Here is a 72,089-nt window from a genome sequence, read left to right on the forward strand (position 1 = left end):
AGACATTGAATTGAATTGAAAGTTGACGTTGAGAGAAAGATTGAAAGAGGTGTTGAAAGTTGAAATTAACAGAGACACAAACATGGAATTGAATTGAAAGTTTAACAGAGACATAGGCATAGACATAGACATAGACACAGACATAGGCATAGACATAGACATAGACATAGACATTGAATTGAGAGTCGAGATTGAATTGTATTGGAAGTTGAGATTGAATTGAATTGAAATTGAGATTGGAAATGCAACATGTATGTATGGTATCATCAAATGTATGAGCACATAGAATGCATGATTATGCATGTATGAATGCTTGAAATGCATGATTGGTTTACAGTTTGGCAGGAAAGTTTCACAGAGACAGACAAAACATTGGAAGATTGGGCACGTGGTGGCTCGTGCTATAACATATACACATAGAAATCCTCTTTGGAGAGACCGTCGTTGAGAGACGTATCGAAACCATGGTTGAGGGCAATATATCATATCACATATACAAAACTTGCAGGAGAAGGAACCTTGGAAGATTCTTTGATACAGGTCGCCGTTGCTAGGCGTGTCAGTGCTGGGTAGACATTGGATGTTAGCATCTGTGGTCAATGCTTTTCATATCATTTTTCATTTTTTCATTTTTCATTTTCCAGTTTTCATTTTTCAATCCCATTTTTGCCTGAACCGCCCTTTCGGGTTTTCGATCCACCGGGAATAAATTCTTTTCATTGCCCCATTTCTGCCTGAATTGCCTTCACAGGTTGTCAATCAGCGGGGTGCTCCTTTTTGCCTAAGCTGCCCTTTTGGGTTTTCGACTTAGCGAGCTTTTCATTTTCATTTTCATTTTATCCCATTTTTCATTCTGTTTTTTCATTCTTGCCATTGACCACAGATCATCCTGGAGAACAACCTGCTCATAACATGTATTGAAATAGACATTGATATACATTTATTCATGCATGTTTCACTTGAATGTACCCTGTTGCTCAGGTTTGCTTTCAAAATAGACAGAGAAAGATTTTTCAATTTTCAAAGATGTTTGTTTCAGACATTGGCATTATCAAATAGAAAGAAAGTATTTTGTATATAGCATTGAAAATAGAAAGAAAATAGAATTTCAAACAAAAGCACAGGCTCAAATTGATGTAGAAGAGTGAAAGTCAGCCAAAGGCATAACTCCACGGATTTACAAAGCTTGGAAAATGGTAATTTTATTGGTTGGTGGTACATTGAACACGATGACCACTACATTTCATAGAAATTTTGAATTCACAAGTACAGAAGCTTCTGATGAAGACGATCATTGACAGCTGCAGATGCCCCAAGGAGTGATGGTGATTTGCCAGATATAGCTACTTGTCTTTCATTATCAATCTCATTTTTGCATGAACCGCCCTTTCGGGATATCGGCTCATCGAGACGCTCATTTTTGCCTGAGTTGCGTACAATCTCAGCGAGCTTTTCCATATTCATTTTTTTGTCCCTAACTTTTGCCTGGATCGCCCTTGCGGGTTTTCGATCCACCGGGAAGCGCATTTTTGCCTAGGCCGCCCTTTCGGGTTTTCGACCTACCACGCTGTTCTTTTCACATTTTTAGACAAAGTATTTCTTGACTATATCGGCATTTACCGGATTTGGAAGTTCAACACCATCCATGTGTGTAAGAATCAAAGCACCACCAGAGAAAGCCTTCTTGACAACATAAGAACCTTCATAGTTAGGTGTCCACTTGCCCCTTGGGTCGGGTTGCTGGCTTATCCTTCTTTTCAAAACAAGTTCGCCTTCCTTGAATTCTCGAGGTCGGACCTTCTTGTCAAAAGTATTCTTCATTCGCACTTGATACAACTGTCCGTGAGCCATAGCACCCATGCGTTTTTCTTCAATCAAATTCAACTGATCATACCGACTTTGACACCATTCAGCCTCAGTCAACTTTGCTTCCATGATCACTCGAAGAGATGGAATCTCCACTTCCAGAGGGAGAACTGCTTCCATACCATACACTAGAGAGAAAGGGGTTGCCCCGGTTGAGCTGCGCACCGTGGTACGGTAACCATGCAGGGCAAATGGCAGCATCTCATGCCAGTCTTTGTAGGTAGTGACCATTTTTTGAACAATCTTCTTGATGTTCTTGTTAGCGGCCTCAACTGCACCATTCATCTGAGGTCTATAAGGAGAAGAGTTGTGATGTTCAATCTTGAATTCTTCACATAAAGCTTGCATCATTCTATTGTTCAGATTGGAACCATTGTCATTGATGATCTTGCTGGGAACACCGTATCGGCAGATGATGTTATTCTTGATAAACTTCACTACCACTTGCTTGGTCACATTTGCATAGGAAGCAGCTTCAACCCACTTGGTGAAGTAGTCAATTGCTACTAGAATGAAACGATGTCCATTAGAAGCCTTTGGCTCGATTCTTCCGATCATGTCAATGCCCCACATAGAGAAAGGCCATGGGGAAGAGATAACATTGAGGTCATGTGGAGGTACATGAATCTTGTCAGCATAGATTTGACACTTGTGGCATCTCTTGGCATATTTGTAGCAGTCGTGCTCCATTGTCATCCAGTAATAGCCGGCTCTTAACAGTTTTCTTGCCATAGTGTGACCGGTAGCATGGGTTCCGAAAGTACTGTCATGTATGTCATGCATCAATTTCTCAGCTTCTCGTTTATCAACGCATCTCAGCAGAATCATGTCATAATTCCTCTTGTATAGGGTTTCTCCGTCCAGAAGGAATCTACTAGCCAATCTCCTCAGGGTCTTTTTATCTTTGTTGGAAGCACCAGGTGGATACTCATGATTCTGCAAGAACTGTTTGATGTCATAGTACCAAGGCTTTCCATCATTCACATCTTCATCAGCCTGACTATGCACTTTTTCAATAGTAAACACATGAGCAGGTCTATCAAGACGTTGCACCTTGATTATGGGCACATCGTTCCAGTGGTTCACCCGAAACATGGAAGACAAAGTATCAAGGGCATCGACCATCTGATTTTCATCCCGAGGGATGTGGTGTAGCTCAACCTTCGTAAAGTATGTCAACAGCCGTCTTGCATAGTCACGGTAAGGAATCAGTTTCTCATGATGGGTTTCCCATTCACCTTTTATCTGATAAATAACAAGGGCAGAATCACCATAAATTTCAAGGTGCTTAATTCTCATGTCAATTGCTTCTTTAATGCCCAAGATGCATGCTTCATACTCAGCCACGTTGTTTGTACATTCAAAAGTTATTCGAGCGGTGAAAAGAATATGGTGCCCCTGTGGAGCTACAATGACTGCTCCAATTCCTTTACCATAAGCATTGACAGCACCGTCAAATACCAATCCCCACTTGCTACTGGGATCTGGCCCTTCACTGATCAGTGGCTCTTCACAGTCTTTAGCTTTCAGATACATAATCTATTCATCAGGGAATTCAAACTTGATTGACTGGTAATCATCCAGAGGTTGACAAGCAAGATGCTCAGCAAGGATACTTCCTTTGATGGCTTTTTGAGCTTTATACACAATATCATATTCAGACAACAGCATTTGCCAACACGCAATGTACTTAATTGGATCCATTCGGGATATCAACCAAGTTGTATGATTCACCATATAATGACGCAGGCATTTGGCAGCCCAAACTAGAGCGCAACATGTCTTTTCGAGCATTGTATATCGAGTCTCACAGTCGGTGAATTTCTTGCTCAGATAATAGATAGGATGTTCTTTCTTTCCAGTCTCGTCTTGTTGACCGAGAACACATCCCATGGATTCATCTAATACTGACAAGTACATAATCAAGGGCCTTCCTTCCACTGGCGGGACAAGGATGGGAGGTTTTAACAGGTATTCTTTAATGCTATCAAAAGCTTCCTGACATTCATCATTCCATACAACAGGCTGATTCTTTCTGAGCAATTTGAAAATTGGTCCGCAAGTAGCAGTCATGTGAGATATGAATCTAGATATATAATTTAGGCGCCCGAGGAAGCCTCTGATCAGCTTTTCAGTTTGAGTAGCCGGCATCTCTCTGATGGCCCGGACTTTGTCAGGATCAACTTCGATGCCTCTTTGGCTGATGATGAAGCCTAGCAGCTTTCCAGATCTTACACCGAATGTACATTTGTTGGGATTCAACCGCAGCTTGTACTTTCTCAACCTTTCAAACATCTTTTTCAAGTATACAACATGCTGCTCTTCGTCACTTGATTTCACAATCATATCATCTACATATACTTCAATCTCTTTGTGAATCATATCATGAAACAGAGTAGTCATACCCCTTTGATAGGTAGCACCAGCATTTATCAAGCCGAAAGGCATTACCTTATAACAGAATGTTCCCCATGGAGTGATGAAGGACGTCTTTTCCCTATCTTCAGGCGACATCCGTATCTGATTATAGCCCGAAAAACCATCCATAAAGGAGAACACTTTGGATTGAGCAGTACTGTCAACAAGTACATCAATATGAGGCAATGGGAAGTTATCTTTTGGACTAGCTTTATTCAAATCCCTGTAGTCAACACACATCCGAACTTTCCCATCTTTCTTTGGCACTGGTACAATGTTGGCGATCCACTCAGGATATTCAGCTGTCATGAGGAAACCCGCATCAATTTGCTTTTGCACCTCAGCCTTAATCTTAAGAGCCATGTCTGGACGAGACCTTCTCAATTTCTGCTTGACGGGAGGGCATTCAGGTCTTGTCAGTATCCGATGCTCCACAATCTTGGGATCTAGACCCGGTGTGTCTTCATAGGACCATGCGAAGACATCTGGATAATCATGGAGAAGCTGAGTAATCTTCTTTTTTACTTCTGGCTCAAGTGCAGCACCAATTTTGATCTCCCGTTTGTTTTCTTCGGTGCCCAGATTGACGAGCTCGATTTCTTCCTGGTGAGGCTGAATGGTTCTTCTTTCTTGCTCAAGCAGTCGAATGATCTCATATGGTATCTCTTCGTCACCTTCCTCATCTTCGGCTTCATATACCGGGAATTCAAAATTTGGAGGAAACGTAGGGTCACTGTGCTCAACGGGTTTATTATGGTTCAATCTGCATAATATGATTGGGATGATTTTAGAAAAAGGTTTTTTCCATGCAGATTTTTGAAATTAATAAGAAAATAAGGACGTTTTGGTTTTTTCTGGCATTACCATTATTTCCAAGAAAAAAAAAGCACTAAAAAGTAAAAAATCAAAAAGTCGCGGAAAAGACGACAACTTTTATTGATAACGGCAATGCCGAAACAAACATGCCCTTACAAAGACATCACTTTCACCTTGGGAAGAGCGAAAGGATTGTTATTTTGAAAACAAAGAAAAGCATGAGCAACAAGACACATTACATGGAGGTATGCATGACTAAAGGAATATCAACGGCCTCCCAATTTCTCACGGTGCCTCCTGGTACAACAAACACAGGCACATAACTACTTTCAGCAGCATCTTCGGCAATAGTGTTGATAAACCCATCACTATAAAAAGTTCCTGTTGAAACGCCTGAGGTCGGGGAGAAGCCAAGGCCCTCTTTGCGCTTATTCTCCAAAATTTGTATCACTTTGCCCCAGCCAGCAGCTTGCCCTTCTTGAACAGCTTTCTGGGCGTCTTTCAATGAAGCCATAGTAGCATTAGCTCTCCGGGGTTCCGCACCTTCAACAGTCAAGCTTTGAAATGACGTCCCTTCAGCGGACCCTGCTTCAACACAAGAGAAAGATGACACTTGGCTAACCAGATACACCTCTTCACCATGTACAGTGACAAGCTTACCATCCCTCACAAACTTGAGCTTTTGATGCAGAGTGGAAGTTACTGCCCCAGCATCGTGAATCCACGGTCTTCCGAGGAGGCAACTGTAAGAGGCGTTGATGTCCATGATTTGGAAAGTGACTTGGAACGTCTCCGGTCCAAATGGTAATTGGCAGATCTACTTCTCCGAGAACATCCTTACGAGTTCCGTCAAAAGCCTTAACCAAATAGCTGCTTCCCCTTAGAGAAATTCCATGATGACTCAACTGTCTCAGTGTAGACTCAGGCATTACATTTAAGGACGATCCAGTGTCCACCAACACATTGGATATCATGTCAGACTTACAGTGCACTGAGATATGCAAAGCTAAGTTGTGGTATTTCCCTGCTTCGGAGAGTTCATCGTCACCAAACCACAAGTTATTACAAGCAGTAATGTTACCCACTATTCCGTCGAACTGATCCACGGAGACTTCATGATCAACATAGGCATGTTCCAGCACTTTCATCAACACTTTCCTGTGAGCTTCTGAGCTTAGGAGCAAAGACAAGATGGATATTTTTGACGGAGTTTGCAGCAGCTGGTCTACAATCTTATAATCACTCTTTTAAATGAGCCTCAAAATCTCGTCCAGATTAGACTCTTCAATAGACTGGCCCGATGGGCTGGCATTCTTGTCAACAGGAGGAGCTACCGGTGGAGTTACTATGGCAGCAGGTGTAACAACCTTCTTCTGGAACAAGGGTGGACGGACCCTTCCACTTCTCAGAGTTGCAGTTTCTTCAGCAATGTTACTAACCGCAGCTGGGGATACCAGAGGCACTTCTACCCCATTCTCAATCATAGTCGCATCATACTTGTAAGGGATTGCTTTAGTAGAGGCATACGATACCGGGCCAGGTAGCCTGATCACCAAGGGTTCGACCTTCCTTGTCTGAGGTACACTTTTGGTAGGGAAATCATGAAATACTGACACAATCATACAAACGTCACTAGCAACCAAGTGCTTGTTGTCCATTAGACTCTGTATATCACCTTGCACGGTACAACAACCCATAGGATTCTGAAGGCACTCTGAACAGGAAGCATGATCGTGATTAAACAAGGAAGCTTGGAAAAGCTTGATATGTAGCGGCATCAGAGGAGTAGCAACATTACGGACATCTAAAGTGGGAGCCTCTCGAGGAATCCGAGATGTTTCAATCTTATCAAGAGCACAGACTCCTTCGAAAGCCTCGATCATGTTAACAGCCGCATGGTTTGGAAGTGGATTGTCAAGAACGTGTGGGACACTATTTTCGAAGGTCAACTGACCCCTGTCTATTAGATCTTTTACAACGTACTTCAGAGCATAGCAACCTTCAACATCGTGGCCCTGAGCGCCCTGATGGAATTCACATTTGAGATCCTGTTGGAACCTGGGAGGCAATGGCGTAGGCGGAGGCTTTCCTGGTCTGGTGACGCAATGCCCTTTAGCAAGTAGGGTTGGGAACAGGTCAGCATACCGCATTGGTATTGGTGGAAAATAAGGCTTAGGCCGAGGGCCCTGTTGTTGCGGCTGTTGCTGTTGAGCAAGAGGCTGCTGTTGTACCTGCTGAGCAATGGCATTTACGGGCACTGGTGGTTGACCCGGTGGCAGCGGATATTGTTGGTAGAACGGTGGGAAGAAAGGATGTTGAGAGTACGACATATATTGGTAGGGTAGAGGTAACTGAGCAGCATTAATAGGAGCGACAATAGCTGTAGACTGGTTACCGGATACCATCCCTACTTCGGATTTCTTCTTCTTATGGTGGCCATTACCGTACTTCTTTGGCGCACTAGCTGAGGACTCACCTTTTTCAAGAATAATGATGCCTTCTCTGACAGCATCCTCTAGATGAGTTCCCATAGTAACCATGTCGGAGAAGTTATTTGGTGCAGAGACTATCATTCTTTCAACATATTCCTTCTTCAAAGTTTTCAGGAATGTCTGTGTCAGTTCTTCCTCATCAAGCCGAGGAGAAATACGGGCAGCTGCCCCTCCCCATCTCTGAGCATATTCACGGAAAGTTTCGCCCGCCTTCTGAGACAAAGACTTAAGAGAATCCCTATTCGGCTTCAAGCGGGTGTTAAACTCATAATGATTTTCAAAAGCAGCGGCGAGTTCCTCAAAAGTATGGATATTGTCTTTACTCAAGCCATTGTACCAGTCTGCCTCATCTTCCGTCAGGCTATCCTGGAAGCAGTGGATCATCAGCGCATCATTATCTGCGTAGTTGGCCATCTTTCGGATGTACCGAATGACGTGGCTATGTGGACAAGAAGATCCATTGTATTTGTCAAAATCCGGCACTTTGAACTTCTTAGGAATCTCAAATCGGGATACCAGGCATAGATCACGAGCCTTAGCAGAAACACCGTTCCCACGGCTAGCTTTGACCTCGCGGAGCTCTCCAGCTAGCTCTCTCAACTGTTCTCTCATAGCCTCCACTACAGGGTCCTGTCCGCGCGGAGTGTCAACATCGATTATCTGTTGCACAGTGTGCACAACAGGATCGGTAACAACAGTAGTCATTTGAGGCATAGAGGTAGTTGTAGAAGCAAAAGTTGTTGCAGGAATCTGTCCTGGATTGGCAATACCAGAAATACCGGCTGCAGTATTAGGAGCATAGAAGGATAAGAGTCCATAAGGGCGCCCATTGGGCATAACAAACCGAGCATCAGAAGCTACTGTGGACAATGGGATGGATGGGATCATTTCAGTAGTAGCTGGAACAGCCGTGGCCGGTTGTTCTTGGGCAGCCAGCAAGGTAGACATAGTGTCATGAGCCTTGGCCAAGTCTTCTTTCTTAGCAGCCAATTCGGCGCGGAGCTGACCATTCTCTTCTTCGAAATTAGCCATGTGTCTCCTTTTATATAATCTGGTTTGATGAATTCTGGTTGGTTGGTAAACCTTACGAGCACGAGCCACCTTTCAGACTGCGGCAGAAGAACCAGGAGGTAATGAGCATAAGGGGAGTCTTGTTTTTTGGTGACCAATGTATGATGCATATGATGCATGATATGTACAGATGCATATGCAAAAAGACTCCTTTTGTGTTATCGAAGGGTATTTAGACAAATTAGGACTTTTGTAAACATTACTACACAACAATTAACATAAATGGGAAACAAACAACCAACATATAGTTTTACAGGAAGATTCCCTTTGAAATGCCAAGCCAAGGGATAGACTTTAAAATCTAAAACACATAAATAACAACTGGAAACACCGACAAGAAAACAGGAATCCTCAAGCATAGGAAGTAGAAGGATCATCCTCAGACTCAGACTCGTAGCTGCAATATCGGGCATAGAAGTCACGGGCCCCCCTAGCCCTCTTGGAATCCCTCATGAGCAACTTATCTTTTTCTTCAATTTCTTTTCTAGCCTTAGCCAACTCCTTCTTCAACGTCAAAACGTCATGAGTCTTCTGCTCATCTTTTCCATCCAAAGTCATGATCAGATTCTCAGCCTCATAGTATCTAGTCTTCCACTGATGCTTCTCTCGGCTCTCCATAGCTAGATGCTCTTGATACACTTCCTGAGTAGGCAGAGGTAGAGGCAAAGGCATGGTTGGAATAGATGTAAACACATATCTCATGGCGGGGTAAGGCATGCCGATCTTCTCAGTCTGGTTTATTACCCATTGAGTATAGACCTCATGAGCAATACCGGATCTCACACCCATATGCTTCACATCTTTCTTCCGAATTTTGGACCAAGCCTCTATGAAATCTTCTCTTATTCCTGTAGGAGCATTGAAGTAGTGGAAGAAATAAGGAGATGTAGCAAGATAGATGGGCTTCTCTTTCATCGAGAAACCAAATTGTCGCAAGGCGAGCTCCGGGTTATAGTTGATTCCACCCCGGGTACCAAGAAGAGGTACATTAAGAAACTTTCCACCACCGAAGATAATTTCTTTGACCCTAGCGGCGGGAGTGAGCCAAACCACTTCGTTAGGGGTGAGAGCCATAATCCGCTGTGAAATAGTCCAATTCTCTGGATTATCATGGAAAGACTTCGGAAGGTGCGAAATAAACCACCTGTATAGGAGAGGTACACATCAAAGAATGTATCCACGACCCTTGCCAGATCGATCGTGAATAGAATGGTATGTGTCAGCCAGCAAAGTAGGAACCGGATTCTTGGAGCGGAAGATCACAATAGCATTCATATCCACGAAGTCATTAAGATTTGGAAAAAGGATAAGCCCACAGATGAGTAGTGCAAGGATAGCCTCGAGAGTGTCCTGACAAGTAGTTTTGAGATTGGCTTTCTCAAGTAGATACTTCGAAGTGAACCCTCAGATGTGAGCCTTAGTGACAAGATTCTTGGAGACATCAGAGGTCTTGAGATGGAGATCACGGGCAATAATCAAAGGAATAGGAGGATGTTCAAGACCCGTGAAAGGTGTCGCTTCGGCTATGGATAAACCTGTCAAGGAAGAATAAGCCTCAAGAGTAGGCACCAACTGAAAGTCAGGAAAAGTGAAGCACCGATACTCCCGATTATAGAATTGCACTAGAGTATACACAAGCTTCTCCTCCACATTAGTCCGGAGAAGAGTAAGTAAGTCCCCGTAACGATGTCGGAAACCGGTCGGATCCTCGATCTTGAGTGCCAAGTCTCTCAAACTAGCCAAATCAATCTTCATGAATTTGTAGGACTTAGTCTTCCCCATTCCTACAATGTTTACAAATTCAATTTGTCTAAGCCCTTCGATAAATGCATGCAAAAAGGGTTTATGCATGTATGCATGATCACATTCAAGTACGGAGAGAACATGGTGGGTTAAGGTTTAAAGTCACGGAGTCATGGGTGGACACGGTGTCCGGTGATACTAGGGTTTTGGGTAATAGTAACCGGGTTCTAAAAAGTTCCCAAGTCGCAACCTCTCCCACGCATATCATAGTGCCACGAGACAAACACTCGCTCCATGATTATTCGCGAGAAGGTCTAACTTGAGTGTAGTATCGTGTGACGACTAAAACTCGAGACAACACTCGGTTTAGCCTCCGCACTACATCCTAAAAAAAGGCCATGGATGGGTTCGGTTATCTACGGTCCATAGCGTCATAGAACAATTGGAAGCAAAGTGCCTAAACGCGACAAACACGCGCCGACAACATCACCCCCAAAATGCCTCAGCTATGTGGGATTGATCGCATAATCCAATACACGAGGCAACCCTCGGAATGAATTGTCGATTATATCCCCCCTAATCTTAAGTTCACTCAGCCCGGGTGTAGGACTTTAATATTCTCACCCCCACACGTTTGCAAAAGAAATTAAACAAGTAAGCACGTATAGCAAAAAATAGGTAAAGCGTAAGCGTAAGAAATAAAGAGTAGGTGTAACTCTCAAATCTCCCCAGTGAAGTCGCCAGCTGTTTTATCTTGGTTTTTCGGGTGTCAAGCATTGATCAAGCTTGGACCTTTTTAACCTTTGATATCTCATTTTTTCTTGGGAAGGGAAAAATAAGAAAAACCCTTGATAATCGAGGTCCGGGAGTTGTTTTCGCTATAGGAAGGTGTTAGGCACCTATAACGACTATAGTATTCTATAGGAACCGTCTTTACTTTCTACACACGCGCTTTATTTTTAAATGCTATTTGAAAATGTTATTTACACCTAAGGGTTTGCTAGGTTAAGAATTGGAGGGAGAAGAATGTGTTTGAATTTTTGTTTTATTGGACTTGGAGAAGTTTTGACTTCTTGCCTACATACCCTTTTAAGGGATCAAACTCCATGTAGTTCTCTTCCAAAAAGAGTTTTTATTTTTGTTGGTTGATTTTAAGTTTGAAAATGGAATTTTGAAGAATTGAGATGAGAGGCCTCAAGGGCATAAGCATTGGGAAAATGTGAGGTGGAATTAGTCATTTTGCAAAAAGGTCTAAGTATGGTTAAAAATTCATTGAGATTTATTTAAGAAAACAAAGAGAAAAAGGGAGGAGTTTTGACTCCTATTTTTTTGGAAAAAGGTTTTCAAGTGAGATTGTTCACGTTTTTTTGGAAAATGATTTTTGACTAAGTTTCAAATCCTAAGCATACATCTAAAACATGCATACCCTAAACATACATCTAAAGCATGCATACCCTAAACATACATCTAAAGTATCCATGTGAGGTGTGTGCTTGTGTCGGTGAGTGTCGGTGTACATGTTTAGAGTCCATTGTCCTTTTACATCATTGGCCTAGATACACACTACTATCCTTGCGAGAACTTAATCTCGCATAAAATGAATTAAAGCAAAATAAAGTGCTAGAAATTAAAAGGGGAAGGAGGAGATGGAATATGGAATGCTTATGATGTATGAAACATGGAACAAAGGGGTTAGTAGCACATGATATAATATCAAGATGTAAAAGCAAGTAAAATTACCATAACGAAAGTAAGAAAATTACCACAAAAACATAGCAAAATAATGCAAAATATAGCTAAAATCACACCACAAAATGCAAAAGTCACATGACTTATGATTCTCACAATTCAACACATTTTCAAGACATGAATTCAGATTTTATGATGAGAACCAAAGTAACATGATAGACTTTGCATTTTAAAGTGAATTTAGACATATTTACATCATTTATTCACAAACAAAAACTTGCAAAGCAAGCAACTAAGCATCATACACACACATATGGTAAAAACATATTCAAACAGTAGCAAATCTTCACAAAATCATATATCATGAACCACAAACATTTATCAAGAATTGGAATTGAAATCAAGCAATTTTCACAAGTTTTTTAACATGAAATTCAAGAAATAAAACAAGAAAACATCACAATATTTTTTAACAATTTTCAGATAAAAACTAACACAAAAAAGATCATAAAAAAACAGGAATATACACAAATTTTTATAGAATTTTCCAAAGCATTTTGAACATAACAGAGGTGTGAAAATCAAAAGTCAGTGTGCAGGTAGCAAAAAAACAAGTAAAACACAAGATCTGCAGAAAAGGAGGCCCAAGCCCAAGGTCTTGATGGATCCGGAACATTCAAACGCCTCAGAGGCGTTGGATTGATCCGATCTCATCAAAACACTAGATCCAAGGGTTGGAAATACGTAGCGCATGGTAAGCAGGTTCAGGTGCACAAAAACTTCACATCATAAGCATACGCGTGGCGAACCACTGATCTAACGGTTGAGATCTTGAGAAGTGAAACGAACCGGACCGGCATGGTTTAAGCAAACCGATCAGTTCAAAACTGTTTTTTAAAAAGAAGAAAGGACCGGTTCGCCTCACCTATCACTCTCCTTTCTCTCTCTAGGTTTTTTTTTGTAGAGAGAGATGCTCTGCAAAACTCTCCTTTCCTCCGGTCTTCTTCTCCGGTGAACTCAACGTCGCCGGTACGGTGGTTCTCCAAAGGCGCCGCCGTACCAGAGTGATTTTCAAAGCTTTTCTTACATCGTTGAGTTCATCTTTTCTTCCTCTTTATGATTTTGAAATTATTTTCTTGAAAAGAGGCTTAGATCGGAGTAGATCTACAACTAAACCTTTCGGTTTTAACGGTTTTCGAAGCTTTTTGTCAAAATCTTTGGATTGAAACCTCCTACTCTCGGATTTACACCGATCTAAGCTTAATCATGCGAAGAAGATGAAATTTAAAGCAGAGGAAGGAACGATGAGGATTTACCTCGGTGTGAATCGGAGAATCGAGCGAAAACGGAGGGAAAACTTCGAGTTGTCTTCTGGTGAGTTCTTTGATTCACAAACCGAAAATAAATCGGTGAATCTTTGTTTCCTTCTTCATTTTCTGCTTCTTCTCTGCGATTGTACCGAACCAGTTCTTCTCACTTCGATCTCTATTCTTCTCGTCTTCTCTGTGATCGTTCAAATTCATCACTTCAGTGATGAATCTGAGCTTGAATTGCAGAGAGGAAGGTTCGGTGATGATGATTCTCCGTAGAATCTCTGAGAACCTTTGTGAATTCGTTGCAATTGGTTGTGAATTGAAATTCTAGAAAATTAGGGTTCATAGATGAAGATGAATCTTCATCATGTTCTTGGGAGAATTCGGTTTTGGATTGTAACTGAATGGAGAGAGAAAATATTTTCTGTTTCTGTGGTTGTGATGTGTTGGCAGAGAATGAATGGAATTGATTACTGTGCATTGATGAGATGGCTCCTTAAATAGGCTGCCATGTGTTGCCTTAGACCACTAAGCTCTTGACACCTGTCCCTGGAACTGAACAACTCGGCCTTGTTGAATTTTAACACTTGAGGACTTTTCTGCAATTTTGGTGAACTTGAAGGACTAATCTGCAATTAATTAAAAGGACAAGGACCAAACTGCAAAAAGAAAAAGGACTAAAACAGAATTTAAAAACTTTAGAGGACTATAATGCAAAAAGGACTAAAAAATAAAACTAAAATTAAAATTGAATTAAAATTGGTAATTTGGAAAAAAAACTTAAAGTGAAACAAAATAAAAAACACAAAAAGGACTAAAATGAACCAACTACAGAATGAGGTACTTCAAAGTAACCTCTCTCTGTCAAAATTTTATGTGAAATGACCAAAATGCCCCTAGGGAGTAAACTGACTCAAAATGACTCAAATGCAATTTTTGAAATGAATTTTATCATAGAATTAAAGCAAGGATTTATACAAACTAAATGAAAAGACTCAGAGGCAATTTTCAGGGATTAAAAGGAGTTTTAATACAGGAAATGACTAAAATGCCCTTTTTCATGATTTTTGCAAATAAGATTGAAATAAAATGCAGAGAAATATGCAATTGATCAGAGACAAATTCAAATGACTTGAGATGCAAGAAAAACCTTTGTGTGGTTTCAAATGCAAGAAAACATAGACAAAATCACAATTGAAAAGATTTTCAAACACAGACAGTAGAAATATGCAAATACAGCAGAGTAAAATATCAGAGTAAACAGTAACAAATAGGCAATCTCTCAAAGGTCAAAGAAACATATCAGAGATAGAAAACATTTTTAGCAAATATTTTTTGGTCCAAAATTAGGGTATAACACCTAGTTTCCAATTTCAAAATTCCATCTTCAAGTCTCCATATTAGCCTCCTCATCTTTACCTATAAAAATAAAAAGAAAATATGAATAATAACACAGTTCAACATTGAGAATATCACTCCTAAAAAACAAAGAAAATATTAACAACTTTAGTGAGAATTAATTTAGTACCATTTATATTATCTTCATTATTCCTTGGACTAGGGGAATTCAAAAGAGTTAGGAACACTAGAAGCAACAGTAACCTATATCACAAAATAGAAAATAGCAAATAAAGATTAGTATTAAATCAAGAGTATTGCTAAATGGTGCGAACCACCACATGCGAAATTCAACGAATTGTGTAACACAAACACAAAACTAGCATTAATTATTTTTATAAAACGTAATAATATAAATCCCCATGTTCCGGAATACACTGATGGATGGGGTTAAAATTACTTTTTTAAATAATAAATAATAATAACAACACTCACATTTAGTTGAATACATGGGGTGGTGGGTGTTCGTCAAGCTTTGTTTAACCGTTATTCGCACCAACATGCATTTCTCTTAAATCAATGATACAACTTATATTTTTATAAGAAGATTAGTAAATTTGGATGTACCTATCTAACAGCTTGTATTATCTCATTCACATCTTCTCCAGAAAATTGACTTTCAATCAAAGTCATGACATTTGCTAACAAGCCCTCCATAGTCTTAACTCTATCACACAACTCTTCGTTTTTAGACAAATCAACATTTCACACAACTCTTCGTTTTTAGAAAGGTAACATTATCTCTCAATCAAATGTTGATTTTATACAAAATCAACATTTGATTTTATAGGTAACTATTTTGCTAACAAGTCCTCCATAGTCTTAACTCCTATATTGCTAACATGCTAAAGCATCTTAACTATATTTTACAAGACACACAACAAACAATACTCTATTCACTCCTAGTTTTCCATATCTCACCAAAGCATCATTACGCTACCATCAATGTAAATATCTTGACGTCCACGCATAAATCCTTTTTCATGTAAAAACCAAACAAACATGTTATATTTTTATTGTTTTTAAATTCAACTCACCCAATAAAAAAATACAAAAATCAAACGTTTTCATCAATAAACATTGAGAGACTTTTGTCCCTATATAATTGACATCCTGATACTTCGAACAATTTTGTTTATTGATTGCGCCACTTTCTACAATTGGTATAAAATATTAGTCGTAATAATACGCATTTTAGTGTATTACTTATAATATGTATGACTTAGTTGTGCTTTTTTAGAGAACCAATATTCAACCAACTTACGATATTGAACTTCGTCAACCCTCACATCATGTAATGCAGCTACAACTTCTTCTAATGTTTTACTTGAGTCAAATTCAGCTGCCTTTAAATAATCAGCCAGTTGTCTCCATTTTTCATTCAAATCAGATTTTATCATTTATCGCACCAAAGGGTGTGACTTAAGGTGAAAATCACACAATAAGGTAAAAGTTTCACCCCCATTAGCATGTGCGTAATCAAGGATATTGGCTACTCGAGCACAACGTTCCCATTCTCTAGTAATATCCTTGATCAACCATTGTTTATTCAAGCTCTGCAGATTAAATCTCAACTTTCCTTTCACTCTCTCAAACAGATCTTTCAGGTTGTCACTGTAAGAGAAAAAGTCACAAAAGCACAAACCACATAGCTTGAAAATAATTAAAACCCAGCACTTAATTGCTCACTTGTATCATGAATCACATGACTAACATGTAACATCTATTTCTTATCTACTTCAATACATATCAACTTTGCATTGTTATATTAGCACAAAGAACCATTCTTGTATCTATAGTAGGAATTCTTTTAACAATAATGTTTGTAACACAATGCAATGCAGTACTTTTGTAGAAGATTATAATCCAATTACATTTTGATGGTTTTATTTTCAAATAGTGCACAGTAAATCAATATTCCTCATTTTCCAAATTTTCTATAGTAGGAAGTAAACAATTCACTCAGAGAAGCTTCTAACCATTATAGACAAAATAGTCTCAAAGTAAACAAAATAACTTGATAACTACTCAAAATTAGATATATAATTGCTCAAGAGTATAAATGTAAGAGAATACAATCATAGTCTCTGACCTGACTTTCAATGGCACTTTGTCAAGTATCACAAGAGAGGAAGATGGATAGCAAGCAGGAATCAGCAACCGCAGTGGTTTGATCAATGACTTTTTATCAGAAGTGAAAAGAGATACGAGGTCCTGATTAGTCACTGCATTGAAAAGGATATTAACAGCTAATCCTTCACTTTTTTTTTGTAGCTGCTCCGAGCGCACTATTCACATTTCCCTTTTCAATAACAACCTCACAATCGAACGACCGATTTTTTATATCTCATACTTCTGCTAAAAAAATATGATTTTCCTCCTAGAGTTAACAATGTGACAGTGATATTCTTGTAAGAAAAGAGAAAAATAAATACTGGTATAATTTCTTGTGGTTTTTTATCGTAGAAAAAAAAAGGAAGGAATTTACCAGCGGTTGAGGACGCTTTGCTTTAAATGTGAATTCATTCATGTTAGAGTCTGCAGCTTCAGTCAACTGATTGAAATTGTCGCCTGTGCTAGCTAAAATGCAAGGAGAATCATAGGCAGTTGCAACAAAGCTGCGAGGCATTTTCCATTATGTGGCAACAAATCAATGGTAGTCACATTCTATCTCGTGAATATGCAACAATATGAAATGCAAATTAAACACTTCAGTGGCGAGAGACCGCACCTTCCTGAATAATAAAGTCTGGTAGTACTAGTTCATCCGACATCTCTGGCAGTTCATTAATTTTTTTTTTGCCTCTGGTAATGCATCATTCAAATGAATCATCTTTTTAATATCAGCAACAGCTGCACTCAAAGCTTCAGGCGAAATGGATGTAAGCTGAAAATAGTATCAGAATCAGACAAACCAAATGAGGAGCATGCTAAACTTTAGGCCAACCGCATTAATAAGTCTCTGCACTGCAGAACTTTTCACATCAGAACCGGGTGCAGATTTTCGAGAAACTTGATCTTTAACCAAGGGAAAAGGAGAAATCCTCTGAGTGCTGATGTTCAAACCAAATGTTTCCGTTGCTGAAATCCTTAGAGTACCGATACTTGAACTAAATGTTTGAGTTGCTGAAATCCTCTGAGTGTTGGTGTTCAAACCAAATGCTTCCATTGCTGAAATCCTTGGAGCACTGATACTTGAACCAGATGTTTGAGTTGCCTGTGGTGCAAGGTATGTCTGTTGTTGAAAAGTACTGCCAGTGCCAGGGCCTTAAATAAAAATATGAAGTAAAAAAATGTTTGTTAGTAGTCTCTCTTATTTAGATAATATAAAAGGTAATTTAAAATTCTACAGAAAAGAGTGATGATTACCTTGTACAATCGGCGTTTGATTTATAATCCTATGAGTGTTGGTGTTTAAACCTAATGTTTCTTTTGCTGAAATCCTTGGAGCATTGATACTTGAACCAAATGTTTCCGTTGCTGAAATCCTCTGAGTGTTCGTGTTCAAACCAAATGCTTCTGTTGCTAAAATCCTTGGAGCATTGATACTTGAACCAAATGTTTCCATTGCTGAAATACTCTTAGTGTTGGTATTCAAACCAAATGCTTCCGTTGCTGAAATCCTTGGAAGCATTGATACTTGCACCACATGTTTGAGTTGCTCGTGGTCTAAGGTATGTATGCTGTTGAACACTGGACTACCTTGTGACTTCAATCACATGCAAAAAAAAAAAAAAATTTGCCCAACATGTGAATGCTGATAGTTCTTACAATTACTTGAAGTCTTTTGATTTTATATTTATTTTGCATTTGAAGAAAGAAATTATGGGGACAACATATTTGCTTTGTCAAGTCTTGCAAAAACAATTTCAGGATGTTGTTAATGCTATGCTTTTGGTTCATTCAACAAAAGCTCTTATTCAAAATTTGAGAGAAAATGGTTGAGATAAGTTATTTACCAATGTGGTGTGTTTTTGTGAAAAGCATGGTATTCAGATTCCTAACCTCAATGATTGTCACTCAACAACAAGATTTGGACGTTCTCGTCTTGAAGAGATTCAGGTCACAATAGAGCATTATTTTAGAGTTGAATTTTTTCACTACCATTGACAAACAATTACAAGAGTTGAATATTAGATTTAGTGAGCAAGCAATGAATTTGTTTGACTCTAAGTCGTGTTTTGTATCCTTAGGATAGATATAAAGCTTTTGACATTGACACTATATGCGCTCTTGTTGAAAAATATTATCCCATGGATTTTAGTGATCAAGAGAAGATTAATTTGGCATTTCATCTTTGACATTTGCTTTTTGAAACTCGCCAATCATCAACTTTGAAGAGTTTATCAACTATTCAAGAATTATGCTCATGTTTGGCTATGACTAAACAAACCAAAAAATACTTCTTGATTGATAAGTTGTTGCGTCTTATTACGACACTTCAAGTTTCTACACTCTACAGCCACAATTAATTAAAAGATCTTTTTCTGCAATGAAAATTATCAAGTCCAATTTGAAAAACAAGATTGGACCTGAGTTTCTAGCAGATAACAAGTCAGTTTATATTGAAAGGGAGATTAGTGCATATATTAGTTCTGAGTCCATTATTACCGATTTCAAGTCACTCGCAAAGCGTAAAGTGTCACTTTAAGTATTTAATGACTGACTTATATATTATGTAGTTTAAATTTTGAATGATCGATTTTTAATCGATTACAACTTAAATGTGTTGTATGCTGTCGCGTCATTTTTCGGAGATCAAGGCTATTTGATTAGCTTTTTGACTCACTAAATTTATTTCACGACCGAACATTTAATTTTTTAAGAAAAGGGGAAAAAAGTTCAAACACCCCATTTTGAAAAGATTTAGGGTTCGGGGGTTAGTTACATAAAGGGAAGGTGTTAGCACCCTTTATGTCCGTAGTACTCTACGGGAACCTCTTGGTTTTATCTAAATAATGTGCTATAAACTTGCTTGTTTTTGAAAAAGGATTTTTGAAATGATAAAAGAAAAGGAGGACCTAATTATCTACATTTTATTGATTTGGAAGGACAAGGTCCTCTGCCTACGTACCCGTGAAGGATCAAAATCACGTAGTTCGTGGTTACAAAAACTAACGTTTGATTGGTTGAGTGTTTTTTATTAGTTTTGAAAAAGGTTTTGAAATAAAAGCCAAAATGGCGAAGTAAGCTTGTTTGTATTTTTTATATTAAAGGAAAGAGACTCAAAATGAAATTAGATTGATTAATGTTTGATTTAAGAAAATAAAAAATAAAAAAAACGTCACTTGATTTAAGATCAAGGTTTATTTTTAAAAAAATATTTTTTGTGTTTTTGATACTATTTGCATGTTTTTGTTGTTTTCAAATAATTAGAATAAGAATTAAACTAACGGAGCATAAAGTAAAACGCGTAGGTACCTTATGGTGGCGTTGGACCACCACTAGGACCTTTAACCTAAGCTAGCAAGCATGAAAGATAGAGGCATACACACACGCACGCACCCATGCACCTAAGCTATTACAAAAACCCTATTAATACATTCTATGGTCTGCGAGAAAATAAATAAATTACATTAAACCTATTTTTTTACATTCTAAGTTATGTGAGACGAAGAGAAATAAATAAATTACATAATGCCTAAATACATTCTAAATTGTGTGCGATAAAGATAGATAACTTAACATGCAGAATGATAATAAAGAACAATAAACCTAAACTAAAAAATGCATGAGGTAAATTAAAACCTAAATAAACTAAAGTAACTAAACAAATGCATGAAGTGAAGTTAAAACCCTAGATAGACTAAACAAATGTGGGAGATAAGATTAAAACCTAAATGAACTAAGATAAAGTGCAATAGACCAAATAAATGTATGAAGTAAAGTTAAAACCTTAGGTAAACTAAACAAATGCATGAGATAAAATTAACCTAAATATTCTATAATGAACTAAAATAGACTAAATGAATGTATAAAGTAAAATTCGACATTACAAATGGATATGCTAAATGAAATGAAATAAAACAAATACCGAAAGAAATAAGTTACAGAGAAATAAAAGGGATGCGGGGGGTACTGCAAGCAGTCAAGGGGTGCAGTCAGCAGGCAGAATAAAGGGAGGGCAATTGGGCTGAGTAGCAAAACGAACCGGGTCGTTGGGTAAGCATCTGGGTCGGGTTGGAGCATGTATAAATAGGGGTTGACACTCATTTTCATTCATTTTCCACAGAACTTTCTCTCTCTTCTCTTCCACTCTCTCGGTTCTCTCTCTAAAATTCTTTGTCTTCCACGATGGAGAAGGGTGGCCGGAGGTATCTCCGGTGCGGTGGCCGGCGAGTTATCGCGGCGGCGGCGCCGCACCGGAGCTAAAAGCTCCCGTTTTTTTTCAAAATTTCCGTGGTTTTTAAACCGGTCACCCTTTCCCTATCCTATTTCGACCTTAAAAGAACCAAACAGCAGACAGTCCAGGCTAGATCTAAACAAAACAGAATGAAGGAGGAATTACTACCTTTGAAGCTTTGATTCGTTTGTTTGGTCTTGCTGACGTTCGAGTTGTTGGTGACGTGATTCAAACTGCTGCTGATGCGTTGAGGTTTTGGGCGGCCGTCTGAATGGTTTGAAGGCTTGATTCGGCTGATGCGATGAGGATTGTTGTGCGACGGCGGCGACTTTGTGATTGAGGCCCTGGATTCCGCTCTTTCTATCTCTTCCCTGTTTCCTTTTCGTGCGTCTGCTCCTCTCCTTTCATTCCGTGTGTGCAGGTTGTATTTATAGGGTAAGATTCTGGACTTAGGGTTTGTTAAAGAGAACCGAAATTGCCTTGGCTTGGGGAGGAATAGACTCTGCAGATTGGGCGTGATATGCGATAAGTCGTTTTGACTTGAACCTGGACCGTTTTCTGTGACTCTTTGGATTGAGATGAGGAAAAAAAAAACTGGATTTGGATGAAGCTGGCACTTTTGTTCCTGAGTTTGGGGATGGATGAATTTGGACGAACTTTCGGGTTAGTGTGGCCTGTATGAGGCGCGTGACAGATGTTTTTGGATTGAGACAAGTTTTTTTGGATGAATTTGGACCAAATAAAAAACATATACAAATAAATAAATAAAATAGAAATAAACAAAGAGATAAGCACGTATGTATTTTGATTCATCTTTTAATTAGTAAAATAATAAAGGAAAAGAAAACTTGGATTTATCTAAAATTAAAAGGAGAATAATAAAATGGTTTAAAAGAGATAAAAAGTTAAAATTAATTGATTAATAAAAGAAAAAAAAAGATGGAAATTAAGAATTAAAAATTAAAAATAAAAAAAAATGAAGAGAGAAGTGGGCCCGACTCGAAATTAAACATGAGGTATTTTAAAACACCTCTCTGCCGGATTTTCAACTGTAACATCAAATTGACTAGGTTCACATGACGCGTGTCAGTGGGACCTTAGGTCAAAAATTGGGGTATGACAGATGCCCCTATTTAAGTTTCTTCGTCCGGAGATTTGAAGATGAAATCTTCGATTCGATCGGACTGAAGAGACTTAAATACAAAGTACACCAATTTTGGACCTAAGATGCTATGAATGATTATGAAATGCTTGTATGAATGCAGGACGACAAAGTTGACTTGACTGAGACGAGAAACAACGACGGGATACCCAAATTCATTGAAGAAAAAAAGGATCCGACTCCGCTAGGGGGAATGTAGTTTCACTGGGGAAAGATTGTCTACTACCGTATTGGTTTGGTATGATAGCTTAATGAAGACGAGACTCTTAGCGACATCTCTTGGGCAACTACGTCGGGGATGACACTTTTGAAATTGACATTGAAATTGAAATTGAGTGAAATTGAAATTGAAATGGAAATTGATTAGTGACATCACTAGAACAGCCAACGCTGGGGATGACACTATTGAAATTTGAAATTTGAAATTGAAATTGATTGAAATTGAATTGAAATTGAAATTGAAATTGAAATTGAAATTGAAATTGAAATTGATTAGCGACATCACTAGAACAGCCAACGCTGGGGATGACACTATTGAAATTTGAAATTTGAAATTGAAATTGATTGAAATTGAAATTGAAATAGAAATTGAATAGCGACGTCGTGATAAATGCGACCATGTATGAATGATGTTGTGTATGATGTGTATGAATGAAAGTAATAATGCGTGAATGTGTGAATGGATGAATGAATATAATGAGTGTATAGTTCAACTGGTTGGTGAGCTAAATGATCTGCAATGATACTCCCTTTGATTGCTTTCTGGGTACGATACTCGATGTCATATTCAGATAACAACATCTGCCACCGGGCGATTCTTCCTGTTACTGCAGCTTTCTCGAAGATGTACTTGATCGGATCCATTTTAGAAATCAACCAAGTAGTATGATTAATCATATAGTGACGAAGGCGTTTGGCAGCCCAAGCTAGAGCACAACATGTCTTTTCGAGCATGGAATATCGAGACTCACAATCAGTAAACTTCTTGCTTAAGTAATAAATAGCGTGCTCCTTTCTTCCAGTTTCATCTTGTTGCCCGAGTACACAACCCATAGAATCTTCTAACACAGTCAGGTACATGATCAGAGGTCTTCCTTCAACTGGAGGGATAAGGATTGGAGGTTCTAGCAAATACTCTTTGATGCTGTCAAAGGCTTTCTGGCACTCTTCTGTCCACACAATACCTTGCTCTTTGCGGAGTAGCTTGAATATCGGCCCACATGTTGCAGTCATATGAGAAATAAAACGGGAGATGTAGTTCAGTCGTCCGAGAAACCCCCTTACTTGTTTTTCTGTTTGTGGAGCGGGCATCTCTCTGATAGCTCTGACCTTGTCGGGATCTACTTCAATACCTTTCTGGCTGACAATGAAGCCCAAAAGCTTTCCGGATCTGACGCCAAAGGTGCACTTGTTAGGATTCAAACGGAGTTGATACTTTCTCAGTCGTTGGAACATCTTCAGCAAATACTCGACATGCTCATCTTCAGTACCTGACTTGACAATCATATCATCTACATAAACCTCAATCTCTTTGTGCATCATGTCATGGAAAAGAGTAGTCATACCTCTCTGATAAGTAGCACCTGCATTTATTAACCCAAACGGCATTACTCTCTAACAAAAAGTGCCCCAAGGGGTAATGAAAGATGTCTTCTCTCTATCTTCTGGTGCCATTTTGATCTGATTGTAACCGGAGAAACCATCCATGAAGGAGAAAACTTTGGACTTTGCAGTGTTGTCAACTAATACATCAATGTGAGGTAATGGAAAATCATCTTTGGGACTAGCTTTGTTCTAATCACGGTAATCAACACACATTCTGACTTTACCATCTTTCTTCGGAACAGGCACAATGTTGGCAAGCCACTGAGGGTATTCTGATGTGACAAGGAAACCTGCGTCAATCTGTTTCTGTACTTCTTCTTTAATCTTGAGGGCCATATCAGGACGGGCTCTTCTCAACTTCTGCTTGACTGGTGGACATTCAGGCTTCAACGGCAGACGGTGCACCACAATATCAGTATCCAGGCCTGGCATATCTTTGTACGACCAAGCAAATATATCAACATATTCTCTGAGAAGTTCTATCACTCGCTTCTTGACACTTGCTTCAAGTGATGCCCTAATCTTGACCTCTTTCCTGTCTTCTTCAGTACCCAAGTTGATCACCTCTATTGCTTCCCCATAAGGCTGAATGGCTTTTCTTTCTTGTTCAAGTAGCCGAGAGATTTCTTCGGGAATCTCTTCATTCTCTTCCTCTTCCGCCTCATACACAGGGGATTCAAAGTTGGGAGAGATCATAGGGGTATGTTGTTCAAAGGGTTCATTGATGTTTAATCTGCACATATGATTGATGATTTTAGAAAATAAGTAAATGCAGATTTTTCGAAGGTGATTATATTTTTTTGGTTTTTTGTGTTACCATTTTTCAGAAAAAAGCACAAAAGAAAAATAAAACAAAAGTCGGGAACAAAACGACATTTTTATTTAATTGACAATAATTTTTTTTGAAGCAAATGGCCCTAGATAAATTCACTTTCGCTTGGGGCGGGGCGAAAGGATTTTTTTGAAAAAACATAAAACGAACAAATGCATTACTTTGACAAGTGAGCGACAAAAGGAACATCTACAGCGACCCAATTGCGGCTAGACCCTCCATGAGTCACGAAGCTTCGTGGTATCCCCTCAGGATTGTCTTCAATGATATCATTGGCTTCTGACAGGGCATTAATAAAGCCCGCACTGTGGAACGTATCTCTTGCTGGCACGACGACATTCCAAGGCAAATCAGTTGACGGAGAGAAACCCAGACCTTCTCGACGCTTGTTCTCTGGCAATTCTATCAACTTCCCCCAGCTTGCAGATCCTCCAGCTTGCACTATGCTCTGAGCATCTTTTAGAGAGGAAATAGATGCTTCACTCTTCTTGGTATTCTCTTTTTCCACGGCAAGTCCCTGGAATGACGTCCCCTCAACACTGTCGGCCTTGATAAAAGAGAAAGACGACAAATGGCTTACTAACAGGGCTTCCTCCCCATTCACAGTTATCAGCTTCCCATTATGCACAAACTTCAGCTTCTGGTGCAATGTAGAGGTTACTGCCCCAGATTTATGAATCCAAGGGCGACCTAGCAAGCAACTGTATGATGCCCGAATGTCTATCACTTGAAATGTAATCTGGAAGATCTGCGGCCCAACTGTAATAGGCAGATCCACCTCCCCATGGACATCCTTCCTCGAACCATCAAAAGCTTTTACCATTACCTCACTTCGTCTTAAAGGTGTACCCTTGTAAGAGAGCTGGTCATAAGTTGTTTTGGCCATCACATTTAGAGACGAACCGGTGTCTATCAGCACATTTGACAAAGTGTCGGTCTTACAATTCACAGATATGTGCAAAGCCAGATTATGGTTCCTTCCTTCTTTCGGAAGCTCTTCATCACTGAAACTCAGGTTGTTGCATGCAGTGATGTTCCCCACTATTCCTCCGAATTGACCAGCAGTCACATCGTAGTCCACAAAAGCTTGTTCCAGGACCTTCATTAAAGCCTCCTTGTGAGCATCAGAATTCAGCAGTAGCGACATTATGGATATCTTTGATGGAGTCTGCATCAGTTGATCAACCACCTTGTACTCACTCTTCTTGATTAGCTTGAGAACCTCATCAATCTCAGAATTTGCATTGGTTCCACTAGACTGACCGATATCTTTGACTGCACTGGGATTTTCAGCTTGGGTCTCCTCGATCACCGGAGCACTAGCTTTCTTTGGGAGCACCACAGGAACAATACGCCCATTTCTTAGCACTCTACTGACTTCAGCGACATTCCCTACAGACGGCAAAGGTGGTATTGGAACTTCACGTCCGTACTCTATCATAGTGGCATTGTACTTATAAGGAATGGCTTTCTCAGAAGCATAAGGCATCGGACCAGGCAAACAGATCACTAGAGGAGCAGCAACTGACTTTCGACTGTCGTAGAATATCTCCAAAGGCTCCTCTGAAGTTATAACACATACATCATCACACTTTCTTTCAACAACAAGTTCTCCTTGGTCTAAAAGTCCTTGAATATCATCTTTTACTTTCTGACAACCTTGAGGATCTAGAAGACACACTTCACAGGCGGCATGATCATGTTCAAAGAGAGACGCTTGACACATCTTGGTATGTATAGGGACCAAAGGTGTCCGGATGTGTTGGACGTTCAGGATGAGATGAGTCTTCTGGCAATCTTCGATCATGTTGACAGTTGTGGTACCATGGTTTGGCAACGGATTGGTTTGAACATTCGGTGCTGAGTCTGTGAAGGTTATCTTCTTGTCATTGATTAGCTTCTGAACTGCATACTTAAAGTTATAGCAATTCTCGATATTATGACCTCGGCCTCCCTGATGAAAATCACAAGTCTGGTCAAGTCTATACCATGCTGGCAATTTTTCTGGCACTGGAGAAGGTGCTCTGGTCTGATCCAAATTCTTTTTGAGTAACCCTGGGAGTAATTCTGCATAGGTGACGGGGATCGGGTCAATTTGCATTTTTCGTGGTTGAGAATGTTGTGGTTGATAGGGTTGTTGTTGATATGGACGTTGTTGGGGATATTGTTGAGGGTATTGTTGTGGAGGATATTGTTGTGGATGATGATATTGTTGTGGAGGATATTGTTGAGGGTATTGTGATTGTTGTGGATATTGTGGGAATTGAAGTTGTTGTGGATATAGTGGGAATTGAGGTTGGCCATTTGGTGGTTGGATGGTATTGGCAGCAGGTGTGATGGCAGCAACGTGTTGATAGGCTGAGTAATTTTGTTGAGGTCTCCCATGGGTCACCATACCGACCTCTTGTTCTTTCTTTTTCGGGAGGTGATTCCCAGACTTCTTGGTTCCACTTGCAGATGTCCCTTCTTTTACTAAACGTCCTTCTCGGACTCCTTCTTCCAGCCGTACACCCGTAGCAACCATCTCAGCAAAGTCCTTGGGAGTACCTCCGACCATATTCACATAATAAAACTGATTGAGAGTTTTTAAGAAGAGCTTGGTCATCTCCTTCTCTTCTATGCGCGGGCTGACTTGGGCAGCGGCATCCCTCCAACGCTGGGCATACTCTTTGAATGTTTCTTTGTCTCCCTGAGTCATAGCTTGTAGGTCACTTCGATCTGGGGCCATATCCACATTGTAACTGTATTGCTCCACAAACGCATCACACAGATCTTGAAAAGTTTGGATATTTGTTTTATCTAGATTCATGTACCATTTTGAGGCAGGACTAGCCAAACTTTCATGGAAGAAATAGATAAGGACTGAATCATCCTTGGAATAGGCAGACATTCTTCTCACATACATTGTTAGATGTTCCTCAGGACAGGATTTTCCCTTATACTTCTCGAAGTCTGGTACCTTGAACTTGTGGGGTATTTGAACATTTGGCACCAAACAGAGATCATAAGCAGTCTTCCCAAATACTTTCTTCTTGTGGAGGGCTTTCACATCTCGCTGAATTTCATCATATTTTTGCTGCAAGTCATTCATTCTATCATAGGCTTCCATATCCCCTGAATGGTAGATGGGCTCTTCTTCTTGTGGAATGGTTTGCATCACCGGAGCCGAATAGGTCATAGCGGCTGGAGGAGCTCCCACCAGAGGTGGAGGAACATGAGTTGCATTTTGACGAGTAGGCATCGGAACTTCGGTCATGATAGAGCGGAATACTTCACTGAGGCAAACTGGCACACCCCTAGAACGGCCTTCTGGCATAGAACTTGAAGCTTCACACACAATGGGACGGAGTATTTCGCCGGCAGTGAAAGGCGAGAACCGAGGCGCAGAACGTTGCGGAGCAGAGTGTACCGGAGTGTCCGCACATATTGTCCATCCAGGGGTGGCAGAGGCAGCTGCAGAGGCGGATGTTTCGGCCTGAGTTCTGACTGGAGGAGGAGGCGGTGGTGCTTGTGCCTGAGATTGTGCTTGAGCTTGTGCTTGAGCCTGAGCCAGTGCTTGAGCTTGAGCTTGAGCTTGAGCTTGTGCTTGAACGAGTGCTTGAGCTTGTGCTTTAGCTAGAACCTGTGCTTCTGCCATTGTCTTCATCATTTCAGCCATCTCATCCATCTTAGTCTGCATGGTTGACATCTCTTCGCGGAGCACTTGATTTTCTTGTTCGAGATAATCCATTTTCTTCTTGACGTTTGCTCGAGTGTAGATAGTGCGGGTGGGCTTGTAGATGATACGTGGGGCCACCTTATGAAACGGGCTGACCTTTTTCTGGAAAAGAAAACTTGTGTGAGACTCTGGATTTGAAACTATGGAATGCAAAATGATGCATGATGTTATGCAAAAATAGACACATTTTTTTTATTTACCGAAGGACTTATAAAAGCAAATTTGTAAACATCATAATTGAAAATTCCATTGAATATTTAAAGTACTACAAGATAATTCCCTTTTAACAAAACTGAGCCAAGGGATAGACTCCAAAGTACATCACAAAAAGCTATAAAATAACATAAAGTGGCAAAACAAATGGGAAACTCTTGAGCCCCTATAGTAGACTACTCTTCGAAATCGGAGTGTGGACCGTCAAACAAATCCATGGAATCCATGCACTGCTTCTTAGTGATATGCTTTTTAAGCAGCCTGTCCTTCTCTTGGAGCAGATCATCTCTCTCGATCAATTGTTGCCCTAGTTTGAGAATCACACTTTCCTGCTTCCTTATTTCTTCCTTTTTATCTTCCACCATGAGCATAGCCTCGTCATATTTCCTTTTCCAAGTGGCAATTTCTCGGTGTTTATCAGCCAATCGTTCTTGGTGCTCCCCCATAGTCTTAGAGGGTAAGGGTAAAGATGATGATGGAATTGTTGCGGATACGAGCCTCGGTACCGTGTAAGGCATCTGATTCTGGATGGCTTTACTAATGACCCACTGAATGTAAGATCCATGCAGAAAATTGTCCCTTTTTCCGAGTTGGTTCCTGTTAAGTCTGTGAATACTCCGCCAAGCTTGCACAAATTCCTCCCTTTTACCTAGGTGATTGCTGTCATTGTTGTAGAACTCATTGGTTAAAGCAAGGTTACTTGGTTGGGTCTTCATCGGGTATCCCAATTGATGTCGGGCAAGGACTGGGTTGTAGCTAATTCCTCCCTCCATACCAATGAGAGGTACATTGGGATAGTCACCACACCTGATAATGACTGTCCCGTCATCCCAGGTTGGATGGTACCAAACTATATCAGTTGTTGTCAAGGCCATGATTTTTTTAGACCAGGGGGTACCTTCAAGGTTGGCTATGAAAGAGCGGGGTTGAGGTAGATGAGAGACAAACCATTTTTAGAGTAAAGGTGCACAACAAAGGATAACTCCACGAGTTGCAAGAGTTCGATCATGGATGGAATGGTAGGTGTTTGCTAGAAGAGTAGGGACGGGGTTTTTGGTGAGAAAAACTTGGATGGCACGGATGTCAACAAAATTAGGAATGTTCGGGAAAAGCACAAGACCATAGATAAGTAGGGCTAAGATAGAGTAAAAGGCATGGTTGGCGCCAGACTGTTCAAAAATGGAAGCCTGATCGTAGAGGAAATCGGTGGAGAAACCTGAAGGACCCCCTTTGGTTTGGACAATAAGATTATCTCTTACAATGGAGGCTTCAAGATGGAGGGCTTTAGCAATGGTTGAGGCTTTAGGATTGGGTTCAAGGCCGCTGAAAGGTACTTTATTAAGCACGGTTATACCGGTCAAATGAGAGTACTCTTCTAGTGTAGGAACAAGCTGATAGTCTGGGAAAGTAAAACAATGACAATGACGGTCATAAAATTGAACCAAAGTCTCCAAGACGCCTTTTGTAACATCTACCTTGAGGATATCCAGCAGTTTCCCATGAAGTTCGCGAAAATCATCCTGGCTAGCTACCTTCCTCCCTAGCTCCCTTAATTTAGCCACATCTGGCTTCTGGAAAGTATACTTCCTAGTGTTTCTTGTAGGAATTTCCATCTATGATGTTTACAAAAGAAAAAAGTTTATATAAGTCCTTCGATATTTTGATGATGAAAAAGAAAGTTTTATGAATGAATGCATGTATGCATGAATATGCTACACAAACAGTGAAAACACAGTGAGGTTAGGCCCATAATGATGGAGTCGAGGGAAAAAAACGCCATTGGTAAGGACTATGGTTTTCAAATGTACCTGTATCACGGGTTCTACCAAGTTCCCAGAGTTATCAACCACTTCCGAACACCATCAGGTTACGGAAATACTTCTGTTCCAATAATATTCGTAAGAAAGTCTCGTCTGAGTGTGGTATCGCGTATCAACTAAACCAAGATTACTCATGATTAGCCACCGCACCACGTCCTAAAAGGCCAAGAGGGGTTAAAGGTAACTAAAGGTCCTCAACTTTCGACAGTCACCTGAAAATAACATGCCAACACGAATACTCATGCCAACATAGTATACTTCCAAGATCCCTCAGTTGAGTGGGGTTATCACATGTGTCCGTCCTATCTTAAATTCACTCAAGTCCGGGTGTAGGACTTATCTCACCACTCACGTTTAAGAAAGGAGAAAGAAGAAGGAAGAACAAGTATATACACGAATTTCCATCTTTTATTTTTGTTTTTTAAGCAAGTTATAGCACAATAGTTAAATAAGACCAAGTTAGGCTCAACCCTCTTAGGGGTATCCCCAGTGAAGTCGCCATTTCTGTCGCATCATTTTTCGGAGATCAAGGCTATTTGATTAGCTTTTTGACTCACTAAATTTATTTCACGACCGAACATTTAATTTTTTAAGAAAAGGGGAAAAAAGTTCAAACACCCCATTTTGAAAAGATTTAGGGTTCGGGGGTTAGTTACATAAAGGGAAGGTGTTAGCACCCTTTATGTCCGTAGTACTCTACGGGAACCTCTTGGTTTTATCTAAATAATGTGCTATAAACTTGCTTGTTTTTGAAAAAGGATTTTTGAAATGATAAAAGAAAAGGAGGACCTAATTATCTACATTTTATTGATTTGGAAGGACAAGGTCCTCTGCCTACGTACCCGTGAAGGATCAAAATCACGTAGTTCGTGGTTACAAAAACTAACGTTTGATTGGTTGAGTGTTTTTTATTAGTTTTGAAAAAGGTTTTGAAATAAAAGCCAAAATGGCGAAGTAAGCTTGTTTGTATTTTTTATATTAAAGGAAAGAGACTCAAAATGAAATTAGATTGATTAATGTTTGATTTAAGAAAATAAAAAATAAAAAAAACGTCACTTGATTTAAGATCAAGGTTTATTTTTAAAAAAATATTTTTTGTGTTTTTGATACTATTTGCATGTTTTTGTTGTTTTCAAATAATTAGAATAAGAATTAAACTAACGGAGCATAAAGTAAAACGCGTAGGTACCTTATGGTGGCGTTGGACCACCACTAGGACCTTTAACCTAAGCTAGCAAGCATGAAAGATAGAGGCATACACACACGCACACACCCATGCACCTAAGCTATTACAAAAACCCTATTAATACATTCTATGGTCTGCGAGAAAATAAATAAATTACATTAAACCTATTTTTTTACATTCTAAGTTATGTGAGACGAAGAGAAATAAATAAATTACATAATGCCTAAATACATTCTAAATTGTGTGCGATAAAGATAGATAACTTAACATGCAGAATGATAATAAAGAACAATAAACTTAAACTAAAAAATGCATGAGTTAAATTAAAACCTAAATAAACTAAAGTAACTAAACAAATGCATGAAGTGAAGTTAAAACCCTAGATAGACTAAACAAATGTGGGAGATAAGATTAAAACCTAAATGAACTAAGATAAAGTGCAATAGACCAAATAAATGTATGAAGTAAAGTTAAAACCTTAGGTAAACTAAACAAATGCATGAGATAAAATTAACCTAAATATTCTATAATGAACTAAAATAGACTAAATGAATGTATAAAGTAAAATTCGACATTACAAATGGATATGCTAAATGAAATGAAATAAAACAAATACCGAAAGAAATAAGTTACAGAGAAATAAAAGGGATGCGGGGGGTACTGCAAGCAGTCAAGGGGTGCAGTCAGCAGGCAGAATAAAGGGAGGGCAATTGGGCTGAGTAGCAAAACGAACCGGGTCGTTGGGTAAGCATCTGGGTCGGGTTGGAGCATGTATAAATAGGGGTTGACACTCATTTTCATTCATTTTCCACAGAACTTTCTCTCTCTTCTCTTCCACTCTCTCGGTTCTCTCTCTAAAATTCTTTGTCTTCCACGATGGAGAAGGGTGGCCGGAGGTATCTCCGGTGCGGTGGCCGGCGAGTTATCGCGGCGGCGCCGCCGCACCGGAGCTAAAAGCTCCCGTTTTTTTCAAAATTTCCGTGGTTTTTAAACCGGTCACCCTTTCCCTATCCTATTTCGACCTTAAAAGAACCAAACAGCAGACAGTCCAGGCTAGATCTAAACAAAACAGAATGAAGGAGGAATTACTACCTTTGAAGCTTTGATTCGTTTGTTTGGTCTTGCTGACGTTCGAGTTGTTGGTGACGTGATTCAAACTGCTGCTGATGCGTTGAGGTTTTGGGCGGCTGTCTGAATGGTTTGAAGGCTTGATTCGGCTGATGCGATGAGGATTGTTGTGCGACGGCGGCGACTTTGTGATTGAGGCCCTGGATTCCGCTCTTTCTATCTCTTCCCTGTTTCCTTTTCGTGCGTCTGCTCCTCTCCTTTCATTCCGTGTGTGCAGGTTGTATTTATAGGGTAAGATTCTGGACTTAGGGTTTGTTAAAGAGAACCGAAATTGCCTTGGCTTGGGGAGGAATAGACTCTGCAGATTGGGCGTGATATGCGATAAGTCGTTTTGACTTGAACCTGGACCGTTTTCTGTGACTCTTTGGATTGAGATGAGGAAAAAAAAAAAAACTGGATTTGGATGAAGCTGGCACTTTTGTTCCTGAGTTTGGGGATGGATGAATTTGGACGAACTTTTGGGTTAGTGTGGCCTGTATGAGGCGCGTGACAGATGTTTTTGGATTGAGACAAGTTTTTTTGGATGAATTTGGACCAAATAAAAAACATATACAAATAAATAAATAAAATAGAAATAAACAAAGAGATAAGCACGTATGTATTTTGATTCATCTTTTAATTAGTAAAATAATAAAGGAAAAGAAAACTTGGATTTATCTAAAATTAAAAGGAGAATAATAAAATGGTTTAAAAGAGATAAAAAGTTAAAATTAATTGATTAATAAAAGAAAACAAAAAGATGGAAATTAAGAATTAAAAATTAAAAATAAAAAAAAATGAAGAGAGAAGTGGGCCCGACTCGAAATTAAACATGAGGTATTTTAAAATACCTCTCTGCCGGATTTTCAACTGTAACATCAAATTGACTAGGTTCACATGACGCGTGTCAGTGGGACCTTAGGTCAAAAATTGGGGTATGACATATGCAATATGATTTATATATTTTAGTTTATTATGATGGTGGCCACCCAATTTTTTTTTGGTGAAACCTAAATAGTGTATATGTAAGAAGTTAAAGAGGACATTTCAATGAAAGAATCACTCAGCTGATGGAATTTAAATGCATAACATTTAAGAAATCTTATCATGTAAGCACAAAACTTATTTTTTATTTTTATTTTACGAGGTATTTTGTTTTTACTTGAATATTTTTCTCATCTATAATTTTTCAGAAAACCTCTTCAGAGTGAATGAAGCTTTCACAAGGTGAGACGTACATAGTTTAGACGTAAGCAGTTAAAGGTAGGACATTTCAATGAAAGAATATATCATCTGATGGAATCTGAGTGCGTAACATTTAAGAAATCTTTCCTTCAAAAAAAAAAAAAAACATTTAAGAAGTCTAATCACGTAAGCACAATTTTTTTTTTTTTTTTTTATTCTAGGAGGGGTATTTTGTTTTTGCTTCACTGCTTTACGTACACCAAAATAAATAAATAAATTTTAAATATATGTTTAATGATATTTTAAAATTAAATAATAAGATCAATTGTTTTTAATAATAAAAAAAATATATTTTGTATTAAAAAAATCTTACGTTGGGTTAATTTTTTTTTTTTGAGACACTTCTAATTTAATCAATAAAAACTTTAATTTTTTATTTTTCCATCAAAGTAATTTCTTCAATTTTAATTTTGTAAGTCTATACATTAACATTGTAAATATTTCTTTGAAACTCATTTTATATTAATTATTTTATACTACATTTCCTATTACTTTTGTGAAAGACAATCTTTAAATTTCTTCAAGATTCTCGATGGAATTAGTCCCTTTATCCCCATTTCTATTTCTTTTTGCAGCTGAAGGTTTTAACATTTTGATGAAGGGTATGGTTGAGGCATATATGTTTACGGGTTACAGTGTTGGCCCTTTGGGTGAGATTCATCTTACTCACCTATAGTTTGCAGACGACACATTGATTATAGGAGAGAAGAGTTGGCAGAATGTGCGTTCAATGCGTGCAGTTTTGCTATTGTTTGAGGAAATTTCAGGGTTGAAGGTGAACTTTAATAAGAGTATGCTTACCGGTGTTAACATATCGGGGTCGTGGTTGGCCGAGGCGGCTATGGTGATGAACTGTAGAATGGGGTCCATTCCTTTTTTATACTTGGGTCTTCCTATTGGGGGGATTCAAGAAAGCTGAGTTTTTGGAAACCGGTTGTTGAGCGTATAGTTGCTCGCCTGTACTCGTGGAATAATAATTTCCTCTCATTTGGTGGTCGCCTGGTATTACTAAAATCTGTCCCGTCGTCGCTTCCGATTTACTTTCTTTCCTTTTTCAAGGCTCCCGCTGGTATAATCTCTTCCCTTAAATCTATTTTTTTTGTGGAGTGGGGGGGGGGGGGGGGGGATCATAGGAAAATAGCTTGGATAAATTGGGACTCTGTTTGTGTCCCAAAAGAGGATGGAGGGTTGGGGGTTAGGAGATTAAGAGAGTTTAATATGGCGTTGTTGGGGAAATGGTGTTGGAGGATGCTGACTGACAAGGAGGGTTTGTGGTACCGTGTTTTGAAGGCCCGTTATGGGGAGTTAGGGGGCCGACTGAGGGAGGAGGGAAGTCATGATTCTATGTGGTGGAGGTCTCCATGTCGAGTCAGAGGGGAGTTGGTGAGGGAGTGGGAAGTTGGTTTGACAACAATGTCCGACGGGTGGTGGGTGATGGCAAGACAACCTTGTTTTGGTTCGATCATTGGGTCGGGGAAACACCTTTGCGATTTAAATTTCCTAGGCTCTTTGATTTGATCATTAATAAGGATTGTACGTTGGAGGAGATGGAGCAGTTAGGTTGGGAGGTGGGTGGAAGGGCTTGAATGTGGAGACGGCGTTTGTTAGCGTGGGAGGAGGAAAGTCTGAGGGCGTGTTCCGAAGTGTTCCATAACATTGTTTTGCAGGTTGATGTTACTGATTCGTGGAGATGGTTTCTAGATCTTGTGCATGGGTATTCGTTGCGGGATTCCTATCGCTTTCTCACAAATTCAGGTGAACAGGTGGATAAGAGTCTTGTAGATGATGTCTGGCATCAGAATATTCCTGTGAAAGTGTCTCTGTTCGCGTGTTGTCTCTTGCATAACCGGCTGCCTACTAAAGACAATCTATTGCTGCGGAATATTATTCATGCAAATGATTTGGCTTGCGTCAATGGGTGTGGAGTCGCAGAAACAGCTACTCATCTCTTTATTGATTGCGATTTAGCCTCTTCCTTGTGGATTCTTGTCTGGAATTGGTTAGGGATCACGGTGGTTGCTCCTTGTCAGTTACGTGATCATTGCATTCAGGTTTATTTCATGGCAGGGATGCCGCGTGGTACTCACTCGTTCTTTAAGGTCATCTGGTTTGCTTATGTTTGGGTAATTTGGAAGGAATGTAATAATCGTATTTTCAAAAATATGATGGTTACTCCTTTGGTCCTTGTTGAGAAAGTAAAGCTACTCTCTTTCTTGTGGTTGAAAGCTAAACAGACATGCTTTTGTTATTGTTATCATGATTGGTAGAGACATCCGCTTCCTTGTATGAGTGTCCACTAATTTTTGTCTGTTTTGCTGGTGCTTTTTTTCGCTCTGTGTCTGTAAACTTTGATCGATGGTGTTCTTTGCACTCCTTGTGCATGGAGCTTCCCCGTTGTTGATTATATATATAACATTTTGATTTCTCCAAAAAAATAAACAAATGATAAAAAAAACACCTTCTTCGGTCCTATATAAAAGAAGACGGAGAAGGAAAAATATAATCTAGATAAATAAAATCATTAAATAATATAATTTTATATTCAATTGAAAATATGCCCTACATTAATAAATCTATTTTATTACAACTTAATTTAAATGAACTTACGAAACAGTGGAATCTACTTATATTTTTTTATTTTTTTAGAGGATCAAACTGATCAACCATACTTTTTCATACCATGTAGTGACAAAATCCCAACAAAATTATTCACAGCTCCAAGCGCAAAGCTAAATTAAACTGCAACATGACAGGGGATTTTTCAAACTGATTAATATCTAACTTAAGTTACTATTATACAAAAGACTAAAACATCTTAAAAAAAAAAAAACTGATATGGTACTACAACAGTGCAATTAGCACGCAATGCTTGGCCACAGTGTCTTGATTGGTATAAGAAAAATCTCATGATAATATTCATTTAATGCCATTGAGCAAAGGAAGATCATATCAACAAGTGAATCCACTATGTTGCTACTTATTTAAGTAGATAAGTAGATAATGAAGGTGAGAAAAACACAAGAAGTGAGAGGTTGAATTGTATTCGTCCTTTTTAAAAATCTTGTTAAGTGTTTGAACAAAAACAAAGCAGGAGAGAAGGAGAGAGGGAGAGAGAGGGAGAGAGAGAGAGAGAGAGAGAGATGAGAGGAGGGGGGGGGGGCAGAAAAAACAATCAAATTATCCTGATTACCCGACAATCCGATGATAGTTCAGTCTCCTTGCACTTCAAAAAGATTTTTCATTATAATTAGACAAGATTACAATTGCTTAATATACAGGTTAAAGACTTCCTTGCCTCACACAAGAGGGCTTATACATTCCGAGTTTGACACAAGAGTTTGTATATGTTTACACTATCAAACTTAGAGTGGTAAACTAACTTTAAGCTTAAAAAACTTCTAACACTAATAAATTCTAAGATAGTAAGTTTGTAAGAATTTTCTAAGTGTTTGAGTGATTTTATATTTAACAGAGTTTTGGCAATTGTAAAAATTAGTAGTTTCTTAATTTCTTCAAACTACTCAGGTCCTTATATAGAAGAGAAATAAGAGATCTGTTGTCTGAAGATTGCCAACTCATCAAAAACATCCTTGCGAAGCTTTTATTAAGATTTGAAAACTTTGGCTCAAATGGATAATGTCGTTGAATAGTACTAGGAGAGTCATTTGCTTGTTAGGGAATGATCTGTTACATTCTCTTGGCCGATGAGGTTGTTTGTTTGTTTCTGCACGTGGTCAGAAGAAGACAAACAGTAGTACACTATGACTTTATGAGAACTTGAAAGCGACATTTCATCAGAAGAAGGCAAAACTAGTCAGAGTCTCATTGTGATAAATATTCTCCACATTTGTATTTGATGTTTTTGTGCTATTTATCCGTTATGGACGTTGATTTAATAGATGTTTTATATATCATTAACTAAGTTTATGAACACATTGATTTATTTGAAGGATAATATTTTTTTAAAGGATGGATAATAATGTATGTGATACGTAGATGTATTGTTCATTGCATTTTTTTTTTTAATATCAAAAAGATAAAATAATACATTTTAAAATATTTGTTGGGTACCCGTGAGCTTAGCTCGGTTGTTAAGGACAATGCATTATGTATGCAAGGTTCAGGGTTCGAACCCCGTAAACCACAAAAAAAAATTGTCGGGTTGTCCCATCGAGCCATGTAGACCACTACTAATTATGCTGGGCTCAATTTTTTTGGCGCATGAATCAAGTGGGCCGACCCTCTCTGTGTGACACCCTAAATCCCAAAATAATTATTCCTATTATTTATTCAAAAATAGAGTTTGATTTGCAGCGGAGAGTGTCTAATAAAAAACTTTTCTATTAACATAAGAATTCTTCCAGAAGATTTAGGATACCACATTGACTCGTAGCAAACATAATTCACATTTCACTTGAAAATTAAAATAATATTAACATCGAATCTTTTGATTTTGAAAATCCTTTCTTTTACATCATAGAAAAATTAAAATAATATTAACATCGAATCCTTTGCTTTTGAAAATCCTTTCTTTTACATCATAGAACATGGTTTTCTTGTACAAAACTAAATAATTAAGTATATCCTGTTCCGGACCGGCCAAAAGAATCCTTGGCCCACTACTTAAGCCCAATACAATCCAAAGCCCAAACTCCACGTTTGGCATCATTGCTTGCAACATACCCTCTCTCCGTGGGGTGGGGGGGGGGGGGTGCACAAAGAAAATGAGACCGGTTCAAACGAACCTCAACGTCTCTTTGCACATTCTGCACGTTCCCGCAATAAACTCTCTGGCGGTTACACTTCCCACGATTTCGTAACTTCCAGAGCCAGGTGTGCCTCCTCAACGGCTCTGCAGCCCTCCGCCTCTATAAATAGGGGACTCAATGCAGTCCCCAAGGTAGAACTCTTTCTTCCTCTCAAACCCTCACTCTCTGAATCTCTACTGACTTGAGCGTCGGAGTGCCTGCAGATACACACCCCCCATCCGCTCCAACAAGGATCCCAACACATTCTACCATCGTAGCAACCACCGCATTCAGAGCACCGGCAGTCACCTTCTGGTCAGGTACAATCAGTTGCGCCGTCTGTGGGAATAACATAAGCTCCCCCGTTTTTATACTCCTAAAAACCAAAGCTTTCCATAAAAACTACCATGACTACCAACGGTGCTCATTCCCAGTTACGAAGTGAGGTGCACGTCCTTCAACAGGATGGCATGACATCTACACCTTCACCTGTGGAAACAAACAGAGAGGAACCGACTCACATTATTCCTCTCCAACAAAGGCCTCTACAAGGTCCCCCACGACCTACAGAGACACCAGATGACACCACACCAACCAGTGTCCTCATCGACAACCTGATCCGCACGGTTCAACGACAGACGTCGTTAATCGAGGAACATAACCGACGTTTGATGGATCTAGAGCAAGCGCGTCACATCGTCCCCACCAGGCGAAATCTTTCCCCAACATATAGCAAAAGGGGAACGAGTCCTCACAGGCCCTGTTCTAGATCCCCTCGGCGCTCCGTAAGCATCAGTGTTTTATCTTGGTTTTTCGGGTGTCAAACATTGATTAAGTTTGAACCTTTTTAACCTTTGATATTGATGACATGCTGTCATTACGTAATTTTTAGGACTTATTGTGACATTTTGATAGAGTTCTCATGCAATTTATACTGTTATGGAGTGCAAAAAGCTGAAATATTGAAGTCTGTTTGAAGCAAATCACGCCACGCCAAATTCAAGCCTTGCCATGATTTTTGAAGAGAAATTCACATCTCCATGTTTTAGAGGAATCGCGGCGCGCCATTATATAGCCGCGGCGCGATTTTATGCTTTCAGGCCCAAAACTCTATAAATACTGCACTAATCCTGAAGAACAAGGGTTACGATTTTGGAGAGCAAAGTGCGATTTTGAGACATCGGAGACGGCTAGAAGGGCGATTTCTTCAACCTTTTACCAATTCATGTATGTTTTAATTATTTCATTGATTATGCTATTTGTAAACTCGATTATGAGTAGCTAAATCTCTTAGAGATTAGATCCGAGATGAATCTTTGTAACCCTAATTGACACATGTTGCTGTGAAACTCTATTTTGTTTATGAATTCAATTCTAGTTTATTCAATTCAATTGTTCTTAATGCTTTTTATATCTTGATCACATATAACCTGATTTTGTGAGAACGAATAACCATTGACCATGGCTTTCGACTTAGACCTAATTGAATTGTTCTAATAAACAGGGTTAGTCTAGGAATAGATAATCGTTTGTTAGTGATAATAGGTTAACGTTCGGTAAAACCTTCAAGAATTATTAGACCACCTAAGGAATTAGGGGCTGTAGTTTAAGAAGAGGGTCCTAACTGAAGGGATTAGAAGAGGATTCATAACAAATAGGTGCAGTAGACCAATTAGGGGAACTTAGAGGATTCGACGGATCTAATCTCATCTCTCTCTCTCCATATTTTCTTAACAAATCTTTATTTTTTGTGTCTTGATTTAATTAAAATCAAACCAAATCTACTGCCTAGTGGCAAAACAAAATAAATTTTATACATCCTATTTTTATAACGCAATTGAATTATTGAAGTTAAAAACAGTCCTCGTGGGATCGATATTTTTACTACTTTGATAGTATTTGGTGCACTTGCCAAACGTCTATCAAGTTTTTGGCGCCGTTGCCGGGGACTGTTGATTTATTTCAACAAGGCAATTACGTTATAATTTAGGGTTTTTGCAATTTAATTTTCTGTTTTTAATTTTTATTTCAGTATTCATTTGATTACTCTTTATCGTGCAGCGCTACTAAGGTATTTTGCTGTTTATGCGAGGTAAACTGAGCTCTGACGACTTAGAGTACGATCCGAAAATTGAAAGAACTGCTAGAGCACTTCGGAAAGCTGTCCGGTCGCAAAGGTTAGCTCAGTCCGTTCCACCAGGTGTTCGAGAACAAATACCGGAGCCACTCTCAACTGAATCTGAAACGATCTCTTCTCCTAAATCTGCAACTATGGAAGGTGAAGGAGTTGTACCACCGAGACCTAAGCTAGGAGACTACGGGTTAGCTACTCATCGCGGTCAACTGACCCATACTTTTCAACCAGCTAACCTCGTAGCTTTCGACATCAAGACAACTGTCCTCAGCGGTTTGAGGGACAAGCAATTCGATGGGACTGAGGCTATGAGTCTCATGAACACTTGAGCCGCTTTGCTGAAACTTGCGAGTTTTGTGTGCAACCAGCCACCGTGACTGAAGCACAAAAGAAACTAAGGCTATTTCCTTTCAGCTTGACGGGAAGAGCAAAAGATTGGTTACTAACAATACCAAACGGGACTGTCCAAACATGGGAAGAGTTAGAGCTGATGTTCTTAGAGAAGTATTTCCCTATGTCTAAGTATTGGGAAAAGAAGATGGAGATCTCTAACTTCAAGCAAGGAGAAGGTGAATCATTGTATGATGCTTGGGAGCGATTCAATTTGCTTCTTAAGAGATGCCCTAATCATGAGTTCACCGAGAAACAATACCTCCAAATCTTCACTGAGGGGGTAACACCAAACACTAGAATGTTCTTAGATGCTTCCGCGGGAGGTAGTCTCAAGAGCAAAACTGATCATGAAGTCCAGGCTTTGATAGAAAACATGGCTGGAAATGAGTATCGTGCTGAAGCTAAGAAGAAGGAAAGAGGAGTGTTTGGGGTGAGTGAACAAACTGCTATCCTTGCTAACCAAGCAGCTATGAACAAACAAATCGAAGCTCTAACTAAGGAGTTTCAAGGCTTCACTTTGGCTCATAAGCAACAACAAGTAGCTGCAATCAAGTGTGATCTATGTGGTGAAGAACATCCCAATGGTGAATGTGTACCAGAAGGATCAAGTGAGGAAGCTAACTACATGGGAGGATATCAAAGGAAAAATCAGTACTACACTCCAGGAATCAACAAGCATCCCAATCTAAGCTACTCGAATAACAACGCTTTGAATTCTCAGATGCTTGCTCCTCCTCAACAACAACAAAGAAAGCCTTCAGCTTTTGAGGAAACTATGATAAACTTCATGAAGATGACTCAAGGCAACTTTGAAGAGATGAAGAAGAGTCAAGAAGCTGAAAGAAAGAACAATGCAGCTTCTAGGAAGATGCTTGAAACTCAACTGGGGCAATTAGCTAAGAAATTGGCTGGACAAAACAAAGGCGGATTCTCAGGTAACACTAAAGACAACCCTAAGAATGAGTCTTGTAATGCTATTGAATTGAGGAGCAAAAAGGTTTTGACACCTTTAGTTCCAAAAGCTCTAAAGAAGGTTGATGATGTAGTTGAGGTGGAGGAAAATGGTGAAGTTGAAAAAAATGATGAGGGTGTAGTTGAAAAAGAAAATGATCATGGAGTAGTTGAAAACGAAAGGAAGAAAAAAATAGAGGGAGAAAAAAGTGAGTAGTTAATTGATGAAGATTCAATCTTGAGGAAGTCGAAGAGTCAAATATTGAAGGATGGAGACAAACCACAAGTTATTCCATCATATGTGAAGCTTCCATACCCTCACCTTTCAAAGAAGAAAGAAAAGGATGAAGGTCAATTCAAGAAGTTCATGCATCTTTTCTCACAACTTCAGGTGAATATTCCTTTCGGTGAAGCTCTCGATCAAATGCCGTTGTATGCTAAATTCATGAAAGACTTGTTGACTAAAAGAAGGAAGCCTAAGGATGATGAGAACATAGCACTTTCTGAGAATTGTAGTGCTATTCTTCAAAAGAAGCTGCCACCTAAGCTGAAGGATCCTGGAGCTTTCACTATCCCTTGTTCAATTGGACCGGTAGACATTGGTAGAGCTTTATGTGACTTGGGAGCAAGTATCAACTTGATGCCTCTTTCAATGATGAAGAAGCTTAAGTGTGGGGAACCAAAACCAACAAGAATGACCATTACTTTAGCTGATCGGGCAATCTCTTATCCTTTCAGTGTGATTGAAGATGTGCTAGTCAAGGTGAATGACTTGGTGTTTCCAGCAGATTTTGTGATCTTAGATATGGCTGAAGATGAAGAAATGCCACTCATTCTAGGAAGACCTTTCCTTGCAACTGGTCGTGCTTTGATTGATGTTGAACGTGGAGAGTTAATGTTGAGATTCCATAAGGAGCAGGTAGTTTTCAATATCTTTGAGGCAATGAAGCACCAAGATGAGAACCCCAAGTGTTACCGGATTGACGTTGTTGAAGAAACAGTCGAAGATAACTCCCTTGAATCTCAACCTATTCAACCTATGGAAAGAGAAATTGTTAAGCCTATAAAAAGTAAGGAAGTGATTGAAGATGTTGGGGTGACATAGTGTGTTAAGCAACTAGGAGCAAGCACAGAACTTATGCAACAACAATCATCAGAAGACATCCTTGTCAACAAGCATGGGGGATTTGGAACTTGGAACAACATACCTACGACTACTTTCACTAATCCTTGTGGTGTATTTGCTTATAAGAAGATCCCCTTTGGAATGCGTAATGGGCCGGCTACTTTTCAATGGTGTATGCTTTCGATCTTCTCTGATACAATAGAAAGAGTTAGGAGGTTCTATGACAAAGGGGTGGTAAGGAACAAGCCTTTTGATGAAGCTGTGGATTTAAGGAAGTCTGGTGCACAAGGAACTTTCAAGGGTAATGAACAAAAGCTGAAACGGTATCGTGAAGGAGGACTCCCAAACAATGAAGAGGGAGAGACATAACTGATCCTTAGGGATCGTCATCAGTCAAGCTAGTCACGGTAAAGAAGCGCTGGGTGGGAGGCAACCCACTATTTAATTTTCAGGTATGATTTTATTGCTTTCAAAAACAAAAACACAAAAATATTTTTTCTTTTCTTTTAATACAAGGCAGGAAAGTTTTAAAAATTTGTTCAAGGATACCTCTTGCCAAGAAAATCATGCAAGGTGTAACAGCCCGATTTTCGCTAGTTTTATTTTATTATTTATTTATGTGTGTTATATGTGCTCTTATGTGATTATTTGCCTCTGTGTGTATTTTTGGTTGGGAATCGTAGAATTCGGTGTTAGAAGGGTATTTTAGTCATTTTGGACTTAGGGGCATTTTGGTCATTTTGAGGGCAGTGGCAATTTTGTAATTTTGCAGAAAGTTATTTTTTTTAGTGTTTAGTGGAAGTTATTATTTTACCAAGTTACTAGAGAGGGTGTAGTAATTATTTTAATTACCGTTAAGTGACCGTTAGTGTTATATTTTACCGGTAGGTGAGTAGTAACATTTTTAAGGTTGAATTAGAAATGGGTTAGGCCCATTAAGGTTTGTGAGATAAGCCCATTAAGTGAGCCTTTATAAACTAATGTTAGTGAGAAGAGATAGGGTTACAACATTTTCATTTCATTTTTCATTTGAGAAGATAAGAGATAGAGGCTAGAGGGAAGAACAAGTGCAAGGGTTAGAGGCAAGAGGGATTCATCATCTAGGAGCTAAATTGAAGCTTGGGTTAGAGAATCTTGGTGCTAGAGGTAAGAGGGTTAGATTTCAACCATAATTCACATCTTTTTCTCTTTACCCATTTTTGTGAAATTGTTGAATTGAACCTAATTGCTTTCAAATTCGTGTTCATGTTTTGATGCAATGTTTGAGTATGTAATTTGAATGTTAATTGAGTTGTTGATGATGAAATTACATGCTTAAGTTGTGGTTATATGTATACTTTGCATTTTTGCCCAAAAATGGTGATATGAGATGTTTTTGTGATGAATTGTTGGTGAATTCATGATGTTTAGCTGCTGTTGTTGTTGATAGATGTTGTTGTTGATGATTAAAACATTGGGTAATCATAATTGGAGAGTTTGATATGACTTTGTGTTGTTTTGTTTGAAGTTTGATGAAAATGGGACAAATGGTGATTTTTGTTAGGAGAATGTTTTGGGGCAAATTTTATATGGAATTGGGTGTCTTTTCATGTTTAGAAATGTTTAAACAAACTTTGGGATCAAATTTGAGCTTTGGGAAGTCAAAATTGGGGTTTTGGGGTGAAAAAGTGAGTTTTTCTCGTAACAGGACTGTCCCAACTCGCCACAGCGAGTGGGAGGCGAGTTGGAGGCGAGCAGGAGGTGCTTTCGGTGATGCTTACTCGCCTCGCGAGTAGATTTACTCGCCACGGCGAGCTGCACAGTGGCAGCATCCCCTGTTTCGCATTCTTGCGTCTTTTTCCCTCGTTTCTGTTTTGAATTGGTTTTCGGTGTAAACATGAAAGTTGTAGATAATTTTGTTAGCTTTCCAATGGCTTTGGTTTGACTTGAAAATGATTCTTGGTTTTTGAGTTATGAGGCAAATACTCCAAGGTGGTCTTGGTGAAATTTTACGAAAAATCCGCATAACTATTTCTAAGTCGACCCAAACCTTATAGATTGTTTCCAAACTTTCAAACTTATATTTTATGAGTTCAATTAAGGTGTTTAGTAGTATTTAAACTATGATGTGAGGGATTTAACTTGTTTTACTTAGAAAATGGAAAATTTCTTGAAAAGTGTTTCGGTGAGACGAACTTTGTGATTTTTATGAATTCATCGTATTTGGCCGATGAAATGCTTATGTAATCTCTACTGCACATATGTGTGACTTGAGAGGATACATGGCATAGGCAATTGAACTCGTTTACTTGGTTTTGGCTTAGGTGCTCAATTATTTTCAATATTGTGATTTTTGAGACGAACTTGATTGAAAATGATCATTGAAGGCCAATTGCTTATGAACCCTCTATGATTAGATTGATATGATTATGAGACGATGTATGAATGGTTGTTAGGTGATTAATATGATGTTTGTGATCATATGTTGTAATTGTTCTTTTATTTGGAATGTAAGGAACTATGTGGAGATATGAACTATATGATATAGTTGAATGATGATTATAGCCGTTGACTTATAGCCGTTGATTATAGCCGTTGAATTGTTGTGAACATATGCATAGTGAATTGAGTCATATGTTCATGCATCATATGTCGTGTCGGATGTTATATCCATATTGCCGTTGACTATAGCCGTTGATAATGATGTTTTTGTTGCATCATGGGTGACGACCTTGAGGAGGATTGGTACCACATGCATCTAGATGAGTCTAGAGCCATTGCATACTTGTTGGTGAATTGAAATGCATTTGAGTTGATGATTGAATTTGTTAATTGTTGATTAAGATGGTTGATTTTGTGATGTGTGTATGTTACACTTGTGGGTATGAATTCGAGATGTTGATATTGAATGATGTGAATGTTAAGAATACTTGTGAATACGTGTATGGTTTGTTATCCATCGTTCTTAAATGTATCTTTCATTCTCAAAGTTTCTTGATTAATTTTAAGTGGATTATGATGATGTAATGCTAACCCTCAGTGGTTTACCACCTACCTTTCCGTATGGACGGGTAGATGGAGTGCAGGATGCTTAGTTGTGCTTGTTGATGCCGAGGAGTGGAGTTCCTCTTTTTCATGCAAGTGTCTAGATTAGGGCTCTGATCTAGGATAGTCTTTGCATGTTGTTTATTTGACTTTGTATTTTGGAGTTGTTGAGATATTCTGTTATTTGAGATTTGAAGGATACAGTTGTATTTAGTTTGAAGATCCAGATATGTTTATGAATTATATGTCGTTCCGCTGCTATGTTGTGTAGCATGATATTTATGCATGTATGATTTGTGGTTTATTTGAAGACGTAGCATCTATTTCTAGAATATGTTAGTATATTCGCGCATTTTACCGCTTATTAGAAATAGGGTGTTACACAAGGTACTGATGTCTTGCATGATTCTCTCCTCAAAAGTTTTTCAAAAATTCAAGGAACTCAGGCATTTTTCAAGAAAACAAAATTTTTGGCCTGAGGAAGCAAAGAATGCTCCCTGTACATTCAAAATCGCGCCACGCCTATATATGGCCGCAGTGCGATTTTCACAAGCAGCATAGGTGACCCCCTGTTTCGCCAAAATCGCGGCACGCCTAGTATCCACCGCGGCACGATTTTGGCTGTTATGTGAAAAAAAAATAGCCGTTGGAACTTATAGCCGTTACTAGCCGTTACATATTTGCCCGTTATTGCCCGTTAGACTCAAAATCGAGCCGCGCCTATATATTGGCATGCCGCGATTTTGCCCAAACAGCCCTATAAAAACCTCACTGTTCATCATCATTTTCATTCCATTCTTCCTACCTTTCTCTACCAAAACTTCCCTAAACTTCCATTCACGAATTTTTCTCATCTTCATCACCTTTTTCACTTCCTAAACATCATCTACCCACAATCCTATCACAAATTCATCAATCCAAACCACAATCAAACCACAATCATTCCCAACTTTCCCAAACTTCACAAAACTTCCCTTTCACCATATTCCTAAACCACAAATGGCCTCCAACCAAAGAAACACCCGCTCAAAGAAAGTCACCAACCCCAAGCCATCCACAAGCAAATCCAAACGCCCTCGTACCGCATCCGAACCACCCGAAAACGCCATCCATTTCATCAATGACCAAGCCCAAGAGTTCCATTAATCTATGAAGAGTTTCGAAGTAATAGGGGAAAGAAAGTTTGATTTCACAAAGCTTGTGAATTATCCTTTCTTTGAGGCCGAATTACGAAGGAGAGGGTGGACGAAGTTGAATGAGATGATCGACGAAGCAAACAACAAAACGGTGATCGTCGAATTCTTTGCAAGTGCAAGGGTGTCTGATACACCCTTCCAATCTTTTGTTCGAGGCAAGTACATTGATTTCAGCCCAGATGCTCTCAATGCATGGCTGAATGTTCAAGCACCAGAGGAGTGTTGGGTTGAAAAATTGAGGAGGGAGAGATTAGGCATTACAGAGGATACCTTTGATGAGATCATCACCACCATGTGTAGGCCTGGGTCGACTTGGAAAAAGTCCCAGATGCTTACCTATGCGGAGATGCTGCCGATACCCAAGGCGTGGGTGTCCTATTTGGTCCAGACTCTTGAGAGTGCATCTTGCACTTCTGAAATTCCTCTCAAGAGGGTGCTTGCTGCCTATGCCATCATCAAGGAGTACCCTATAGATATTGGCCGCCTCTTGGCCAATAATCTTCATGATCTAGCAACCGGGAACACCACACAATTGGGGCATGGAAGCTTAATTAATTGGTTGTGTGAGCAAGAGTTTGTGCCGGCTTATGATAGTGATCTCAACACCAGCAATATGAAGCCGATCACCGACTCAGTCATGGATGGATTTGTGAAGAAATATGAGGGCTACATGAAGGAGAGAGAGAGGGAGGCAGCAAGGCAACAACAAATGGAGCAAGGAGGGAGTAGTAGCCAAGGGGGTTATGCTCCTCTTCACCCAAAGCTTGAGGAATTCATGCATGTGCAAGCTAATTGGATGAATGAGACTTCGGACCAGCTGTGGGTGAACCGTCCTAGGTTCTCAGCTGCGTTGGCTGCGGAGGCTCAATTGCATATGGGACCGATTAGTGGGTCTTATGAGAGGTTTGGAGGCTCCCGTGAGCGCATGGAGCAATATTTTACACATCAAGAAGAGTATGGTCTGCGCATGAGGAGGGAAATCACTGATGATTTCAATGCCACCGAGCAAGATCAAGGGGATGGCATCTTTGAAGGATTGAGGACACCGGGGGCTGGACACTCGGATGATGATGTGAACATGGGCTGATCTACTGATGGATTAGCATTTTCTGCTTTGTATTTTATTTACGTTATTTTTCTTTTTGATGTATTTTCTTTATTTTCTTTTAATGTCGAAGTCCATTGAACTTATTTCCCTATTGTAATTGCTCCTGCACTTGTTTATTATTAATGAATTTGTTTTGTTTCATGTGACCTATTCCAGTTTAGTAACAGTTGTTTGTTGAAACGTTATTCCAAAAGTTCTAAAGGAGGGGTGACTTTATTCAAAGGCGAAGTGTACGGCGTTGCTAGGTAGTCACATACTCCCAGAAATCTCAGCCATAAGGTTCATTGCCAAATTTGTTTTTCAATTTACTTATATTTAGATTAGTTTCCCATGCAACTACATTTCTAGAACTTGCATTGTTTCTCTATTATTGATTGGTCTTTGTCAATTACACACTGAGGCAAAAGTGCTTGGTCCTGTGAGCCTTTTTGAAGCCTACCCTGTTTTAATTTGTTGAATTTATCCTTTCTTAACCAATTGTGAGCCGGTAGGATTATAACTTTTTGTTCGGTGACAAACTACATTACAAGCCTAGAGACTTTTAGGACTTGTCCCTTAATGTATTTTCTGAGTTAAGGCATTGTAGAATGTTGCTAAAGATTAAGTTTGGGGTTGCTATTGGAATTTGCAACCAACTAAGTTTGGGGTGGGGGTACTAGAGAATAAGAGAACAAAAATGAAAGAAATATGAAATTGTCATGCAAAATATACACAAAAATGGTGTATAAAAAAAATGAAATTGAATGCTGAAAAAGGGACAAAACATTGAAAATCCGAGTAACTTCAAACTCGATTGTCCCTAAATGTTAAAAATATTCTCTAGTACCTTTGCATTGATTGTTATTCCACAAGGTGAATGATTGAAGGATTGAATTTTGTGCTTTAACTTCCGTAGGAATGCCTAACTCAAATTTTGTGTAGCCTACTTATCCAAATATATCCCACCTTTCACCTAAGCCCCGTTATAACCCTAAAGACCTCAAAAGTGTGTAATGATATTGACTTTGATTGATGTTTAGAAACTTTTCAAGTGTATGGTAATATGTAGACCTGCATGTCGACTGGTAGAACCTTATTTCAATTTGATGCGAGGAGTTGTGAATTGGTGGATGCGAAGAAGTCAAACTAGCTCATCTTTAGCTAGAAGGAGAATGAACTTTTGGGTACTATTGTTTTATCAGGTAACTGTTATTTTACTGTCGTTTGTCACTATTGCAAGCAAATTCCTTGAGGACAAGGAATGGTTTAAGTTTGGGGTTGTGATGACATGCTGTCATTACGTAATTTTTAGGACTTATTGTGACATTTTGATATAGTTCTCATGCAATTTATACTATTCTGGAGTGCAAAAAGCTGAAATATTGAAGTCTGTTTGAAGCAAATCGCGCCACGCCAAATTCAAGCCTTGCCACGATTTTTGAAGAGAAATTCACATCTCCCTGTTTTAGAGGAATCACGGCGCGCCATTATACAGCCGCGGCGCGATTTTATGCTTTCAGGCCCAAAACTCTATAAATACTGCACTAATCCTGAAGAACAAGGGTTACGATTTTGGAGAGCAAAGTACGATTTTGAGACATCGGAGACGGCTAGAAGGGCGATTTCTTCAACCTTTTAGCAAAGTACGATTCATTGATTATGTTATTTGTAAACTCGATTATGAGTAGCTAAATCTCTTAGATATTAGGTCCGAGATGAATCTTTGTAACCCTAATTGACACATGTTGCTGTGAAACTCTATTTTGTTTATGAATTCAATTCTAGTTTATTCAATTCAATTGTCCTTAATGCTTTTTATATCTTGATCACATATAACCTGATTTTGTGAGAACGAATGACCACTGACCATGGATTTCGACTTAGACCTAATTGAATTGTTCTAATAAACAGGGTTAGTCTAGGAATAGATAATCGTTTGTTAGTGATAATAGGTTAACGTTCGGTAAAACCTTCAAGAATTATTAGACCACCTAAGGAATTAGGGGCTGTAGTTTAAGAGGAGGGTCCTAACTCAAGGGATTGATTAGGGCTATTTTGTTAATCATCGTAAATTAGAAGAGGATTCATAACAAATAGGTGCAGTAGACCAATTAGGGGAACTTAGAGGATTCGACGGATCTGATCTCATCTCTCTCCATATTTTCTTAACAAATCTTTATTTTTTGTTTCTTGATTTAATTAAAATCAAACCAAATCTACTGCTTAGTGGCAAAACAAAATAAATTTTATACATCCTATTTTTATAACGCAATTGAATTATTGAAGTTAAAAACAGTCCTCGTGGGATCGATATTTTTACTACTTCGATAGTATTTGGTGCACTTGCCAAACGTCTATCAGATATCTCATTTTTTCTTGGGAAGGGAAAAATAAGAAAAAACCCTTGAGAATCAAGGTCCGGGAGTTGTTTTCGCTACGGGAAGGTGTTAGGCACCCATAACGACTATAGTACCCTATAGGAACCGTCTTTACTTTCTACGCGCGCACTTTATTTTTAAATGCTATTTGAAAGTGTTATTTACACCTAAGGGTTTGCTAGGTTGAGAATTGGAGGGAGAAGAAGATGTTCATGTTTTTTGGAAAAGAGAATTTTTCCAAGTATCATGATTCCTAAGCATACATCTAAAGCATACATTCCCTAAACATACATCTAAAGTATCCATGTGATGTGTGTGCATGTGTCGGTGTACATCATTAGAGTCCATTGTCCTTTACATATGCCCTAATTTACATGCTATGGTCTTGCAAGAAATTAAAATTGCATGAAGTAAAATACACCACCCTAAATTTTACATTCTAATGAATTTAAATGGCAAGAAGTGAAATGGAGATGGGATGCTTATGAGATGTATGAAACAAGAAGTAGAGGGTTAGTAACATAAGGCATAATAGAATAGAAACAAAGATACACTAAAAAAACTTGACAAAGAGTAACAAAATCCTTAACATGAAAGTGGCAAAATATACCTAAAATTTATCATAACATCTAAGCAAGTATATGACCTATAATCCTCATATCATAACAAGTTTCCAAAGTCTTTATTGCATCAATAATTGTGAGACTTATAAGAACATAGTCAAGTCAAGGATTATGATATATTTTTATATACTTTTGGCACTTTATTTTCACAAACAATTGTTTACATGACTTGTAAGACAAGAAACTAATACCATACATCACAAACAGCACCTACATACACTAAACTAAGGACAAACATATCACAAAATTTAATCATCTAGTATCAATCATCATGAGACAAAGTATTGGAATCAAATCATGTAAAAAAAACTTCACAAACATTGACCAGGGGCACCAAAAATCACAAACAAATCACCTATATTTTTATCCATTTTTTTTAACATGTCAAACAAATTATGAGAGACAAATCTTAAGCATCAAAAGTAGTTTCAAGCAAGTTCACAAGATTTTTAGAAATTTTAACAAGGTTTTTAACAAGAAATGACAAAGAATTGAATTAACAAAAAACAAACTACTTTCATGTATTTTTAATCAAGATTAATATGTAAAACATATCAAAATTTATTAAAGATAACAAGAAAATATTGAACCAATTTTTAGGAATTTTTTTAAAAAGGTTCGTGATATCTCAGGGGTGTAATTATCAACATACAGTGTTAAAATAGCAAAAAATATGACAAGAGAACGAAATCCAGCACATAAAGGCCCAAGCCCACAGTTATTGATGGATCTGGATCATCCAAACGCTTCAGAGGCGTTGGATTGATCCAACTCCATCAATACCCTAGATCCAGAGGCTAAAAACACGCAGACCACAGCAAGGAAGATTAAGCACACCGTAACACGCAATCAAGGCCCTACACGTCATCATCAGGCAAGATGAATGGTCCAGATTGAAAGGAAAGAGCTGAACCAAGTGAACCAGACTGGTTCATGCGAACCGATCTGGTTCACAGCCTATATAAACACCACACCGATTTTTTCTTCACTTCCCTCACTCGTTTCTCTCTCTAGGTTAAACCTTAGAGAGAGAAGCTCTCTCTTCTCACCTCATGATCTTCATCTTCAACCTCAGGTTTTCTGGGAGAAACGAAGAACACCGATGAAGATTCTGTCGACAGTTAGGTTTCCGGCGACGGAACCACCGCGTCGGAATTTCATTCTTGACTGTTTTTGAAAACTTTTTACACCGGTGTGTTCGTTCTTCCTTTCTGAGTTTGAAAACCTAACTTGTTCTTCCTAAAACTCACTAGATCGGTGTAGATCTACATCTTGAAGTTACGGTTTCAACCATTTTTCAAGGTTTTCAACAATTTTCGAAAGAAAACCTCACATGTTTGTTCGATCTACACTGATTAATAAAGAATATCACTCATTCGATTGAAAACTGGAAAATAACGGTGAGTTTGAAGATTTACCTCTTTGAACTTTGGAGATTCGAACGAAAGATCCACGTGAGCTTTCTGGTAAGTTGTTGAACCGAAAATAAATTGGTGTTCTTCTTTTTCTTCTTCACCGATTCAAATCTTGCTTCGATCTTTCTTCTTCTTTTCCTCAATCTTCTTCTTGTGATCGCTTTACGCTTGAATTGCAAGGAGAGAAAAAATAGTTCGGTGATGAAGATTTTCACAGAAAATCACTGAGAACTAGTGCGAATTTAATTGATTTTGATGAAAGTTTGTCGAATTGAAACTGTGTTGATTTTGATTTTCTGGAAAATTGTGTTAATTTTGTACAATTGGTGATGAATTTGGTGAAGAATTGAGTTGGTTAGGGTTTCGGTGATGATGAATATTGATGAAGTTCTTGATGAACTTTAACAATGTTCTTCAATTCTGTTGTATCTTGATCTAACCGTAAAGAGAGAGAAAATGGTTATGTGTTTGTGTGAGTTGGCACTGAATGATTGATTCCTCCTCTGTGCATTGATGATGTGTCGTATTTATAGCTGACAAGTGTGATGCCTTGGCCAATAGCTTGCTGACATGTGTCCCTGGACTTGTTTGGCTCGGATTTTGACTGAATTTGGGACTTGGACCATTCTGCAATTTTTGAAATTCAAAGGACGAAACTGCAATTTCTGAAAAAAGGACTAAAAAGGCAATTTTGACCAAAGGACTAAAATGCAAATTGAAAAGACTTTAAAAGGAAAATAAAATGGAAGAAAGGACTAAAGTGCAATTTTTAAAATCTTGAAGGACTGAAATGAAAATAATAATAAAATTGGAATAAAAATTGGTAAAATGGAAAAAACGTAAAGTGAAACCAATAAAAAACACAAAATGGACTAAAATGAACCAACTACATAAATGAGGTACTTCAAAGTAACCTCTCTCTGCCAAAATTTTGTGTGAAATGACCAAAATGCCCCTAGGGACTAAAATGACTCAAAATGACTCAAATGCAATTTTAAAATGGTTTTTAACAGGGAATTAAAGCAAGAGTTTACACAAGCAAATTGAGAAGACTCAGAGACAATTTTTAGGGATTAAAAAGAGTTTTAACACAGGAAATGACTAAAATACCCTTTTTTATGAATTTTGCAAATAACATTGAAATAAAATGCAGAGAAATATGCAATTGATCAGAGACAATTTCAAATGACTTGATATGCAAGAAAATCATTTTGGATGGCTTGAAATGCAAGAAAACATAGACAAAGTCACAATTGAAATTTTTTCAAAACAAAGACGGTAAAACATGCAGCTGAACATAGTAAAATATCAGGGTAAACAATATCAAATTAGCAATCACTCAATAGTAATAGACACATATCAGAGATGGAAAAATATTTTTAGTACGTTTTTTTAGGTCCAAAATTAGGGTATGACAGCTGCCCCTATTTAAGTTTCTTTGTCCGGAGGGTCAAGAGACGAAGTATTTGATTTGACGGGACGAAGATACTTAAATATTAACATTTGCATTGTTTTTGGACATAAAAATACGCTCTCATACTTTCAAAAACATGAATGCCATGCAACATTTTGATTATGAATGCAAGACAAACAACTGGAGTCTACAAAGCATGTCATATCACTGGGAATCTTGGTAGACATTGACAGGGTAGACAAACCAGGGGACAAAAGGTAGGTACAAGCTGTTCTTTGGATCGAACTAGCCACTTGACCATGTAATACAAACAGAAGGTAAGTACAAGCTGTTCTTTGGATCGAACTTGCTACTTGACTGGGGATAGAAATATAAGACAGGTACAAGCTGCTCTTTGGATCGAACTTGTCACATGACCAGAAACATTGACATATAGGTAGATACAAGCTGTTCTTTGGATCGAACTTTCTACTTGATCAGAGACATAGGCAAAAGGCATATACAAGCTGTTCCTTGGATCGAACTTGCTGCTTGATCAATATCACAACATGTAGGCAGGGACAAACTGTTCTTTGGATCGAACTTGTCGTTTGACCGATAACAAACATAAGCTGGGTACAAACTGTTCTTTGGATCGAACTTGTCGTTTGACCAGAAGCATAGGCATATAAGCAGGTACAAGCTGTTCTTTGGATCGAACTAGCCACTTGACCGATAACAAGACATATAGCAAGATGCATTGGAGGTTTGATTTAACAAGATACAGATTGAGGGTAGACTGACATTGACTTAATTTGAAGATAGACATGACCATTATTGTTGGCCCAAAAGCAAATTGAGGGTGGATTAGCATTGATTTGAATTAAATTGAAAGTTGACATTGAAAGAGACATTGAAAGTTGAAGATAATCAGAGACACAAACATAGACATAGACATGGTATTGAATTGAGAGTTTAACAGAGACATAGACGTAGGCATTGAATTGAGAGTTAAAATTGAATTGAATTGGAAGTTGAGATTGAGTTGAATTGAAATTGAAATTGAGATTGGAAATGCAACATGTATGTATGGTATAACAAGATCATTAAATGTATGAGCACATAAAATGCGTGATTATGCATGTATGAATGCTTGGAAATGCATGATTGGTTTAGAGTTTGGCGGGAAAGTTTCACAGAGACAGACAAAGTATTGGAATATTGGGCACTTAGTGGCTCGTGCTATAACATATACACATGAATCCTCTTTGGAGAGACCGTCGTTGAGAGACGTATCGAAATCATGGCTGAGGGCAATATCTCACATTAAATATACAAAACTTGCAGAAGAGGGAACCTTGGAAGATTCTTTGATACAAGTCGCCATTGCTAGGCATGTCAGCGCTGGGTAAACATTGGATGTTCGTATTTGTGGTCAATGCTTTTCATATCATTTTCATTCTTTCTTTTCATTCTTTCATTTTTCAATCCCATTTTTGCCTGAACCGCCCTTTCGGGTTTTCGATCCACCGGGAATAAATTCTTTTCATTGCCCCATTTTTGCCTGAATTGCCTTCATAGGTTGTCAATCAGCACGGTGCTCCTTTTTGCCTAAGCCGTCCTTTCGGGTTTTCGACTTAGCGAGCCTTTTCATTTTCATTTTCATTTTTTCACTTTCATTCTGTTTTTTCATTCTTGCCATTGACCAAAGATCATCCTGGGGAACAAACTGCTTGTAACATGTATTGAAATAGACATTGACACTCATTTATTCATGCATGTTTCACTGGAATGTATCCTATTACCCATGTTTTCTTTCAAAATAGACGGAAAAGATTTTTCAATTTTCAATGATGTTTGTTTCAGGCATTGGCATTATCAAATAGAAAGAAAAATATTCTGTATATAGCATTGAAAGTAGAAAGAAAGTAGAGTTTCAAATAACAGCACGGGCTCAAATTGATGTAGTAGAGTGAGAGTCAGCCAAAGGCATAACTCCACGGATTTACAAAGCTTGGAAAATGGTAATTGTATTGGTTGGTGGTACATTGAACACGATGACCGCTACATTTCATAGAAATTTTGAATTCACAAGTACAGAAGCTTCCGATGAAGACGATCATTGACAGTTGCAGATGCCCCAAGGGGTGATGGTGATTTGCCAGATATAGTTACTTGTCTTTTATTATCAATCTCATTTTTGCATGAACCGCCCTTTCGGGTTTTCGGCTCATCGAGACACTCATTTTTGCCTGAATTGTGTACAATCTCAGCGAGCTTTTTCATATTCATTTTTTTGTCCCTAACTTTTGCCTGGATCGCCCTTTCGGGTTTTCGATCCATCGGGAAGCACATTTTTGCCTAGGCCGCCCTTTCGGGTTTTCGACCTACCACGCTGTTCTTTTCATATTTAGATAAAGTATCTCTTGGCTATATCGGCATTTACAGGATTCGGAAGTTCAACACCATCCATGTGTGTAAGGATCAAAGCACCACCATAGAAAGCCTTCTTGACAACATAAGGACCTTCATAGTTAGGTGTCCACTTGCCCCTTGGGTCAGGTTGCTGGCTTATCCTTCTTTTCAATACAAGTTTGCCTTCCTTGAATTCTCGAGGTCGGACTTTCTTGTCAAAGGCATTCTTCATTCGCACTTGATACAACTGTCCATGAGCCATAACATCCATGCGTTTCTCTTCAATCAAATTCAACTGATCATACTGACTTTGACACCATTCAGCCTCATTTAATTTTGCTTCCATGATCACTCGAAGAGACGGAATCTCCACTTCCAGAGGGAGAACTGCCTCCATACCATATACCAGAGAAAAAGGCGTTGTCCCGGTTGAACTGAGCACCGTAGTACGGTAACCATGCAAGGCAAAAGATAGCATCTCATGCCAGTCTTTGTAAGTAGTGACCATTTTCTGAACAATCTTCTTGATGTTCTTGTTAGCGGCCTCAACTGCACCATTCATCTGAGGTCTATAAGGAGAAGAGTTGTGATGTTCAATCTTGAATTCTTCACATAAAGCCTGCATCATGTTATTGTTCAGATTGGAACCAATGTCGGTGATAATCTTGCTGGGAACACCGTATCGACAAATGATGTTATTCTTGATAAACTTCACTACCACTTGCTTGGTCACATTAGCATAGGAAGCAGCTTCAACCCATTTGGTGAAGTAGTCGATTGCCACTAAGATGAAACGATGACCATTTGAAGCTTTTGGTTCAATTCTTCCGATCATGTCGATGCCCCACATATAGAAAGGCCATGGGGAAGAGATAACATTGAGGGAATGTGGAGGCACATGAATCTTGTCAGCATAGATTTGGCATTTGTGGCATCTCTTGGCATATTTGTAGCAGTCACGCTCCATAGTCATCCAGTAATAGCCGGCTCTTAATAGTTTTCTTGACATGGTATGGCCCGGGGCATGGGTCCCGAAGGTACCGTCATGTACATCATGCATCAATTTCTCAGCTTCTTGTTCATCAACACATCTCACCAAGACCATGTCATAGTTCCTCTTGTATAGGGTTTCTCCGTCCGGAAGGAATCTATTAGCCCATCTCCTCAGGGTCTTTTTATCCCTGTTGGAAGCACCAGGTGGATATTCATGATTCTGCAAGAAATGTTTGATATTATAGTACCAAGGTTTTCCATCATTCACACCTTCATCAGCCTGATCCGGCATATTTTCAATAGTAAACACATGAGCGGGTCTATCAAGACGCTGCACCTTGATTATGGGCACGTCATTCCAGTGATTCACACGAAACATGGAAGACAAAGTAGGAAGAGCATCAGCCATCTAGTTTTCATCCCTAGGGATGTGGTGCAGCTCAACCTTTGTAAAGTATGTCAACAGTCGTCTTGTATAGTCACGGTAAGGGATCAACTTCTCATGATGAGTCTCCCATTCACCTTTTATCTGATTAATAACAAGTGCAGAATCTCCATAGATGTCAAGGTGCTTAATTCTCATATCAATGGCTTCTTCAATGCCCAAGATGCATGCTTCATATCCAGCCACGTTGTTCGTGCATTCAAAAGTTATTCGTGCAGTGAAAGGAATGTGGTGCCCTTGCGGAGTTACAATAATGGCCCCAATCTGTTTACCATAAGCATTGACAACGCCATCAAAGACTAATCCCCATTTGCTATTGGGATCCGACCCTTCATTGATCAGTGGTTCTTCATAGTCTTTGGCTTTCAGATACATAATCTCTTCAAGAGGTTGACAAGCAAGATGCTCTGCAAGGATACTTCATTTGATTGCTTTTTGAGCTTTGTACACAATATCATATTCAGACAACAACATTTGCCAACGTGCAATCTTTCCAGTAACAGCAGGCTTCTCAAAGATGTACTTGATTGGATCGATTCGGGATATCAACCAAGTTGTATGATTCACCAAATAATGACTTAGGCGTTTGGCAGCCCAAGCTAAAGCACAACAAGTCTTTTCAAGCATTGTATACCGAGTCTCACAGTCGGTGAATTTCTTGCTCAGATAGTAGATAGCATGCTCTTTCTTTCCAGTCTCGTCTTGTTGACCGAAAACACAACCCACAGACTCATCTAACACTGACAGGTACATAATCAAAGGCCTTCCTTCCACTGGCGGGACAAGGATAGGTGGTTCCAACAAGTATTCTTTAATGCTATCAAAAGCTTCCTGGCACTCATCATTCCGTACAACAGGCTGATTCTTTCTGAGCAATTTGAAAATTGGTCCACAGGTAGTAGTCATGTGAGATATAAATCTTGAAATATAATTCAGGCGTCCGAGGAAACCTCTGACTTGCTTTTCAGTTTGAGGGGCCGACATCTCTCTGATGGCTCGGACTTTGTTAGGATCAACTTCAATGCCTCTTTGACTGACAATGAAGCCTAGGAACTTTCCAGATCTTACACCAAATGTGCACTTGTTAGGATTCAACTGTAGCTTGTACTTTCTCAATCTTTCAAACATCTTTTTCAAATACACAACATGCTGCTCTTCATCAGTTGATTTCACAATCATGTCATCAATATACACTTCAATTTCTTTGTGAATCATATCATGAAACAAAGTAGTCATACCTCTTTGATAGGTAGCACCAGCATTTATCAAGCCGAACGACATCACTTTATAACAGAACGTTCCCCATGGAGTGATGAAGGATGTCTTTTCCCTATCTTCAGGTGACATCCGTATCTGGTTATAGCCAGAGAAACCATCCATAAAAGAGAACACTTTAGACTGAGCAGTACTGTCAACAAGCACATCAATATGAGGCAACGGGAAGTTATCTTTCGGACTGACTTTATTCAAATCTCTGTAATCAACACACATTCGTACTTTCCCATCTTTCTTTGGTACAGGTACAATGTTGGCGATCCATTGAGGATATTCAGCTGTCATGAGGAAACCCGCATCAATTTGCTTTTGCACCTCAGCCTTAATCTTAAGAGCCATGTCTGGACGAGACCTTCTCAATTTCTGCTTGACGGGAGGGCATTTAGATCTTGTCGGTATCCGATGCTCCACAATCTTGGGATCTAGACCCGACATATCTTCATAGGACCATGCAAAGACATCTGGATAATCATGGAGAAGCTGAGTAATCCCCTTTTTTACTTCTGGCTCAAGTGCAGCACCAATCTTGATCTCCCGCTTGTTTTCTTCAGTACCCAGGTTGACAAGCTCAATCTCTTCCTGGTGGGGCTGAATGGCTCTTCTTTCTTGCTCAAGCAGTCGAGTGATCTCATACGGTATCTCTTCATCATCTTCCTCATCTTCAGCTTCATATACAGGGAATTCAAAATTTGTAGGAACTGTAGGGTCACTGTGTTCAACGGGTTTATTATGGTTCAATCTGCATAATATGATTGGGATGATTTTAGAAAAATGTTTAAAATACAGATGTTTTGGTTTTTCTGGCCTTACCATTATTTCCAAGAAAAAGGCACTAGAAAGTAAAAAACAAAGAGTCGCGGGAAAGACGACAACTTTTATTGATAACGGCAATGCCGAAACAAACATGCCCTTACAAAGACATCACTTTCGCCTTGGGCAGAGCGAAAGGATTGTTATTTTGAAAACAAAGAAAAGCATGAGCAACAAGACACATTACATGGAAGCATGCATGACTAAAGGCACATCAATGGCCTCCCAATTTCTCACGGTGCCTCCTGGTACAACAAACGTAGGCACATAACTACTTTCATCTTCAGCAATAGCATTGATAAACCCAGCACTATAGAAAGTTCCTGTTGAAACGCCTGAGGTCGGGGAGAACCCAAGGCCCTCTTTGCGCTTGTTCTCCAAAATTTGTATCACTTTGCCCCAGCCAGCAGCTTGCCCTTCTTGAACAGCTTTCTGGGCGTCTTTCAATGAAGCCATACTAGCACTAGCTCTCCGGGGTTCCGCACCTTCAACAGTCAAGCCTTGAAATGACATCCCTTCAGCGGACCCATTCCTCACAAACTTGAGCTTTTGATGTAGAGTAGAAGTTACTGCCCCAGCATCGTGAATCCACGGTCTTCCGAGGAGACAACCGTAAGAAGCATTGATGTCCATTACCTGGAAAGTGACCTGGAAAGTTCTCCAGCTAGCTCTCTTAACTGTTCCCTCATAGCCTCCATTATAGGGTCCTGTCCACGTGGAATGTCAACATCAATTACCTGTTGCATAGTGTGTACAACAGGATCTGTAACAACGGTAGTCACTTGAGGCATATAGGTAGATGTAGAAGCCAAAGTTGTTGTAGGAATATGTCCTTGATGGGCAATACCAGAAATACCAGCTGCAATATTAGGAGCATAGAAAGCTGAGAGTCCATAAGGGCGGCCATTGGGCATAACAAACCGAGCATCAGAAGCCATAGTGGATAATGGGATGGATGGAATCATTTCAGTAGTAACCGGGACAGACGTGACCGGTTGTTCTTGTGCAGCCATCAGAGTAGACATAGCGTCATGAGCCTTAGCCAAGTCTTCTTTCATAGCGGCCAATTCGGCATGGAGCTGAGCATTTTCTTCTTCAAAGTTAGCCATGTTTCTTCTCTTGTACAATCTTGTCTGATGAATTCTAGCTGGTTGGTACACCTTACGAGCACGAGCCACTTTTCAGACTGCGGCGGGAAAACCAGGAAGCAATGAGCACGAGGAGAGTTTTTTGTGACCAATGAATGCATATGATGCATGAGATGTGTAAATGCATATGAAAAAAAAGACTCTTTCTTGTGTTATCGAAGGGTTTTAGACAAATTAGAAGTTTGTAAACATTACTAAACAATTGAAACATCATAACCAGATGAAACAATCAAACTTCACAAGGTCTTACAAGATAATTCCCCGTTGAAATGCTAAGCCAAGGGATAGACTTTGAAATGTAAAACAAACAATATCAACTGGAAGCAACGACAAGAAACAGTAATCCTCAAGCGTAGGAAGTGGAGGGGTCATCCTCAGACTCAGACTCAGACTCGTAGCTGCAATATCGGGCATAGAAGTCACGGGCACTCCTGGCCCTCTTGGAATCCCTCATAAGCAACTTATCCTTTTCTTCAATTTCTTTTCTAGCCTTTGCCAACTCCTTCTTTAATGTCAAAACCTCATGAGTCTTCTGTTCATCTTTTCCATCCAAAGTCATGATCAAATTCTCAGCCTCATAATATCTAGTCTTCCACTGATGCTTCTCTTGGTTCTCTATAGCTAGATGCTCCTGATACATCTCCTGAGTAGGCGGTAGTAGAGGCAAAGGCATGGATGGAGTAGATGCAGACACATTTCTCATGGCGGGGTAAGGCATACCAATCTTTTCGGCCTGGTTTATCACCCACTGAGTATAGGCCTCATGAGCAATACCGGACCTCACACCCATATGCTTCACCTCTTTCTTCCGAAGATTGGACCAAGCCTCTATGAAATCTTCTCTTATTCCTGTGGGAGCATTAGAATAATAGAAGAAGTAAGGAGATATAGCAAGATAGATGGGCTTCTCTTTCATCGGGAAACCAAATTGACGCAAGGCAAGATCTAGGTTATAGTTGATTCCACCTCGGGTACCAAGAAGAGGTACATTAAGAAACTTCCCCCCACCGAAGATAATTTCTTTGACTCTAGCAGCGAGAGTAAGCCAAACCACTTCATTAAGGGTGAGAGCCATGATCCTCTGTGAAATAGTCCAATTCTCTGGATTATCATGGAAAGACTTCGGAAGGTGCGAAATAAACCACCTGTAGAGGAGAGGTACACAGCGAAGAATGTATCCCCGACCCTTGCCGGATCGATCGTGAATAGCATGGTATGTGTCAGCTAGCAAATTAGGAACCGGATTCTTGGAACGGAAGATCATGATAGCATTCATATCCACGAAGTCATCAAGATTTGGAAAGAGAATAAGCCCATAGATGAGTAGTGCAAGAATAGCCTCAAGAGTGTCCCGACAAGTAGTTTTGAGGTTGGCTTTTTCAAGTAGATACTTCGAAGTGAATCCTCGGATGTGAGCCTTAGTGACAAGATTCTTGGAGACATCGGTGGTCTTGAGATGAAGATCACGGGCAACAACCAAAGGGGTAGGAGGATTCTCAAGTCCCACGAAAGGTGTCCCTTCGGCTATGGGTAAACCTGTCAAGGAAGAATAAGCCTCAAGAGTAGGCATCAACTGAAAGTCAGGAAAAGTGAAGCACCGATAATCCCGATCATAGAATTGCACTAGAGTGTGTACAAGCTTCTCATCCACATTAGTCCGAAGAAGAGTAAGTAAGTCCCCGTAACGATGTCGGAAACCGGTTGGGTCCTTGATCTTGAGTGCCAAATCTCTCAAACTAGCCAAATCCACTTCCTTGAACTTGTAGGACTTAGTCTTCCCCATTCCTACAATGTTTACAAATTCAACTTGTCTAAGCCCTTCGATAAATGCATGGAAAAAGTTTATGCATGTATGCATGTATGCATGATCATATTCAAGTACGGAGAAAACATGGTGGGTTGAAATTCAAAGTCAAGGAGTCATGGGTGGACAAGGTGTCCGGTGAATCTAGGGCTTTGGATAATAGTAACCGGGTTCTAAAAAGTTCCCAAGTCGCAACCTCTCTCACGTATATCATGGTGTCACGAGACAAACACTCGCTCCATGATTATCCGTAAGAAGGTCTAACTTGAGTGTAGTATCGTGTGACGACTAAAGCTCGAGACAACACTCGGTTTAGCCTCCGCACTACATCCTAGAAAATGGCCATGGATGGGTTTGGTTAACTACGGTTCATAACGTCATAGAACAATTAGAAGTAAAGTGCCTAAACGCGACAACACGCGCCGATAACGTCGCCCCCAAAATGCCTCGGTTATGTGGGATTGATCGCATAATCCAATACACGAGGCAACCCTCGGAATGAATTGTCGATTATATCCCCCCTAAATCCTAAGTTCACTCAGCCCGGGTGTAGGACTTTTGATATTCTCACCCCCACACGTTTGCAAGAATTTAAACATTTATTCACATAAGAAAGCAAAAGGAAGCAAGTAAAAACAAAAGCGCAAGCGTGGAAATAAAGACTAGGCGTAACTCTCGAAACTCCCCAGTGAAGTCGCCAGCTGTTTTATCTTGGTTTTTCGGGTGTCAAACATTGATTAAGTTCGAACCTTTTTAACCTTTGATATCTCATTTTTTCTTGGGAAGGGAAAAATAAGAAAAAACCCTTGAGAATCAAGGTCCGGGAGTTGTTTTCGCTACGGGAAGGTGTTGGGCACCCATAACGACTATAGTATCCTATAAGAACCGTCTTAACTTTCTACGCGCGCGCTTTATTTTTAAATGCTATTTGAAAGTGTTATTTACACCTAAGGGTTTGCTAGGTTGAGAATTGGAGGGAGAAGAAGATGTTCATGTTTTTTGGAAAAGAGAATTTTTCCAAGTATCATGATTCCTAAGCATACATCTAAAGCATACATTCCCTAAACATACATCTAAAGTATCCATGTGATGTGTGTGCATGTGTCGGTGTACATCATTAGAGTCCATTGTCCTTTACATATGCCCTAATTTACATGCTATGGTCTTGCAAGAAATTAAAATTGCATGAAGTAAAATACACCACCCTAAATTTTACATTCTAATGAATTTAAATGGCAAGAAGTGAAATGGAGATGGGATGCTTATGAGATGTATGAAACAAGAAGTAGAGGGTTAGTAACATAAGGCATAATAGAATAGAAAAAAAGAGACACTAAAAAAACTTGACAAAGAGTAACAAAATCCTTAACATGAAAGTGGCAAAATATACCTAAAATTTGTCATAACATCTAAGCAAGTATATGACCTATAATCCTCATATCATAACAAGTTTCCAAAGACTTTATTGCATCAATAATTGTGAGAATTATAAGAACATAGTCAAGTCAAGGATTATGATATATTTTTAGATACTTTTGGCACTTTATTTTCACAAACAATTGTTTACATGACTTGTAAGACAAGAAACTAATACCATACATCACAAACAGCACCTACATACACTAAACTAAGGACAAACATATCACAAAATTTAATCAACAAGTATCAATCATCATGGGACGAAGTATTGGAATCAAATCATGCAAAAAAAACTTCATAAACATTGACAAGGGGCACCAAAAATCACAAACAAATCACCTATATTTTTATCCATTTTTTTTAACATGTCAAACAAATTATGAGAGACAAATCTTAAGCATCAAAAGTAGTTGCAAGCAAGTTCACAAGATTTTTAGAAATTTTAACAAAGTTTTTAACAAGAAATGACAAAGAATTGAATTAACAAAAAACAAACTACTTTCATGTATTTTTAATCAAGATTAATATGTAAAACATATCAAAATTTATTAAAGATAACAAGAAAATATTGAACCAATTTTTAGGAATTTTTTTAAAAAGGTTTGTGATATCTCAGGGGTGTAATTATCAACATACAGTGTTAAAATAGCAAAAAATATGACAAGAGAACGAAATCCAGCACATAAAGGCCCAAGCCCACAGTTATTGATGGATCTGGATCATCCAAATGCTTCAGAGGCGTTGGATTGATCCAACTCCATCAAAACCCTAGATCCAAAGGCTAAAAACACGCAGACCACAGCAAGGCAGATTAAGCACACCGTAACACGCAATCAAGGCCCTACACGTCATCATCAGGCAAGATGAATGGTCCAGATTGAAAGGAAAGAGCTGAACCAAGTGAACCAGATTGGTTCATGCGAACCGGTCTGGTTCACAGCCTATATAAACACCACACCGGTTTTTTCTTCACTTCCCTCACTCGTTTCTCTCTCTAGGTTAAACCTTAGAGAGAGAAGCTCTCTCTTCTCACCTCATGATCTTCATCTTCAACCTCAGGTTTTCTGGGAGAAACGAAGAACACCGATGAAGATTCCGGCGACAGTTAGGTTTCCGGCAACGGAACCACCGCGTCGGAATTTCATTCTTGACTGTTTTTGAAAACTTTTTACACCGGTGTGTTCGTTCTTCCATTCTGAGTTTGAAAACCTAACTTGTTCTTCCTAAAACTCACTAGATCGGTGTAGATCTACATCTTGAAGTTACGGTTTCAACCATTTTTTCAAGGTTTTCAACAATTTTCGAAAGAAAACCTCACATGTTTGTTCGATCTACACTGATTAATGAAGAATATCACTCATGCGATTGAAAACTGGAAAATAATGGTGAGTTTGAAGATTTACCTCTTTGAACTTTGGAGATTCGAACGAAAGATCCACGTGAGCCTTCTGTTGAATCGAAAATAAATCGGTGTTCTTCTTTTTCTTCTTCACCGATTCAAATCTTGCTTCGATCTTTCTTCTTCTTTTCCTCAATCTTCTTCTTGTGATCGCTTTACGCTTGAATTGCAAGGAGAGAAAAAATAGTTCGGTGATGAAGATTTTCACAGAAAATCACTGAGAACTAGTGCGAATTTAATTGATTTTGATGAAAGTTTGTCGAATTGAAATTGTGTTGATTTTGATTTTCTGGAAAATTGTGTTAATTTTGTGCAATTGGTGATGAATTTGGTGAAGAATTGAGTTGGTTAGGGTTTCGGTGATGATGAATATTGATGAAGTTCTTGATGAACTTCAACAATGTTCTTCAATTCTGTTGTATCTTGATCTAACCGTAAAGAGAGAGAAAATGGTTATGTGTTTGTGTGAGTTGGCACTGAATGATTGATTCCTCCTCTGTGCATTGATGATGTGTCGTATTTATAGCTGACAAGTGTGATGCCTTGGCCAATAGCTTGCTGACATGTGTCCCTGGACTTGTTTGGCTCGGATTTTGACTGAATTTGGGACTTGGACCATTTTGCAATTTTTGAAATTCAAAGGACTAAACTGCAATTTCTGAAAAAAGGACTAAAAAGGCAATTTTGACCAAAGGACTAAAATGCAAATTTAAAAAGACTTTAAAAGGAAAATAAAATGGAAGAAAGGACTAAAGTGCAATTTTTAAAATCTTGAAGGACTGAAATGAAAATAATAATAAAATTGGAATAAAAATTGGTAAAATGGAAAAAAACGTAAAGTGAAACGAATAAAAAACACAAAATGGACTAAAATGAACCAACTACATAAATGAGGTACTTCAAAGTAACCTCTCTCTGCCAAAATTTTGTGTGAAATGACCAAAATGCCCCTAGGGACTAAAATGACTCAAATGCAATTTTAAAATGGTTTTTAACAGGGAATTAAAGCAAGAGTTTACACAAGCAAATTGAGAAGAGTCAGAGACAATTTTTAGGGATTAAAAAGAGTTTTAACACAGGAAATGACTAAAATACCCTTTTTTATGAATTTTGCAAATAACATTGAAATAAAATGCAGAGATATGCAATTGATCAGAGACAATTTCAAATGACTTGATATGCAAGAAAAACATTTTGGATGGCTTGAAATGCAAGAAAACATAGACAAAGTCACAATTGAAATTTTTTCAAAACAAAGATGGTAAAACATGCAGCTAAACATAGTAAAATATCAGGGTAAACAATATCAAATTAGCAATCACTCAATAGTAATAGACACATATCAGAGATGGAAAAATATTTTGAGTACGTATTTTTAGGTCCAAAATTAGGGTATGACAATCAGATCTCCGAGCTACACCAGGAGGTCATCAAGGAGATCACCAAGACGATCTCCCCCTAGGCGATCACCTCCAAGACGATCTCCCCCGTGGAGATCTCCCCCGCTAAGATCGCCACCTAGGCGAGGAAAAATCTCTTGGTCTCCTTATGATTTAAGGACACTCGTGACACCCGCTACGACCGTAACACTTATGGTCCATTCACGCGATGCATCCGAGAAGCTCCTATTCCTCGCGGATTGGAAAAGCCTCCGCAAATGGACTCATATGACGGGACGACCGATCCAGATGAGCACATCGAGAACATCGAATCAGTTCTCACTTACAGGTCAGTGCGAGGCGCCGTCAAATGTAAGCTCTTCGTCACCACTCTGAGACGAGGAGCGGTCACGTGGTTCAAAAACTTAAGGAGAAACTCCATCCACTCACGGAGCGACCTCTACAATGAGTTCACAACCCACTTCACGGCTTCGAGGACGCAGCCAAAAATGGTGGTATCCCTTGAAGCTATCATTCAAGGAAGAAGCGAACCCCTACGAGACTACATCGAGAGGTTCAACAAAGAGATCGTCCAGGTACGAGGCGCCAATGAGACGATGAAGCTATACCTCATCGCCAAAGGTCTGCACGAAGAGGCAGACATGAAGAAAGCTGTCCTCTTACATCGCCCAAGGACTCTCAACGAGTTCTTAGCGATCGGAAAGATCTACATCGCCTACGAATAGGCTCTGTACGCAGACAGCCTCAACAAAGTCATGAAGGATGAGTCTGCTGTCGAATCCTCCAAAAAGCCCTTCCACGAGAAAAAGAAGGAAGGCAAAGCTACTCGAGAAAGCAAGAGGACCAACGGCCACTTCACTGAGTACACTCCTTTGGCCATGTAAAGGAGAAAATCCTCGTTGAGATCGATGTAGCCGATTTGGCAGAAGTTGGCATCAAGCCACCAAAGGCTCCATCTCAGGAAAGGAAGGGGACCGACAAATCAAAATACTGTCGGTTCCACAAGTGCCACGGACACACCACTGATGACTGCATCCATCTGAAGGATTCCATTGAACTCCTCATCCAAAGGGGACGACTCAAGCAGTACGTGAAATCCAGAAATAGAAAGGAAAGCCATCGAGCTCATCGGTGACAGTTATGAACATGGAAGAACCATCGCCATGTCCGTGGAGCACCTCGGCGATTTCCATGACGACGTGGAAATCACCCCCTACTCATGCACCTGGGAGCAGATCCCCACCGCCAACATCATCGCTGGAGGAACGCTGAACATCTCCATGGGAAGCATGAAAAGGAAATTTGAAGAGCTCATGAGCGTCAATACGATGGCTACCCCCAGTCGAGGAGGAAGGCCACCTTTGGCGTTCTACGACTCCGAACTACCTGATTGGGCTTCAAATTTCGCCATTCCTTTGCTCGTGCGAGCGTCGATGGCCAATGCAGATGTCCGACGAGTCCTGATAGACACAGGGGCCTCATGCGACATCATGTACACCAGCTTGTTCAAAACTCTCCAACTAATGGAGAAAAACCTTTCTCCCTACATTGGGGATGAACTTTACGGCTTCAACGACTCGTCCACTCAACCATGGGGGTACGTGGAGCTACTGGTCACCTTCGGTGAAGAGGAGGCCAAGAAAACAAAAAAAGCCCCATTTCTGGTGATCGACTGCCCTTCTCTCTACAATTTTATTATAGGGAGAACCGGGCTTGCCCAGCTAGGGGCCGCATATTCAACCGCTCACCTGAAGTTGAAGTACCATGCAAAGGATGGCATCATCGCCTCCCTCAGCGGAGACATCGAAGCTGCAAGAAGATGTTTCCTCCAAGCCAACAAATCCCTGAGCTCGGTTTCCCAATCCAGCAAGCCTGCTGAAGACAAAGGGAAAGCTGCTGCGAGCCCTCTGGAAGCCAACTTGGTCGAACTTGACCCCAGGTTCACCATGGAGGACCTGAAGGAACAAAAACGGGAAAAGAAGGATCTGCTCAATATGAAACTTCTTAGACCTATTCCTAATGGTGAGTTAGAGCTGGTCCCCTTCGGAAACGACCCCTCGAAAAACTTCAAAATAGGCAAGGATCTCCCCGAACTTGTCAAAGACCAGCTGATCGCCTGCCTCAAGGAGAACTCCGACCTATTCACATGGAGCGCGGCCGACATGCCCGGAATCGACCCTAGCGTCGATTGTCACCAGCTGACAGTAGATCCCGGAGTTAGCGCTGTAGCCCAGCGACGTAGAAAGCATTCTCCTGAAAAGTCAGAGACTGCAGAAAAAGCTGTAAAAGACCTCCTTGAGGCAAATTTTATTTCTGAGGCCAAATACACTACCTGGCTCTCCAATGTTTTACTTGTCAAGAAATCTAATGGAAAATGGCGTATGTGTGTTGACTATACCGATCTTAATAGCGCCTGCCTCAAAGACGCATATCCTTTCCTAACATCGTTGTGTTGACTATACGGATCTTAATATTGAAATCTAAAGAAGGGGGGTTGAATTGTGTTTTGAAAAATTCTTCGTTTCTCCTAAAACTGAACACACTTGATCAGAAGCTAAGTGAGACAGCTTCTGATAGATCTCTGGCAAGTGCACCAAATACTATCGAAGTAGTAAAAATATCGATCCCACGAGGACTGTTTTTAACTTCAATAATTCAATTTCGTTATAAAAGTAGGATGTATAAAAGTTTATTTTGTTTTGCCACTAGGCAGTAGATTTGGTTTGATTTTAAGAAATCAAATAAAATAGTAAAGATTTGATTAAGAAAATAGGAGAGAGATGAGATCAGGTCTTCGAATCCTCTATGTTTCCCCTAATTGGTTACTGCACCTATTATTACTAATGATTCTCTAGTTTCACGATAGTTAACAAATTAGCCCTAATCAATCCCTTGAGTTAGGACCCTCTTTTTAAACTACAGCCCCTAATTCCTTAGGTGGTCTAATAATCATCAAAGGTTTAAGCACGTTAACCTAATATCACTAACAAACGATTATCCATTCCTAGACTAACCATGTTTATTAGAACAATTCAATTAGGTCTAAGTCGAAAGCTATGGTCAGTAGTCATTCGATCTCACAAAATCATGTTTATATTTGATCAGGATATAAAAAGCAGTAAGAACAATTGAATTGAATGAAAACTAGAATATCATTAATAAGTAATAGAGTTTCACAGCAACATATGATCAATTAGGGTTACATAGGTTCATCTCCGACCTAATCTCTAAGAGATTTAGCTACTCATAATTGAGTTTACAAATAGCATAATCAATGAAAGAATTAAAACATACATAAACTGGGTTAGAGATGATGAAATCCTCTCCGCTGCAGCCTTCTGGGTGTTAAAATCGCACTTTCGTTCTCCAAAATCGTAACCCCTGTTCTTCAGATTGAGTGCAGTATTTATAGAAGTCATGGGCCTGACCCATCAAAATCGCGCCGCGCCTTGTTAATTGGCGTGCCGCGATTTCCCCTTTACAGGAAGTGTGTATTTTTGCTTCAAAAATCGCAGCACGGCTTGAAATTGGCGTGGCGCGATTTCCTTCGAACAGACTTCAAATTTTAAGCTTTTTGCACTCCAGAACAGTATAAATTGCATGAGAACTCTATCAAAATGTCACAATAAGTCCCTAATATTACGTAATGACAGAATGTCATCACAACCCCAAACTTAAACCATTCCTTGTCCTCAAGGAATTTGCTTGCAACAGTGACAAACGACAGTAAAATAACAGTTACCTGACAAAACGATAGTACCCAAAAGTTCATTCTCCTTCTAGCTAAAGATGAGCTAGTTTGACTTGTTCGCATCCACCAATTCACAACTCCACGCAACAATATGAAATAGGGTTCTACCAGTCGACATGCAGGTCTACATATTACCATACGCTTGAAAAGTTTCTAGATATCAATCAAAGTCAATATCATTACACACTTTTGAGGTCTTTAGGGTTATAACGGGGCTTAGGTGAAAGGTGGGATATATTTGGATAAGTAGGCTACACAAAATTTGAGTTAGGCATTCCTACGGAAATTAAAGCACAAAATTCAATCCTTCGATCATTCACCTTTTGAAATAACAATCAATGCAAAGGTACTAGAGAATATTTTTAACATTTAGGGACAATCGAGTTTGAAGTTACTCGGATTTTCAATGTTTTGTCCCTTTTTCATCATTCAATTTCTTTTTTTTTTTTTTTAATACACCATTTTTGTGTATATTTTGCATAACAATTTCATATTTCTTTTAATTTTTGTTCTCTTATTCTCTAGTACCCCCACCCCAAACTTAGTTGGTTGCAAATTCCAATAGCAACCCCAAACTTAATCTTTAGCAACATTCTACAATGCCTTAACTCAGAAAATACATTAAGGGACAAGTCTTAAAAGTCTCTAGGCTTGTAATGTAGTTTGTCACCGAACAAAAAGTTCTAATCCTACCGGCTCACAATTGGTTAAGAAAGGATAAATTC

The 72,089-nt window shown here is 39.2% G+C and overlaps 3 protein-coding genes, 1 non-coding gene and 2 pseudogenes across 4 annotated transcripts; 2 read left to right on the plus strand and 4 right to left on the minus strand.

The window, feature by feature from the left end:
* Positions 1-16,206: 16,206 nt before the first annotated feature.
* LOC146898448 (mediator of RNA polymerase II transcription subunit 15a-like) lies at positions 16,207-17,435 on the minus strand (annotated as a pseudogene).
* A 1,100-nt stretch (positions 17,436-18,535) lies between these two features.
* LOC146898449 (uncharacterized) lies at positions 18,536-19,278 on the plus strand (annotated as a pseudogene).
* Positions 19,279-24,105: 4,827 nt separating this feature from the next.
* On the minus strand, positions 24,106-28,001 carry LOC146898450 (uncharacterized). Its single transcript, XM_085736559.1, has 2 exons — positions 24,910-28,001; positions 24,106-24,649 (listed from the first exon to the last, which is right to left on the minus strand). Exons 1-2 carry the CDS (start codon positions 27,987-27,989, stop codon positions 24,106-24,108), a joined length of 3,624 nt encoding a protein of 1,207 aa, XP_085592685.1. The 5' UTR covers positions 27,990-28,001.
* Positions 28,002-29,632: 1,631 nt separating this feature from the next.
* Positions 29,633-30,292, minus strand: LOC146898451 (uncharacterized). Its single transcript, XM_085736560.1, has one exon. It carries the CDS (start codon positions 30,290-30,292, stop codon positions 29,633-29,635), a length of 660 nt encoding a protein of 219 aa, XP_085592686.1.
* A 4,963-nt stretch (positions 30,293-35,255) lies between these two features.
* Positions 35,256-36,304, plus strand: LOC146898452 (uncharacterized). Its single transcript, XM_085736561.1, has 2 exons — positions 35,256-35,474; positions 35,705-36,304. The coding sequence occupies exons 1-2, from the start codon at positions 35,256-35,258 to the stop codon at positions 36,302-36,304; spliced, it is 819 nt and encodes a 272-aa protein (XP_085592687.1).
* A 5,145-nt stretch (positions 36,305-41,449) lies between these two features.
* LOC146898453 (small nucleolar RNA R71) lies at positions 41,450-41,555 on the minus strand. Its single transcript, XR_015024420.1, has one exon. It is a non-coding gene; the product is annotated as a small nucleolar RNA R71 (small nucleolar RNA).
* Between the last annotated feature and the right edge of the window lie 30,534 nt (positions 41,556-72,089).

This window comes from Medicago sativa, chromosome 8, assembly GCF_051527215.1.
Source record: "Medicago sativa cultivar Bolivia chromosome 8, Bolivia_mono, whole genome shotgun sequence".
Taxonomy (NCBI): Eukaryota; Viridiplantae; Streptophyta; class Magnoliopsida; order Fabales; family Fabaceae; genus Medicago; species Medicago sativa.

Excerpts from the sequence above, each read along its gene's own strand:
- LOC146898451 (XM_085736560.1), bottom strand. The coding sequence starts at position 30,292 with ATGGAAATTCCTACAAGAAACACTAGGAAGTATACTTTCCAGAAGCCA.
- LOC146898452 (XM_085736561.1), top strand. The coding sequence starts at position 35,256 with ATGGCGTTGTTGGGGAAATGGTGTTGGAGGATGCTGACTGACAAGGAG. Across the intron at positions 35,475-35,704 it reads CCGACGGGTGGTGGGTGATG|GTTGATGTTACTGATTCGTG; the intron begins GCAAGACAACCT and ends ATTGTTTTGCAG.
- LOC146898450 (XM_085736559.1), bottom strand. The coding sequence starts at position 27,989 with ATGCCTACTCGTCAAAATGCAACTCATGTTCCTCCACCTCTGGTGGGA. Across the intron at positions 24,650-24,909 it reads TTTGTCGCTCACTTGTCAAA|ATTAAACATCAATGAACCCT; the intron begins GTAATGCATTTG and ends TCATATGTGCAG.